The sequence below is a fragment of the Haliotis rufescens genome, unplaced genomic scaffold (assembly GCF_023055435.1).
Source record: "Haliotis rufescens isolate VD_foot unplaced genomic scaffold, xgHalRufe1.0.p SCAF_16, whole genome shotgun sequence".
In the NCBI taxonomy this organism is placed as follows: Eukaryota; Metazoa; Mollusca; class Gastropoda; order Lepetellida; family Haliotidae; genus Haliotis; species Haliotis rufescens.
The window spans coordinates 8,135,083-8,207,171 of record NW_025963846.1 but is presented as its reverse complement, the minus strand read 5'-3'; the positions used below and the strand labels follow the sequence as shown (position 1 = coordinate 8,207,171).

The 72,089-nt window shown below is 43.7% G+C and overlaps 3 protein-coding genes across 4 annotated transcripts in view; all 3 read left to right on the top strand.

Moving 5' to 3' along the window:
• Positions 1-19,770, top strand: part of LOC124134124 (RNA-splicing ligase RtcB homolog) — a 19,892-nt gene extending 122 nt beyond the window's left edge. The window contains exons 2-14 of the mRNA XM_048396828.1: positions 1,111-1,228; positions 1,531-1,677; positions 3,148-3,196; positions 4,105-4,312; positions 5,474-5,523; positions 10,004-10,110; positions 11,002-11,161; positions 12,820-12,995; positions 14,069-14,257; positions 15,501-15,611; positions 16,563-16,682; positions 17,025-17,067; positions 18,306-19,770. Coding sequence (XP_048252785.1) covers positions 1,139-1,228; positions 1,531-1,677; positions 3,148-3,196; positions 4,105-4,312; positions 5,474-5,523; positions 10,004-10,110; positions 11,002-11,161; positions 12,820-12,995; positions 14,069-14,257; positions 15,501-15,611; positions 16,563-16,682; positions 17,025-17,067; positions 18,306-18,370 — 1,515 coding nt within the window. The 5' untranslated portion in view covers positions 1,111-1,138 and the 3' untranslated portion in view covers positions 18,371-19,770. The remainder of the gene's footprint in view (positions 1-1,110; positions 1,229-1,530; positions 1,678-3,147; positions 3,197-4,104; positions 4,313-5,473; positions 5,524-10,003; positions 10,111-11,001; positions 11,162-12,819; positions 12,996-14,068; positions 14,258-15,500; positions 15,612-16,562; positions 16,683-17,024; positions 17,068-18,305) is intronic.
• A 16,716-nt stretch (positions 19,771-36,486) lies between these two features.
• Positions 36,487-47,649, top strand: LOC124134118 (putative universal stress protein SAUSA300_1656). The gene is made up of 4 exons (XM_046498792.2): positions 36,487-36,703; positions 43,005-43,097; positions 46,111-46,217; positions 47,076-47,649. The coding sequence occupies exons 1-4, from the start codon at positions 36,565-36,567 to the stop codon at positions 47,316-47,318; spliced, it is 582 nt and encodes a 193-aa protein (XP_046354748.1). The 5' UTR covers positions 36,487-36,564; the 3' UTR covers positions 47,319-47,649.
• A 5,906-nt stretch (positions 47,650-53,555) lies between these two features.
• LOC124134109 (universal stress protein YxiE-like) lies at positions 53,556-64,289 on the top strand. Of its 2 annotated transcripts, XM_046498770.2 has the most exons (4): positions 53,562-53,787; positions 58,912-59,004; positions 59,886-59,992; positions 62,723-64,289. In XM_046498770.2, the coding sequence occupies exons 1-4, from the start codon at positions 53,676-53,678 to the stop codon at positions 62,921-62,923; spliced, it is 513 nt and encodes a 170-aa protein (XP_046354726.2). In that variant the 5' UTR covers positions 53,562-53,675; the 3' UTR covers positions 62,924-64,289. The 2 variants fall into 2 exon arrangements, with proteins under 2 accessions (XP_046354736.2, XP_046354726.2); XM_046498780.2 differs by lacking the exon at positions 58,912-59,004 and having other exon boundaries at positions 53,556-53,787.
• Positions 64,290-72,089: the final 7,800 nt, after the last annotated feature.

The following is a 72,089-nucleotide window of genomic DNA, read 5'->3' as shown; positions in this document are numbered from 1 at the left end:
ATTGAACAGACCGACATGTCGGATGGTCATATTTCTATTGTTTAGCTGGACCTGAAATTAATTGCAATTCAAGAAATACGCCTTAAAAGTAATTCAGTTGCATGATTTCACAACACGTTTATACAATGTGTGCCGCCATGATGACTTGATTTTGTTTCGGTTTTCGCGCACGTTATGCCGAATAGGCATTATTGAAGAACACCTATATCAATTTATTTGTTATCATTTCATTTAAAAGATACCTTACCTTGTCACTGAATACCTAAGAAAAACATACCAAATACAGCAAGCTGTGAAAGTAACAGCGTGAAACAATTGATGACAGGAGGCGAGAGCCGCGATGGGGTCTTACAGTCGAGACATGTATTGACTGTAGGACCCCATCGCGGCTGTAGCCAAAGATGACAGTTACCAGTTATGACATATCAGCTATGTTCTGTCTAAGTCTTAGATATTGTGATTACTTAAATATTGTCTATATTACATATTTATTGTGACATTATGCCATTAAAATAATTTCTGACTAGATTGATCAACAAAGTAAGATTTGTAAGTAAGGAAGTTTCAGGTTTCAGGTCATTTCGTATCAAGCAATATAGAGGTAGTTTTGCTAGTCAATTCTTGTTTCTTTGAGCTCTAACTACCTGTAACTAGCGAATATATTGTCAGTTTTATTATTAACAAATAAATTGATACTAAATAACCCAGGGATGAGAAACGAACTGGTTACAAAACAAACAGCGGGAACCAAAACTACCAGGTTCCAAAATGTCAGAAAAGGATACGAAACAACTAGGTTGAGAAAATACCGGTTTAGAAAATGACCTGTTATTGGTCCAATCTTATTATCTTTTTAATGCCAGAGTTTGTCATGCCTCAGGCATCAACATGATCAGTAGTGTGAATGTATGTGTGACATTGACTGTTTGGATCCCAAGTTGCTTGATCATGCACTTAGTGACCTAAAGTGAGACACATTTCAAATGAGTGTGACCAGTTATTGCTGCTAATGAATGTGAGATCATCAAACCAAAGATGGCAGATGACAGTTTGCAATCCATCTGCAAAATGATCATATGTGAGAATGCTGATGAATGTTGCAATTTTCAGGAGACAAGTTGTACATGCTGGCATCAACATGAGGACATATAATGACGAGCTCAAGTACTTGGAGAAAATCTCCGCCAACTGCTGGCACATCAAGAAGGGATTTGTTGAAAACATGAAAGTAAGAATTAAAATGTTCGTTTGTTGTTTAATGCAATATTCCAACTCTTTAATAGCAGTCTGAAAAAAATCGAGCCTGGACCAGACAATCCAGTGATGGACATCATCAGTATCCATGTATGAAATTGCGATTTCGTTACGATGACATGCATCAACCAAGTCAGCGAGTATGATCATCCAATCCTTCTTTGGGGCCTCTTACAAACAAGCATGAGTTGCTGAAGATTAATTCTAACCCAGATCTGAAATATGGAACTGAAATATTTAAAATACTATTAAACTCAACTTTGTTTGCTGTTTCAGGTTGACGGTTATTTCTACACAAATGAACGCCTGGAGAAGCTGATGTTTGATGAATTGAAGCACTCGTGTAACAGTAAAGGTTTCGGCGGCTTTCTTCCGGGGATGAAGCAGATTGCTAATGTTGCTGCTCTACCTGGAATTGTATCGGTATGTAACCATGGTAACCTATCTGCTAGACACCATTATTCTGTTTTATTTGGAGCATTTATCTTGGTGTTATCAGATGTTGATAAGCAGCTCTAAGTCTACTTAAAAAATCGCCTAAATTGAAGTAAATAGTTCCCAGTTCAAATAAGTTATGATACCCCCTTAGTATTGTTTTGCAATTTCACCAATAACAGGATTTAGTACATAGTTTTAGACCACCTCCACGGTCTAGTCGTTATCCCCAGCTGTGTAATACAAAAAGATGTTTAAAGATGATACTTGTTGTCACCCTGCCTGACCCTCAGCATTTTAACATGTTAAGGAGCTGAAGGACTGGTCGGTTCAGAATCTGTATCCTGTGTTCGAGAGGAGTATTCATGTTAAACTGCGACATGGTATCTCAGTGGGCTAGCAGTATAGAATCGGCTTTAGTCCGGACTAGTACGGGCAGCAACACACACATGCATGGGCGTCTCTATTTAAGTGCAGTTATCTTAAATGCAAGGGTAAAGCCCATTTCACCCAATCTCATTAGAATCAGATCTTAGTTCTCGCTATCACCAAACAAAGATCTGAGGACATCCCAATACGGGTCACATCAGAACGACCTTTCATCCGACCAATCAAAGCGTCGCTTACCAGATCATGAAAGGGACTGTCGGAATGTGTTTGCTTATCATGCAACCTCAAAAATGTTAACACGGGGTATTCCTAACGGCAGTTACGGCCCGTACGACTGATTCCGTCAAAAGACTCGTCTGTCTCTCGCTTCCGTGTAATAAACATTTGAAGGAAGGAGGCATTGCACGGTATGTGGGAAGCACTGCCATACAATCTCAACCATATATTAGACATTCCGGAATGTGCGTTTGTTCAGTTTTCAAAATTTTAATCGAGAACTGTATCAACATATTTTTCAAGCGTAGTCTGAAATAGTAGTGGCCAGGTTGAAACGAGTGCCGTAAAGCTCGAGAAAGCTGCTTTCTAATTGGCTGATGTCGACTTCTTGTTAATCATTTCAGTGGTCGGTCAAAGTTCGCGAAAGGTCGTTCTGACATGACCCGTAATGGGATGTCCTCAGATCTTCGTTTAGCAGCAGCGAGAATTATGATCTGATTCTAATGAGATTGCATGTCACCTCACCTCATATAGTTTTAACATTGTTCCTGAGACTATTGTCCTAATATATCTCAAGGTTTTATTTTTTTCCTAATTACAGACAAAACAATAGCCAATAATCAAATCCTTGTTTTTTCAAGTCTGTGGCATCAAGCTAAGTGGCTACAGGAATATTTTTGTAATAATCCTTGAAATATTTGGGATGAAACTATTCATGCTATTTCTGTTTGTAGAATTGTTTTGTCAGTTCGTTTCATCTGAATGACATTTTTGTTGCACATTTCGTATATCAGTACTCTTTGCTTTTGTCCAGTGTACACTATGAACTGAGTAGAACAAATATCATTTCAGAAATCTATTGGACTTCCAGATGTTCATTCTGGGTATGGCTTCGCAATTGGTGAGTTAGACGTTGTTGGGCTTCACACTTTGTTTTGCTTAGTTTGCAGATCCCCCCAACTTAATAATCAAAAATTCAGAAAAGGAAAACAATCAGAATGACAAGGTTTAGATGTATAATGTTTATACCTTTAATGGTAAAGTTCGCTTTGACAATGAACAAAATCCAAGGTATTTTTATATATGACGAAAAAAGATTTTTTTCCAATGAAAAATCATCATTACAATATGTACAACATGTACAAGGCAAATTCTGTAGTCAGATTTTAGATATTTTAGATATTTTAGATATTTTAGATATTTTAGATAACTAATATTTGTAAAGCCTCAAACCAGAACATGGTTATATTTTTTTCATCACCTACTTATCATGCTTATCCAAATCAAACTGCAAGATAATTTAAAAAATCTGTATTCCGACTTACAACTAAATTTTTCTCTAGCCAAATTTGTAAACAATAAAAAAAGCATCTTGCCTTAGTGAACAGTAAGTAAGCTGGAATGCCATGATATATGGTTACATCCAACCCACCCATATTTTTGTACATTTTTGTATTAATAAAAGAAATTAATTGTGTTTTTTTTTGGCTAAGCCGTGAAACGTGAAAGCTCTAATGGTTAAATTTTGTCTTTTATTTCATCAAGTTCTGGCTTAGCCTGTTCACCTTGATTCATCAGTGGACAATAATTATAATATAATGCGCCAACTTCCATTCACCAAGTTAATACTCCTAGCTCTACAAAGTTGTTTCCCCAGTGAATGAATCCCTGGCTCTCATACATTCTTTAATCTCACCTGTTGTTGCCACCAACGATAAGGAGTAGTTTCACTTCATTAAACCAACTGATAACTGTTTCTTATTTATAGTTTTAATCTCAAAAATGTTTTTTTTCTAAATGTTTAAATAGGTAACATGGCAGCCTTTGACATGAATGACCCTACTGCAGTTGTCTCCCCTGGTGGTGTTGGTTTCGACATCAACTGCGGTGTGCGTCTCCTGCGTACAAACCTCCATGCTAAGGATGTGATCCCGTTGAAGGAACAGCTGTCCCAGTGCCTGTTTGATCATATTCCAGTGGGCGTCGGCTCACGGGGGATCATACCCATGACAGCCCAGTAAGCATTGTACAAAACACCATTACTTGTGATTAGGGTACTCAAGCTCTCTTGGTTTATTCTGTTAATACAGTTTTGAACTTATCCTTTCTCACACGATGCATTTCTTCCTTCTCCTTTCGATCTTTGTATGAAAAACATCCGAAAACAAAGTTTCCAACTTCTAAAAACAATTTGCTCGAACACATCCCAGCATTACCATAGTCACCACTGAAACACATGGGTCACGCATTGTAACCCCGAGCGATGTGACCTGACCACATCATTCTCTTTCTCATCGCCTATGTGTGGGAACGTGTTTTGAGTAGTAGAGAATTGGCTTTTGGGGGATTTAAGTTACCTCAATCTATCAACAATCTACGGCATATTATGGAAACGGGGCATGATAAACGCCTGGCCTGGAAGAAGTGCAGACGAACTTATGCATCAGCCGATCCACACAATCTCTGTTGTGACTGAGGGGATTTATTTGAACCAGCTCATCACTGCTCACAATGTTCCCAGTTACAGTCTGTTTAGCACCATATGAGACCGGTGAATTGCAAAATAACTCAAAATCGGGAAATGTCTATCAAATGTCAATACGGGACCCGGCAAAGAATACCCTGTACCCAACAATATCTGCTGTTTGTTATTTTTATTCCCATCACTGGAAAAAGTTGTTTAAGAAACTATCATGTTGTTATGTGTACAAGTTGACATCTTGAACCGAGGGGTGCACAACGCTAGGAGGAACAGCGCGCACACACATGTGCTACACAATTATACAGGGAATGACAGCATAAGAGGGATCGTCTCATGAAAATTTTAATCACAATGTCACTCGCTCATGTCACAGCCCACGTCAGCATTGCTCGTATGAGTCAGGATAATATAATGATACATGTATATTTACTCAACAAAATACACTTTTGAACACATTGTATAATTTAAACCCAAGACACAGGATATTATTGTTAACAAACTGAAAAAGTTGGCAAAATGATTTTGGATGATATATAGAATTTCAAGATCACTTGTGTCAAAGACACTTGGGTGAGATTCTCTGTATCTTATACTTGATGTTGGACTGATAAGGATTACCTGGTGTGTTGCATGTGGTCTGATGTCGTCAGTTTGTGAAGCCACTTTGAGTTTCTCTATTCCCTCTCTGTGTTACAGAAACTTGGAGGAGGCCCTTGAGATGGGGATGGACTGGTCGCTGAGGGAAGGTAGGACACACGTCTGTGTTGGATGTATCCTTGTGATGCTATAATTAATCTGGTGTCAGTCGGGTAGCCAACACGTCTGTGTTGGATGTATCCTTGTGATGCTATAATTAATCTGGTGTCAGTCGGGTAGCCTAGTGGTTAAAGCGTTCGTTCGTCACGCCGAAGACCCGGGTCTGATTCCTGACATGGGTACAATGTGTGAAGCCCATTTCTGGTGTCCCCCGCCGTGATATTCCTGGAATATTGCTGAAAGCGGCGTAAAACCATACTCAATCAGTCAGTATAATTAATCTGAACATATTTTGTGTACATGATTTCTGAATTTAGAAGTCATCTTTTAAAACTTATGGAATAATACACATTCATGATCAGTGGTTAAATACATCCATGGCCCTGTTTAGAGTATGTGCTGGCCTACAGACTGGCCTACAGACTGGCCTACAGACTGGCCTACAGACTGCTGGGATATACAATGATATCTCTGGAGTTTTGCTGACTGAAGTTTGAAAAGTTAAAATATGTCTTTCTGTTAGTTGTATGGAGTATGGTAGCTGTATGATGTGTGTTTTGTATCCTGTACATTGTGCGTGGGCGGAGGACAAGGAACACTGTGAGGAGTATGGAAGCTGTATGATGTGTATTTTGTATCCTGTAGGTTATGCGTGGGTGGAGGACAAGGAACACTGTATGGAGTATGGAAGCTGTATGATGTGTATTTTGTATCCTGTAGGTTATGTGTGGGCGGAGGACAAGGAACACTGTGAGGAGTATGGAAGCTGTATGATGTGTGTTTTGTATCCTGTAGGTTATGTGTGGGCGGAGGACAAGGAACACTGTGAGGAGTATGGTAGCTGTATGATGTGTGTTTTGTATCCTGTAGGTTATGCGTGGGCGGAGGACAAGGAACACTGTATGGAGTATGGAAGCTGTATGATGTGTGTTTTGTATCCTGTAGGTTATGCATGGGCGGAGGACAAGGAACACTGTGAGGAGTATGGAAGCTGTATGATGTGTGTTTTGTATCCTGTAGGTTATGCATGGGCGGAGGACAAGGAACACTGTGAGGAGTATGGAAGCTGTATGATGTGTGTTTTGTATCCTGTAGGTTATGCGTGGGCGGAGGACAAGGAACACTGTATGGAGTATGGAAGCTGTATGATGTGTGTTTTGTATCCTGTAGGTTATGCGTGGGCGGAGGACAAGGAACACTGTATGGAGTATGGAAGCTGTATGATGTGTGTTTTGTATCCTGTAGGTTATGCGTGGGCGGAGGACAAGGAACACTGTATGGAGTATGGAAGCTGTATGATGTGTGTTTTGTATCCTGTAGGCTATGCGTGGGCGGAGGACAAGGAACACTGTGAGGAGTATGGAAGCTGTATGATGTGTGTTTTGTATCCTGTAGGTTATGCGTGGGCGGAGGACAAGGAACACTGTGAGGAGTATGGAAGCTGTATGATGTGTGTTTTGTATCCTGTAGGTTATGTGTGGGCGGAGGACAAGGAACACTGTGAGGAGTATGGAAGCTGTATGATGTGTGTTTTGTATCCTGTAGGTTATGCGTGGGCGGAGGACAAGGAACACTGTGAGGAGTATGGAAGCTGTATGATGTGTGTTTTGTATCCTGTAGGTTATGCGTGGGCGGAGGACAAGGAACACTGTATGGAGTATGGAAGCTGTATGATGTGTGTTTTGTATCCTGTAGGCTATGCGTGGGCGGAGGACAAGGAACACTGTATGGAGTATGGAAGCTGTATGATGTGTGTTTTGTATCCTGTAGGTTATGCATGGGCGGAGGACAAGGAACACTGTATGGAGTATGGAAGCTGTATGATGTGTGTTTTGTATCCTGTAGGTTATGCATGGGCGGAGGACAAGGAACACTGTGAGGAGTATGGAAGCTGTATGATGTGTGTTTTGTATCCTGTAGGTTATGTGTGGGCGGAGGACAAGGAACACTGTATGGAATATGGAAGCTGTATGATGTGTATTTTGTATCCTGTAGGTTATGCGTGGGCGGAGGACAAGGAACACTGTATGGAGTATGGAGGCTGTATGATGTGTGTTTTGTATCCTGTAGGTTATGCGTGGGCGGAGGACAAGGAACACTGTGAGGAGTATGGAAGCTGTATGATGTGTGTTTTGTATCCTGTAGGTTATGCGTGGGCGGAGGACAAGGAACACTGTGAGGAGTATGGAAGCTGTATGATGTGTGTTTTGTATCCTGTAGGTTATGCGTGGGCGGAGGACAAGGAACACTGTATGGAGTATGGAAGCTGTATGATGTGTGTTTTGTATCCTGTAGGTTATGCATGGGCGGAGGACAAGGAACACTGTATGGAGTATGGAAGCTGTATGATGTGTGTTTTGTATCCTGTAGGTTATGCGTGGGCGGAGGACAAGGAACACTGTGAGGAGTATGGAAGCTGTATGATGTGTGTTTTGTATCCTGTAGGTTATGCGTGGGCGGAGGACAAGGAACACTGTGAGGAGTATGGAAGCTGTATGATGTGTGTTTTGTATCCTGTAGGTTATGTGTGGGCGGAGGACAAGGAACACTGTATGGAATATGGAAGCTGTATGATGTGTATTTTGTATCCTGTAGGTTATGCGTGGGCGGAGGACAAGGAACACTGTGTGGAATATGGAAGCTGTATGATGTGTGTTTTGTATCCTGTAGGTTATGCGTGGGCGGAGGACAAGGAACACTGTATGGAATATGGAAGCTGTATGATGTGTATTTTGTATCCTGTAGGTTATGCGTGGGCGGAGGACAAGGAACACTGTGAGGAGTATGGAAGCTGTATGATGTGTGTTTTGTATCCTGTAGGCTATGCGTGGGCGGAGGACAAGGAACACTGTATGGAGTATGGAAGCTGTATGATGTGTGTTTTGTATCCTGTAGGTTATGTGTGGGCGGAGGACAAGGAACACTGTATGGAATATGGAAGCTGTATGATGTGTATTTTGTATCCTGTAGGTTATGCGTGGGCGGAGGACAAGGAACACTGTGTGGAATATGGAAGCTGTATGATGTGTGTTTTGTATCCTGTAGGTTATGCGTGGGCGGAGGACAAGGAACACTGTATGGAGTATGGAAGCTGTATGATGTGTATTTTGTATCCTGTAGGTTATGCGTGGGCGGAGGACAAGGAACACTGTGAGGAGTATGGTAGCTGTATGATGTGTGTTTTGTATCCTGTAGGTTATGCGTGGGCGGAGGACAAGGAACACTGTGAGGAGTATGGTAGCTGTATGATGTGTGTTTTGTATCCTGTAGGTTATGTGTGGGCGGAGGACAAGGAACACTGTGAGGAGTATGGAAGCTGTATGATGTGTGTTTTGTATCCTGTAGGTTATGTGTGGGCGGAGGACAAGGAACACTGTGAGGAGTATGGCAGCTGTATGATGTGTGTTTTGTATCCTGTAGGTTATGCACGGGTGGAGGACAAGGAACACTGTGAGGAGTATGGCAGCTGTATGATGTGTGTTTTGTATCCTGTAGGTTATGCACGGGTGGAGGACAAGGAACACTGTGAGGAGTATGGTAGCTGTATGATGTGTGTTTTGTATCCTGTAGGTTATGTGTGGGCGGAGGACAAGGAACACTGTGAGGAGTATGGAAGCTGTATGATGTGTGTTTTGTATCCTGTAGGTTATGCGTGGGCGGAGGACAAGGAACACTGTGAGGAGTATGGCAGCTGTATGATGTGTGTTTTGTATCCTGTAGGTTATGCGTGGGCGGAGGACAAGGAACACTGTGAGGAGTATGGCAGCTGTATGATGTGTGTTTTGTATCCTGTAGGTTATGCGTGGGCGGAGGACAAGGAACACTGTGAGGAGTATGGCAGCTGTATGATGTGTGTTTTGTATCCTGTAGGTTATGCATGGGCGGAGGACAAGGAACACTGTGAGGAGTATGGAAGCTGTATGATGTGTGTTTTGTATCCTGTAGGTTATGCGTGGGCGGAGGACAAGGAACACTGTGAGGAGTATGGAAGCTGTATGATGTGTGTTTTGTATCCTGTAGGTTATGCGTGGGCGGAGGACAAGGAACACTGTGAGGAGTATGGAAGCTGTATGATGTGTGTTTTGTATCCTGTAGGTTATGCGTGGGCGGAGGACAAGGAACACTGTGAGGAGTATGGCAGCTGTATGATGTGTGTTTTGTATCCTGTAGGTTATGCGTGGGCGGAGGACAAGGAACACTGTATGGAGTATGGAAGCTGTATGATGTGTGTTTTGTATCCTGTAGGTTATGCGTGGGCGGAGGACAAGGAACACTGTGAGGAGTATGGAAGCTGTATGATGTGTGTTTTGTATCCTGTAGGTTATGCGTGGGCGGAGGACAAGGAACACTGTGAGGAGTATGGAAGCTGTATGATGTGTGTTTTGTATCCTGTAGGTTATGCGTGGGCGGAGGACAAGGAACACTGTGAGGAGTATGGAAGCTGTATGATGTGTGTTTTGTATCCTGTAGGCTATGCGTGGGCGGAGGACAAGGAACACTGTGAGGAGTATGGCAGGATGCTCAATGCTGACCCCTCTAAAGTCAGCAACAGAGCCAAGAAGAGGGGCCTACCACAGGTAACACTTAGTTGTCTCCCCTTGCACAACTAGCACCTACAAGTGCAGTATTGATTTGACCTTGTCTCCTTACCTGAAATGATTGCATCATGTTTCTGTTCTGGAAATCAACCTTTTTTTGCATAATTTCATACATTCAATCTATTTTTTACCTGTATCATTTTCCTCACTTTTACTTTATTTTTGTCAGTAAACATAAAGTTTCCTACTTCACCCAATCTTTATTGGGGACTGACCATGGCGGGGATGACGAGAAACTTTATCGGCTGAAGATGCACAACCATATATTTTTAAAATTAAAACTATGAGTCAAAATTTTTTTTTGAAAAAACATGTTGCGACGATGTACTTTTTATGGCAGACAAGGGGCATGGGTGGCCCAGTCTAGACAGGCGCCGCGATTCGCTGTGCAGAGTTGCGTCCCTTGGGCACACCAGAAACCTATGATTGTGGGTCCGAATCCTGGTTCGCCCCGATTATTTTTCTAGGTTTGTCAGCATCATACCCGTGCTCGTGGGTTTCACCGAAGTGGTAAATGTCTGAGACCTGCATCACTTCAGGCTTTCCTCCCACATTAAGCTGACACACCGCGATATAACTGGGATACTGTTAAAAGCGGTGTTAAACCGAACTCACTCACTCACTTTATGGCAGACAATTACATATTTTCCCAACGATATGAAGCATAATTTTGTTCAAGAATTTTTGGAGGCAATTTATTTTTTGGGATAAAATCCCAGGCTCCCCTCCAGAATATCACATGATCCCCTTGGTGGATCATATAAAATGAAAAAGTTACTTTTCACACAGCTAAGGAAAAGAAATGATGTTTGTACTTGAAAATGCATGGTCCATTTGATCATGGTGTCATATTTCACGTTTCTGCTGCAGCTGGGGACCCTAGGTGCCGGAAACCACTACGCCGAGATCCAGGTCGTGGAGGAGATCTATGATGACTATGCAGCCAAGAAGATGGGGATTGAGTTCAAGGATCAGGTCTGTGTGATGATCCACAGCGGCAGCCGTGGCATGGGGCACCAGGTGGCGACAGGTACGTACAGGTGGACAGGGATCTCTGTGGGGGCAGGTACGTACAGGTGGACAGGGATCTCTGTGGGGGCAGGTACGTACAGGTGGACAGGGATCTCTGTGGGGGCAGGTACGTGCAGGTGGACAGGGATCTCTGTGGGGGCAGGTACGTACAGGTGGACAGGGATCTCTGTGGGGGCAGGTACGTGCAGGTGGACAGGGATCTCTGTGGGGGCAGGTACGTGCAGGTGGACAGGGATCTCTGTGGGGGCAGGTACGTACAGGTAAACAGGGATCTCTGTGGGGGCAGGTACGGGCAGGTGGACAGGGATCTCTGTCAGGGCAGGTACGGGCAGGTGGACAGGGATCTCTGTGGGGGCAGGTACTTGCAGGTGGACAGGGATCTCTGTGGGGGCAAGTGGACAGGGATCTCTGTGGGGGCAGGTACATGCAGGTGGACAGGGATCTCTGTGGGGGCAGGTACGGGCAGGCGGACAGGGATCTCTGTGGGGGCAGGTACGGGCAGGGGGACAGGGATCTCTGTGGGGGCAGGTACGGGCAGGCGGACAGGGATCTCTGTGGGGGCAGGTACGGGCAGGTGGACAGGGATCTCTGTCAGGGCAGGTACGGGCAGGTGGACAGGGATCTCTGTGGGGGCAGGTACTTGCAGGTGGACAGGGATCTCTGTGGGGGCAAGTGGACAGGGATCTCTGTGGGGGCAGGTACATGCAGGTGGACAGGGATCTCTGTGGGGGCAGGTACGGGCAGGTGGACAGGGATGTCTCTGGGGGCAGGTACGGGCAGGTGGACAGGGATGTCTGTGGGGGCAGGTACGGGCAGGCGGACAGGGATCTCTGTGGGGGCAGCTGGACAGGGATCTCTGTGGGTGCAGGTACGGGCAGGTGGACAGGGATCTCTGTGGGTGCAGGTACGGGCAGGCGGACAGGGATCTCTGTGGGTGCAGGTACGGGCAGGTGGACAGGGATCTCTGTGGGGGCAGGTACGGGCAGGTGGACAGGGATCTCTGTGGTGGCAGGTACGGGCAGGTGGACAGGGATCTCTGTGGGGCAGGTACGGGCAGGTGGACAGGGATCTCTGTGGGGGCAGGTACGGGCAGGTGGACAGGGATCTCTGTGGGGGCAGGTTTCATGTTGAGTTTTGTATCAAGAAATTTTCGTTTTGACCTTTCCCATGCTTACATATTTTGATCTTAGAGTTATTTGACAGTGTTTGTCTCTGATTTTTATCCCTTAATGTTTTGACGGGTGGCCCAGTCATCTAAGGTGCCTCGATTTGCTGTGCAGAGTTGCATCCCTTGGGCACGTCAGAAACCTATGCTTGGGTTCGCCCCGATTATGTTTCTAGGTTTGTCAGCACCATACCCTTGCTTGTGGGTTTCACCAAAGTGGTAAATGTCTGACACCTGCGTCACTTCGGGCTTTCCTCCCACATTAAGCTGACACACACAAACACTTGTCGCTATATATGTGCAATAGTACTGAATGTGACGTTAAACCCCATTTCACCTCACCTCATTTCCAAGACAAGTGGGAGGGTGGGTGGGGATGTGCTGGTTGTTGTCTATTGGTTTGGGGTTGAGGGGGTGGGGATGAGGGGAAGGGGATGAGGGGGTGGGTGGCTACTTGTAGGTAATTCACACACTCATTCACTGTGTTACAGATGCTCTCGTTGCCATGGAGAAGGCAATGAAGCGCGACAAGATTGACGTGAATGACCGCCAGCTAGCATGTGCTCATATCCAGTCCCAGGAGGGGCAGGACTACCTGCGTGGCATGGCCGCCGCCGCCAACTACGCCTGGGTCAACCGCACCAGCATGACCTTCCTAACCAGACAGGTGAACACCCTCCCTCTCTTCAGTAGATACGACAGTGGACTAAGGCATGGCTGATCAGAGTGCCTGGCAGTAGCAGTACCAGGGTCTGCTGATCAAGGGGATCAAATCCCAGAGTTGCCCTGTTTTGTTTCTTGGTCCTTGTCTCAGGTGCTGCTATTTGCTGGGTCCCTAACTCGTCCCAGGAACTCAAGTGCCGTGTTTCTCGGTTTCGCAGCTCCATTCCTGTGCTCATGGGTTACTTGGAAACATGTCAAGCTTGCCATTGTCCAGGCTTTCCTCCCACATCAAGCTGACACACTGTGATATCACTGAAATACTGTTCAAAGCAGCATTAAATCCAACTCATTCATTTAGCATGTTACCTGGGCCAACATTTTTGTCAAAGTTATAAACATCTGTGAATTTTGTCAATATGGTCTTTCCTGTGAGATTAAACTGCTACACTGTGATAGGATCAAATACAGTTTAAAGCAGCAATATCTGGGTAGAATGTTACCTGGGCCAACATTTTTGTCAAAGTTATAAACATCTGTGAATTGTGTCAATTTGGTCTTTCCTGCGAGATTAAACTGCTACACTGTGATAGGATCAAATACAGTTTCAAGCAGCAATACGGGGTAGAATAGGTATTACCCGTGCTTGTCGTAAGAGGTGACTAACGTGATCGGGTGGTCAGGCTTGTCAACTTGGTTGATGCATGTCATTGTATCCCAATTGCATGGATTGATGCTCATGATCTCAATCACTGGATTGTTTGATCCGGATTCGATTATTTACAGACTGCTGTCATTTAGCTGGAATATCGCTGAGTGTGGTGTTAAACAACAAGCAAACAACTGGAGAAAAAAAATAGTGAAAATTTGTTAAGTTTAATCCTGGATTGGTTGCTCTCTCGAAAGAATATACAGGTATTTTTAAAATCAAATTTCATCATGTTTAAGTACGATCTGGTTCTCTTCTTGAGAAAACTTGCAGGCTGTGTTGATGATCTCATCCGAAATGATGTTACAAGTTTTCACTGTTCATTGGTATGTGTTGAAGTTAAAGTCAGTTTCATTTTTCTGTTTCTACAGGCATTTGCCAAGATGTTCAAGACAACTCCGGATGACCTTGACATGCACATGATCTATGATGTGTCGCACAACATTGCCAAAGTAGAGGAGCATTTTATTGACGGCAAGCAGAAGACACTTCTGGTTCACAGGAAGGGATCCACACGAGCCTTCCCGCCCCACCACCCTCTCATTCCGGTGGATTATCAGGTAGAGTTGCTGGTTTCAGTAGGGAGGCATTGTGGTTCAGTTTTTGCCCCTCCATACCTCCAATACAGGTGGGACCTCGTCCGTGGTCTAGTGGTAGAGCGTCCGTAGAGAGAGGGGAAGGTCCGGGGTTCGATCCCCGGCCGCGTCATACCAAAAGACGTTAAAAGATGGTACTTGTTGTTACCCAGTCTGGTGCTCGGCATTAAGGGGCTAAAACAAGGACTGGTCGGCTCGGAGTCAGTATACTGTATCTGAGTGGGGTATTCATGTTAAACTGTGGCATGGTATCTCAGTGTGCTAGCACTATAAATCGGCATCAGTCCGGACTAGTACAAGCAGCCACACAAACACACACACGTACATGCACGTCGCTATATAAGTGCAATAATCTAGGACGCGACGTTAAACCCCATTTCACCTCACCTGACCAATACAGGTGGATTCTCAGTAACATATGCTTTTTGGGGTGGGGTATCCTACTTATTAAATAGTGGCTCTATTACTCTCTCACTCCCTTCGATTATCAAGGAGAGATGATTTTGGGGGTTGGGTATCCTAATCATTAAATTGTGGTCCAACTACCTTCTCATTGCCATCGATTATCCAGTAGAGATGTATTTTGGAGGTGCAGTAGTCTAATCGTTAAATTGTGGCCCCCAAAGCTTCTCATTCCTGTCGATTATTAAATAAAGATGAGTTTCCTGGTGGCATAGCCTAATCATTAAACAGTGGCCCCACTACCCTCTCATTCCGGTTGATTATCAAGCAGAGATGTTTTTTCGTAGTGTGGGTAACCTAGTCATGAAATTGTAATCATGGTAATACAGGGGGATTTCAGGTATAGATGTTTTGGGGGTGGGGCATTACCCCTAGACGACAGATGACCAGGGTGGGGTAGCTGCCTGGTTAAGTTGTTGAAACCCTCACCCCCTCTTTTAATGTTAAAGTTTCAGGAACATAGGCCTCTTGAGTGAGTGAGTGAGTGAGTGAGTGAGTATGGTTTTACGCCGCTTTTAGCAATATTCCAGCAATATCACGGCGGGGGACACCAGAAATGGGCTTCACACATTGTACCCATGTCGGGAATCGAACCCAGGTCTACGGCGTGAGGATCATAGGCCTCTTGGGGTGGGTTAGCCTTGGGATAAGGTGTCTTTCAGACTGTTGGTTTGTGACTTGAGTCTTCTGACATGTTTTCTATTGTTTCATGAATCATACCCACACTTCTTGTTTCTTTGATCAGCTGACGGGCCAGCCTGTTCTCATCGGCGGCACCATGGGCACATGCAGCTATGTGCTGACGGGCACCGAACAGGGCATGACGGAAACATTCGGCACGACGTGTCACGGCGCAGTAAGTTTACTTCGCATGAGATTTTTTATGTTACATTTCTAGCTCGACAGGACCAAAGAAGGCTGTGAACTTGTGGTGCATTGCCTGTCAATCTGTGGTCATTCCAGCTTTCATCATCTTAACTGACTATAAAAGTCCAGTTTCCACCCTTGCCAAACTAGGCTTGAATTTCGTGAGTCTATCGTAGCGCCAGCAGTGGGCATTATGAGTTATGTCCCTTCTATGTCCCTTATATTGACCAATCAGATTCCACCTCTCATATCACTTGCATTTGCTTCAAACAAAATGGCGGTGCCTAGTCAAGACGATCTGATCAATAATCAAGATATATATTGTAATAAAACAGGTCCTACCTCGTGAAATGCATCAAATTACTTGAGCACCGTGATTGAAAACATGAAAAGATTGGGAAAACATCTGTCAATGCCAAGTTGACAGTACACATGCTTTGCAAATCCTGCAGTTAACCGAAATCTGCACGTTGAAAACCAGGTTGTTTATGAACCGGATGTCTAGTTCGTTATGCCATTTTGGTTGGGCTATACATAGACTCGTTAGTCCAGCCAAACTGTATCTCCAAAATTCCAGCCTAGTTCGGCAAGTGGGAAACCGGAATTTTATGGTGAGTTAACTCCCTTGCCTCGAGAAGATGTCCATCTTTCAGCAAACCACTGATACTGAAATGACCATGATTGTTCCATGTCCCAATAAAACTGTTTCTCATGTCATTGAAAGCAAAGTTTGTTGTATTCAAAAAGAATAGTAAGAAAACATGTGACAACTGACAAATCTTAAAGAATCTTTGTCTTAGAAAACACAAGGTGAATTAATCTTACATGCCTATGAAAATACCCAGAAACATGGGTGCATTAGTAATGAGAGCTCAATTCTGTGACATTAATACTTCATGTCAATCAATACACGTTGCAGTAAGCACGTTCTTTGTTTCAGGGGAGAGCACTCTCCCGAGCTAAGTCGCGGCGGAACCTGGACTACTCGGATGTGTTGGCAGCCCTGGATCAGAAGGGGATCAGCATCAGGGTTGCATCCCCCAAGCTTGTGATGGAAGAGGTGAGTGGTGTTTGTGTAGAAACTGAAGTGTTTGCTGTAAATAGCATAAAACAAGATCACTCACTATTGCTATAAATTTGTGTAGAACGTTATAACTCACTCACTCACTCACTCACTCACTCACTCACTTCACTCACTCACTCACTCACTCACTCACTCACTCACTCACTCAGTCACTCACTCACTCACTCACTCACTCACTCTTCTGAATGATTTTCTAACTGCTGCTTCAGCTCGAGAGAAAATTGATGATTTATGCAGGGGACAGTTCTAAAAATTATTGATATATTGTTGTGTTTCGATATCCTGTTTATATAGCCTGAGAATGTTTTTGTTTTTTAGGCTCCAGAATCTTACAAGAATGTGACTGATGTGGTTGACACATGTAAGTTTGATCTACAGTTATTAATTTGTCAGTCTTAAACATCCTTAAAAATCTGATTCAATAGAACTGGTTAGAGGCTGAAAAATAAGGTGACTTCAATAAGAGTCTTTGTTACAGCAGTTCCACTTTATGATATCAGCGTTAGATATTGGCGCTAGTCCTGTCGTCCTTTCCAAACTGCTTTATAGTAAAGGTATCCTAAGGACTAGTAGAAATTGGCCCATTTTAAGGGTATTGCTATATGTTGTCATTATAAGGACTAGTGGACAAAAACTGTTAGTTTCTAACCCTGTGATATGCAATTTAACTTACTGTTTTCAGTAATATGAGTTTGGAGGTAAAATAGTCAGGTTAGAATTGATCTCAGTAACCACTGCTGATGTGAGGGGCAACTATATTGCATCTTTTGCCAGGTTTTGTGATCTGTTGATTGTATGTCTTTGTACCTGAGTGGTCCTCAATAGATCAATGTCATTGTACCTGAGTGGTCCTCAATAGATCAGGAGCGGTCGGGTAGCCTAGTGGTTAAAGCGTTCGCTCGTCACGCCGAAGACCCGGGTTCGATTCCCGACATGGGTACAATGTGTAAAGCCCATTTCTGGTGCCCCCCCGCCGTGATATTGCTGGAATATTGCTAAAAGCGGCGTAAAACCATACTCACTCACTCACTCACTCAATAGATCAATGTCTTTGTACCTGAGTGGTCCTCAGTAGATCAACATAATCGGCCACAGCTTTGTCTGGCCCAACACTTGCTTAGTTACAGGCTGCTGTGACATTGCTGGAATATTGCTGATGGTGGTGTTACCCAACCAACACCTATGGGTGCTCACTCACACAAGGTGTTGCAAATTATAGGATAGAGTTATGACCCTTAGTAGTCGTAGAATCTTCTGGATTCTCAGATTCCTTCCAGCTATCTCTGGTCGATTGACACCAATTCTGTTCTTATGTTTCACCAAACCATGAAGATCCAGGTTAGAATTGGTCTTCAGCAACCCATGCTTGTTGTAAGAGGCGACTAACAGGATCGGGTGGTTAGGCTCGCTGACTTGGTTGATGCATGACCACTCGATTATTTACAGACTGCCGTCATATATCTGGAATATTGCTGAGTATGGTGTTAAACAACAAACAAACATGTTTCACCAAATTGTCCCTTTGGTTTTTCCTCTCGAATTAAGCGGCCATGCTGTTGAAGTCGAACCCAACTCACTCACTCACTGTATGTGTTTCAGGTCATGCGGCCGGGATCAGCAAGAAGGCAATCAAACTACGTCCTATTGGGGTCATCAAAGGCTAGCCCCTTGTCCTCATATTTGTGCTGGAAACTCACATCTACAAGTGCTTCGCCATGCTATCTCCACGTGTTACTAACAGCATGTCTGACAGCGCCACCTACATTGCTGAAATATCTCAACAAATTGTCGCGAGCTGCTTTGGGCAATATGAAACATGCCTCACGAGCCTCAATAGCTATAACATCTTACAGACTGTCAATCTAGTTATTTCTAAAACAGTCATGTGGACAATAACATTACAATATTTTGTTACTGGTATTTAGTTTCGTATTGACTAATACTAAAATACATTTAGTTAAAAACAGTCATGTGGACAATAACATTACAATATTTTGTTACTGGTATTTAGTTTCGTATTGACTAATACTAAAATACATTTAGTTAAAAACAGTCATGTGGACAATAACATTACAATATTTTGTTACTGGTATTTAGTTTCCTATCCACTAATACTAAAATACATTTAGTTACAGATCAATTTTCATTTAATTTCTCTCACCTGTTTGGTACACAAAATTGTGAAGTGATCACATTTATGGGCTTAAGTGTTCAAGAGAAAGTGAATAGCAGAGGACAAATAAGACAAAAGTTTTTGGATAATAACTTCTTTATTGTACTGTAATAGCGACTTTTCACTGTAGATCCTCATACCTCGTCAAGGGACTGAAAAATGAACATGGTACAGAGTAATATATGGTAAGCGAAAGATTAACAGTAACAAGTATGATACATCAGAGGGATTAGCATGAGTAGGTTTACTTATAACAACAGAAGAATAATACTGTAACAACATGATGGATGGGGAACACATGATAGGTAAGCCAATTACACTGGATTAAATTACTTCGGTGGGATGACTGGAAAACTGTTTTTGTTTGAAAGTAAGTTTAATTTTACTTATGATAGGGAAAGTTAACATCTTGATTTTATTGTGTGGTTTTAAGCAGGCAAATCCTTTTGTTAAAATTTGGTTATGTTTGAAAAGTTATTATTCCAAAAATTGAAAGGTGTTTCATCATCAAATTCAATTAAAAGTAACGTAACTGTTTAAGCCCTACTTTATTAGCTATGTTGTCAGTGAAGAAGCCACCTTTGGAATGCTAAAACATTATAGATCATGAATTGAAAACGTTTTTTACAGTCATTTCATGTAGACTTGGGGCCCAGAAATCGGCCTCTGAAAACGCCTGGATAAATCTGTCTTGGCGTGGTAGACCAGAAGAATGAAGGTTTGATTGTGTTTTGAACAAGTTAGACAATGAGGTGATCTGTCATTGTTATTGTCCTCCAACCGTGTTGAATATCTGGTGATATTTCCCCAGCTGTGTATTGTATATATTGTGTACATACATCTGTAGCCTCTGTACAGTCAGTGCATGAAATAAATACGGTCGGGTATGAAGCATTCTGTCTGGTTCTTCTTTTACAGGATTAACATATCAAGTCTTCATTATCAGTCGTTCAACATATCTCTCCTCCTTTGTGTCTGACCGCCTCCGTGGTCTAGTGGTAGAGCATCCGCCCGGAGAGCGGAAGGTCCGGGGTTCGATCCCCGGCCGCATCGTACCAAAAGATATTAAAAGATGGTACTTGTTGTTGCCCTGTCTGGCACTCAGCATTAAGGGGCTGAAACAAGGACTGGTCGGCTCGGAGTCAGTATACTGTGTCTGAGTAGGGTATTCCTGTATCTCAGTGAGCTATAACTTTAAATTGGCATCAGTCCGGACAAGTACAAGCAGCCACACAAACACACACACATACATGAACCTCGCTATATAAGTGCAATAATCTTGGACGCGATGTTAAACCCAATTTCACCTCACCTCACCTCCTTTGTGTCTGCCCATTCTCTGCTGGTGGGTTTCACCAAGGTGATAAATAACTAAGACCTGCATCACTTTAAGCTGACATGTGATGTCCACAAATCACTCACTCACTCTGTATTATGGGTGGTACTGATGGTGCTCTCCTCAAAGGTACAGCACCATGCAGAGTTGCATACCGAGGCATGTCATGATCCACCATCACAAATTAAACCGACTCGGCTCAAGATGAATACAATAGTAGGTGACATGAAATAGGGTATAAGGTAGTGTTTAAAATTATTACTCTTGTATAGTGGTGGGTGTGTCTGTCTGCTAGCCAACCGAGATTCCATGCTGCATGTTAACATGAATACCCTACTCAGACACAGTATACTGACCAAGGTGTCCAGTCCTTGATTTTTCCTCTTAATGCCGAATGCAAGGCAGGGAAACAACTAGTACCATCTTCAACTTCTTTTGCTATGATTGGGATTCAACACTGACTTTTGCTCTCTGGACAGAGGCTCTATCCACTCGGCCATGAAAACACTGGAATGGAAGAGTAAGACTTTCAAGTAACTGCATGTCGCCCACTAAAATGATCAATACATGATGAAGCAGCACTTGGGTTGATATCAAGTTTGGGATCGAGTGAGTGAGTGAGTTGGGTTTTTAACCCTGCTTTGAACATTATTCCAGTTATATCACAGTGTGTCAGCTAAATGTGGGAGGAAAGCCCGAAGTGATGCAGGTCTCAGACGTTTACCACTTTGGTGAAACCCACGAGCACGGGTATGGGGCTGACAAACCTAGAAACATAATCAGGGCGAAGCGGATTCGAACCCACAATCATAGGTTTCTGGCACCAAGGGGCGCAACTCTGCACAGCGAATCGCGGCGCCTTAGACAACTGGCCCTCACAGAACTAAAATTGTCATAAGCTTACCCAAATCAAAGTATGGCATCCATATCTTCATATTCAGAGAGTAGATACTGCATGATGGGGGTGCAATTGTTACCCAGGTGACATGAAAGTACCCATGAGGTGCCATACTTTCCATGAATGCAATCTCGAAAAATAAGATATTAGTGCAATGTGTAGGGTAGCCAGCACCAAAATCTGACTTTGATTAATGCGTTCGTCTACAAATGCATACACACATATTGAACCGGGGTACTGTACTGTACTCCTGTTTCCAAATTGCAGTCTAGGGCCAGACGTTATCATTGCCACATTACACATAGCTTCTGTACAGTAATTATGATCATAAACTACTGGGACCGTGAAGATTCCGGGGTAGAATAGGTCTTCAGCAACCCATACTTGCCGTAAAAGGCGACTATGCTTGTCATAAAAGGCGACTAACGGGATCGGGTGGTCAGGCTCGCTGGCTTGGTTGATGCATGTCATCGATCCCAATTGCGTGGATCGATGCTCATGATGTCAATCACTGGATTGTCTGGTCCAGACTCAATTATTTTACAGACCGCCTTCATATAGCTGGAATATTGCTGAGTGCGGCGTTAAACAACAAACAAACAAACATAAACTATTGGATTGATATACGCCTTAACATTAACAGTGCAACCCCCACCCCATAGATAAACACCATAAGATTAAGACACACTTTATGTAAAATACTAAAAAAAACCCGTTAACGATCATAAATCACTGTGAATATTCCAGCAAAATCTCAGCGGGGAACAACAGAAATTTGTTTCCCATGTGTGGAATCGAACCCAGGTTATCGGGGCGACAAGAGAACTCGTACCCACTAGGCTACTCCACAGACATGGTATGGCAGATTTACTATAGCAACATGAAAGAATCGGATGGCCCTTTACGCTTTTGGAGTGGTATACAATCAGCAGCCTGAACAGACATGCGTGGTGTGTTGTTTAGTTCATGAAGTATCCTTATCAACACCTTTTGGCCGGGACCATCAGGGATCCAACAGGACCAGTAGGGATCAAACAGGACCAGTCTGTCTGCCGGACTATTGGACTTCTGGAACACTGTAGGGGCATTGGTGACCGAGCACTTCACTGTGCAAAGTTGTGTTCCTTAGGCGTGCCAGCAACCTATGTCCGTGGGTTTGAATCCCTGCTCGCCCTGATTATGTTTCCAGGTTCGTCAGCACCATACTCGTGGGTTTCTCCAAATCCAGGCTTTCCTCCTACATCAAGCTATTATATAAATGAAATTGTGTTCAAATCAGCTTGAAACCAAGCTCACTCAACAAAATCTATCAGTGCCTGCCTGCATGTCCAAGCTCCCACAATGGACAACTCTTCAAAGTATACGTTGGTTGATTTTTCAAGCTTCCAGATTATACAACCTGTCTTTTTTTTGTGGGAGGAAAGCCCGAAGTGATGCAGGTCTCGGACGTTTACCACTTCGGTGAAACCCACGAGCACAGGTATGGTGCTGACAAACCGAGAAACATAATCGGGGCGAACCGGGATTCGAACCCACAATCATAGGTTTCTGGCGTGCCCAAGGGATGCAACTCTGCACAGCGAATCGCGACGACTGGACCACCCTTGCCACACTGTGGTCTAAAATAGGAATATACTTCTTAACCTTTGTCAGGGATATTCAGCGATGTCATACTTTTTAAATATCATATTATAAGAATCGTGTGTCACGGAAAGATGAAAATACCCCTATCAAATTGGGAGTAGTGTACAATCAAGGCAATAGCGAGTAACGTAATGCTGTTGTATGTGTCGGTCACGACTTCTATGACAATAATAAACTGATGTAATAAGAATTTAATGTCCCATGCATCGTGATTAATGGATTTGTTGTTAATTGTGTTGAATTCAGTCAATATTACTGCCTGAAAGCTTTACAAATACAATAGAGGCGATATCACAGGGATGGAAATCGGAGATCAGATTTCAATTCAATACTTTATGCAGAACTATAATTCACGACCAAATTACACCACCAGCTGTTGGATGAAATAATGAGTTATAGAAGTGATGCCAGCAACATCTGGTGAGATACATGAGCCCCGTCTGTCGGGAAAGCCGTCCAGCTGATCTAATTTACAGCCGTTGCTTCATACATATACACGCTGTATTCCAAGTGAAGATCAAACGTTGAGTCATTGTTACATCCTTAAAATACCCCGTGTGGGATTTCAAGCTAGAGTGCTGATTATGTGTCTTTACGTGTAGATTCTCAGGTGGGGTATGTCCCCTGTACCTATTCCTTGTCTTCCATGGGGATTCCCAGGTAGAGTATATGTCAAGTAACCGTTACTTGTCTTACACTGGGAATTCTAGGCAGAGTATGGCCCACTAACCCACTGATTGTCTTCACGTGCAGATTCCCAGCAGGCAGAGTATGGCCCCAGTAGCCAGTTCTCGTCTTCTCGTGGGGATTTCCGGACAGAGTACGTCTCCAGTAGCTATTCCCTGTCTCAATTCCCCAATAGCCAGTTCTCGTCTTCTCATGGGGATTTCCAGACAGAGTACGTCTCCAGTAGCTATTCCCTGTCTCAATTCACCAGTAGCCAGTTCTCGTCTTCTCGTGGGGATTTCCAGACAGAGTACGTCTCCAGTAGCTATTCCCTGTCTCAATTCCCCAATAGCCAGTTCTCGTCTTCTCGTGGGGATTTCCGGACAGAGTACGTCTCCAGTAGCTATTCCCTGTCTCAATTCACCAGTAGCCAGTTCTCGTCTTCTCGTGGGGATTTCCAGACAGAGTTCGTCTCCAGTAGCCATTCCCTGTCTCAATTCCCCAATAGCCAGTGCTCGTCTTCTCGTGGGGATTTCCAGACAGAGTACGTCTCCAGTAGCTATTTCCTGTCTCATTTTCCAGTCAGAGAATGTTCCCAAGAACCCACTGCTTGTCTTCCCATTGCATATACCAGGTAAATTATGGACCCAGTAGCCATTTCTTGTCTTCTCATGGGCATTCCTAGACAGAGTATGTCCCTAGAACCCACTGCTTGCCTTCCCATGTGAATTCCTAGACAGAATATGTCAGTACCAGTACCAGTACCAGTACCCGCGGCTTGTCTTTCTTTTAAAATTCCCTGGTTAAGTATGTCCCCAGAACCCACTGCTTGCCTTCCCATGGGTATTCCCTGGTTAAGTATGTCCCCAGAACCAACTGCTTGTCCGGGTTGGAATAGGCCAACACCAGCCTGTGCTAGTGCGGATGTCAGGCTCAGTGACTTATAATTCCCCGTTCACATGCCAGCTGATACCCATGTGAGAATCTGAACATATGTGCGTATCTTGACAGGCTCAGCGACTTAGTTGATAATTGCGGTGTGGGACGTTGCTCACAATATCAATCCCTGCTTTGTCTGATGAATTGCAGGTCGCCCTGTTATAGCTTGACTATTGCTGATTGCACCCTCAACAATAAACATTAAATATTAACAGTTGTTACCTCCTACGTTTATAATTCCATAAATGAAAAATAAAAAAAATAAAAAAATGAAGTCAGTGTTTATCTCATCGATTGAAAAGTAGTTATGAAAACTATCAACTTTTTCACTAGATAAAGAGAATACAAATACTCTCGATATATTACCACCATAGGTGCGTTTCCAGATCCCAAGTGAGTGTATATAATTGTCAGAACGAAGTCATGGCATTGTTTGTGACGTCATGAGTAATGGATGAAACTTAGTGAACCGACCTAAGGGAAATATTCTCACTGAGTCATACACCGTCAAGAACAGATTTGATCCGCTAAATGTTCATATTGGGATCACGGCCACAGAATCACGTATTCATTTTAAGCAATGTATTCATACAAGGATACCTAGTTCAGCGATTGGCGATGCAGGGCTGTATCTACAGTTGCATAATATACAGACAAACTATTCATACACGTTGGGTATAGAATATGTAGAGGGTTAAGGCTTCTCAATTTACGCATAGTGAATGGTTGTTGTTGTTCATTTCCATTTGTTCCAGGGAAAAGTAATCCCGAGTAGGGATTCAAGGGTAGAGTAGGTCCCCAGTACCCCATACCTGTCTTTCCGGGTGAAATCCAGTGTAGAGTGGGTCCCCAGTACCCCATACCTGTCTTTCCGGGTGAAATCCAGTGTAGAGTAGGTCCCCAGTACCCCATACCTGTCTTTCCGGGTGAAATCCAGTGTAGAGTAGGTCCCCAGTACCCCATACCTGTCTTTCCGGGTGAAATCCAGTGTAGAGTGGGTCCCCAGTACCCCATACCTGTCTTTCCGGGTGAAATCCAGTGTAGAGTAGGTCCCCAGTACCCCATACCTGTCTTTCCGGGTGAAATCCAGTGTAGAGTAGGTCCCCAGTACCCCATACCTGTCTTTCCGGGTGAAATCCAGTGTAGAGTAGGTCCCCAGTACCCCATACCTGTCTTTCCGGGTGAAATCCAGTGTAGAGTCGGGTTCCCAGTACCCCATACCTGTCTTTCCGGGTGAAATCCAGTGTAGAGTGGGTCCCCAGTAACCTATGCTTGTCTTTGCGGGGGAAATCCAGTGTAGAGTGGGTCCCCAATACACCACGCCTGTCTTTGCGAGGGAAATCCAGTGTAGAGTGGGTCCCCAATACCCCACGCCTGTCTTTGCGGGGGAAATCCAGTGTAGAGTAGGTCCCCAATACCCCACGCCTGTCTTTCCGGGGGAAATCCAGTGTAGAGTGGGTCCCCAGTACCCCACGCCTGTCTTTGCGGGGGAAATCCAGTGTAGAGTGGGTCCCCAGTACCCCACGCCTGTCTTTGCGGGGGAAATCCAGTGTAGAGTGGGTCCCAGTACCCCATGCCTGTCTTTCCGGGGGAAATCCAGTGTCGAGTGGGGCCCCAATACCCCACGCCTGTCTTTCCGGGGGAAATCCAGTGTAGAGTGGGGCCCCAGTACCCCACGCCTGTCTTTGCGGGGGAAATCCAGTGTAGAGTGGGTCCCCAGTACCCTATGCCTGTCTTTGCGGGGGAAATCCAGTGTAGAGTGGGTCCCCAGTACCCCATGCCTGTCTTTGCGGGGGAAATCCAGTGTAGAGTGGGTCCCAGTACCCCATGCCTGTCTTTGCGGGGGAAATCCAGTGTAGAGTGGGTCCCCAGTACCCCATGCCTGTCTTTGCGGGGGAAATCCAGTGTAGAGTGGGTCCCAGTACCCCATGCCTGTCTTTGCGGGGGAAATCCAGTGTAGAGTGGGTCCCCAGTACCCAACGCCTGTCTTTGCGGGGGAAATCCAGTGTAGAGTGGGTCCCCAATATCCCATGCCTGTCTTTGCGGAGGAAATCCAGTGTAGAGTGGGTCCCCAATACCCCACGCCTGTCTTTCCGGGGGAAATCCAGTGTAGAGTGGGTCCCCAGTGCCCGACGCTTGTCTTTCGGGGGAAATCCAGTGTAGAGTGGGTCCCCAATACCCCATGCCTGTCTTTCCGGGGGAAATCCAGTGTAGAGTGGGTCCCCAATACCCCACGCCTGTCTTTCCGGGGGAAATCCAGTGTAGTGTAGGTCCCCAATACCCCATGCCTGTCTTTCCGGGGGAAATCCAGTGTAGAGTAGGTCCCCAATACCCCATGCCTGTCTTGGCGGGGGAAATCCAGTGTAGAGTGGGTCCCCAGTACCCCATGCCTGTCTTTGCGGGGGAAATCCAGTGTAGAGTAGGTCCCCAATACCCCATGCCTGTCTTTCCGGGGGAAATCCAGTGTAGAGTGGGTCCCCAATACCCCATGCCTGTCTTTCCGGGGGAAATCCAGCGTAGAGTAGGTCCCCAGTACCCCATGCCTGTCTTTGCGGGGGAAATCCAGTGTAAAGTGGGTCCCAGTACCCCATGCCTGTCTTTGCGGGGGAAATCCAGTGTAGAGTAGGTCCCAGTACCCCATGCCTGTCTTTCCGGGGGAAATCCAGTGTAGAGTGGGTCCCAGTACCCCATGCCTGTCTTTGCGGGGGAAATCCAGTGTAGAGTGGGTCCCAGTACCCCATGCCTGTCTTTGCGGGGGAAATCCAGTGTAGAGTGGGTCCCCAGTACCCCATGCCTGTCTTTGCGGGGGAAATCCAGTGTAGAGTGGGTCCCCAGTACCCCATCCCTGTCTTTGCGGGGGAAATCCAGTGTAGAGTGGGTCCCAGTACCCCATGCCTGTCTTTGCGGGGGAAATCCAGTGTAGAGTGGGTCCCCAGTACCCCATGCCTGTCTTTGCGGGGGAAATCCAGTGTAGAGTGGGTCCCCAGTACCCCATGCCTGTCTTTGCGGGGGAAATCCAGTGTAGAGTGGGTCCCAGTACCCCATGCCTGTCTTTGCGGGGGAAATCCAGTGTAGAGTGGGTCCCCAATACCCCACGCCTGTCTTTGCGGGGGAAATCCAGTTTAGAGTGGTTCCCCAGTACCCCACGCCTGTCTTTCCGGGGGAAATCGTGTAGAGTGGGTCCCCAGTACCCCACGCCTGTCTTTGCGGGGGAAATCCAGTGTAGAGTGGGTCCCCAGTACCCTATGCCTGTCTTTCCGGGGGAAATCCAGTGTAGAGTGGGTCCCCAGTACCCCACGCCTGTCTTTCCGGGGGAAATCCAGTGTAGAGTGGGTCCCCAGTACCCTATGCCTGTCTTTGCGGGGGAAATCCAGTGTAGAGTGGGTCCCCAGTACCCTATGCCTGTCTTTGCGGGGGAAATCCAGTGTAGAGTGGGTCCCCAATACCCCACGCCTGTCTTTCCGGGGGAAATCCAGTGTAGAGTGGGTCCCCAGTACCCTATGCCTGTCTTTGAGGGGGAAATCCAGTGTAGAGTGGGTCCCCAGTACCCTATGCCTGTCTTTGAGGGGGAAATCCAGTGTAGAGTGGGTCGCCAGTACCCTATGCCTGTCTTTGCGGGGGAAATCCAGTGTAGAGTGGGTCCCCAGTACCCTTTGCCTGTCTTTGCGGGGGAAATCCAGTGTAGAGTGGGTCCCCAGTACCCTATGCTTGTCTTTCCGGGGGAAATCCAGTGTAGAGTGGGTCCCCAGTACCCTATGCTTGTCTTTGCGGGGGAAATCCAGTGTAGAGTGGGTCCCCAGTACCCCACGCCTGTCTTTGCGGGGGAAATCCAGTGTAGAGTGGGTCCCCAGTACCCCATGCCTGTCTTTGCGGGGGAAATCCAGTGTAGAGTGGGTCCCCAGTACCCCATGCCTGTCTTTGCGGGGGAAATCCAGTGTAGAGTGGGTCCCCAGTACCCCATGCCTGTCTTTGCGGGGGAAATCCAGTGTAGAGTGGGTCCCAGTACCCCATGCCTGTCTTTGCGGGGGAAATCCAGTGTAGAGTGGGTCCCCAGTACCCCATGCCTGTCTTTGCGGGGGAAATCCAGTGTAGAGTGGGTCCCCAGTACCCTACGCTTGTCTTTGCGGGGGAAATCCAGTGTAGAGTGGGTCCCCAGTACCCCACGCCTGTCTTTCCGGGGGAAATCCAGTGTAGAGTGGGTCCCCAGTACCCCATGCCTGTCTTTCCGGGGGAAATCCAGTGTAGAGTGGGTCCCCAGTACCCCATGCCTGTCTTTGCGGGGGAAATCCAGTAGAGTGGGTCCCCAGTACCCCACGCCTGTCTTTGCGGGGGAAATCCAGTGTAGAGTGGGTCCCCAGTACCCCACGCCTGTCTTTCCGGGGGAAATCCAGTGTAGAGTGGGTCCCCAGTACCCCACGCCTGTCTTTCCGGGGGAAATCCAGTGTAGAGTGGGTCCCCAGTACCCCATGCCTGTCTTTCCGGGGGAAATCCAGTGTAGAGTGGGTCCCCAGTACCCCATGCCTGTCTTTCCGGGGGAAATCCAGTGTAGAGTGGGTCCCCAGTACCCCATGCCTGTCTTTGCGGGGGAAATCCAGTGTAGAGTGGGTCCCCAGTACCCCATGCCTGTCTTTCCGGGGGAAATCCAGTGTAGAGTGGGTCCCCAGTACCCTACGCTTGTCTTTGCGGGGGAAATCCAGTGTAGAGTGGGTCCCCAATACCCCACGCCTGTCTTTCCGGGGGAAATCCAGTGTAGAGTGGGTCCCCAGTACCCCACGCCTGTCTTTCCGGGGGAAATCCAGTGTAGAGTGGGTCCCCAGTACCCCATGCCTGTCTTTCCGGGGGAAATCCAGTGTAGAGTGGGTCCCCAGTACCCCATGCCTGTCTTTCCGGGGGAAATCCAGTGTAGAGTGGGTCCCCAGTACCCCATGCCTGTCTTTGCGGGGGAAATCCAGTGTAGAGTGGGTCCCCAGTACCCCATGCCTGTCTTTGCGGGGGAAATCCAGTGTAGAGTGGGTCCCCAGTACCCTACGCTTGTCTTTGCGGGGGAAATCCAGTGTAGAGTGGGTCCCCAATACCCCACGCCTGTCTTTGCGGGGGAAATCCAGTGTAGAGTGGGTCCCCAATACCCCACGCCTGTCTTTGCGGGGGAAATCCAGTGTAGAGTAGGCCCCAGTACCCCACGCTTGTCTTTGCGGGGGAAATCCAGTGTAGAGTAGGCCCCAGTACCCCACGCCTGTCTTTGCGGGGGAAATCCAGTGTAGAGTAGGCCCCAGTACCCCACGCTTGTCTTTGCGGGGGAAATCCAGTGTAGAGTGGGTCCCCAGTACCCCATGCCTGTCTTTCCGGGGGAAATCCAGTGTAGAGTAGGCCCCAGTACCCCACGCCTGTCTTTCCGGGGGAAATCCAGTGTAGAGTAGGCCCCAGTACCCCACGCTTGTCTTTGCGGGGGAAATCCAGTGTAGAGTAGGCCCCAGTACCCCACGCTTGTCTTTGCGGGGGAAATCCAGTGTAGAGTAGGCCCCAGTACCCCACGCTTGTCTTTGCGGGGGAAATCCAGTGTAGAGTAGGCCCCAGTACCCCACGCTTGTGTTTGCGGGGGAAATCCAGTGTAGAGTAGGCCCCAGTACCCCACGCTTGTCTTTCCGGGGGAAATCCAGTGTAGAGTAGGCCCCAGTACCCCACGCTTGTCTTTGCGGGGGAAATCCAGTGTAGAGTAGGCCCCAGTACCCTATGCTTGTCTTTCCGTGGGGATTCCAGAGGCCCCAGTACAGTCTGTGGGTAGATTCCAGGGTATCATACTTGTCTACTCGTCGTGATTCCGGGGTAAATATGGTCCCTAGTTCCCCATACTTGTCTACTCGTCGTGATTCCGGGGTAAATATGGTCCCTAGTTCCCCATACTTGTCTACTCGTCGTGATTCCGGGGTAAATATGGTCCCTAGTTCCCCATACTTGTCTTCTCGTGGTGATTCCGGGGTAAATAAGGTCCCTTGTTCCCCATACTTGTCTTCTCGTGGTGATTCCGGGGTAAATAAGGTCCCTTGTTCCCCATACTTGTCTTCTCGTGGTGATTCCGGGGTAAATAAGGTCCCTAGTTCCCCATACTTGTCTTCTCGTGGTGATTCCGGGGTAAATAAGGTCCCTTGTTCCCCATACTTGTCTTCTCGTGGTGATTCCGGGGTAAATAAGGTCCCTTGTTCCCCATACTTGTCTTCTCGTGGTGATTCCGGGGTAAATAAGGTCCCTTGTTCCCCATACTTGTCTTCTCGTGGTGATTCCGGGGTAAATAAGGTCCCTTGTTCCCCATACTTGTCTTCCCATCGTGATTCCGGGGTAAATAAGGTCCCTTGTTCCCCATACTTATCTTCTCGTGGTGATTCCGGGGTAAATAAGGTCCCTTGTTCCCCATACTTGTCTACTCGTGGTGATTTTGGGGGTAAATAAGGTCCCTTGTTCCCCATACTTATCTTCTCGTGGTGATTCCGGGGTAAATAAGGTCCCTTGTTCCCCATACTTGTCTTCTCGTGGTGATTCCGGGGTAAATAAGGTCCCTAGTTCCCTATTCTTGTCTTGTCGTGGTGATTCCGGGGTAAATAAGGTCCCTAGTTCCCCCTACTTGTCTTCTCGTGGTGATTCCGGGGTAAATAAAGGTCCACAGTACCCCATACTTGTCTTCCCCTATGGAATTCAGAGCAGGTTCCCAGTATTAATACTTGTCCATCTGAGGGGATTCCAAAGCAGTTTAAGCCCCCCGTACCCCATGTTTGCCTCCCGGTGGAGATTCTGTGGCTGAACCCGTGCTTGGCATCTGTCTTTACACATAACAACGTTAGAAAGTAGTTACACTGACATTATGACATCAGACAGCCGTCTGTCTATAAAGACACCAGAAGTGAGTATGTGAGTATGGTTTTATGTCGCTTTTAGCAATATTCCAGCAAGATCACGGCGGGGAACACCAGACATGGGCTTCACACATTGTACCCATGTCGGGAATCGAACCTGGGTCCTCGGCATGACAATCGAACGCTTTAACCACAAGGCTACCCGGCCGCTCACTAGATTGTTTGTTTGTTTAATTGTTGTTTAACACCGCACTCAGCAATAGTCCAGCTATATGACGGCGGTCTGTAAATAATCGAGTCTGGACCAGACAATCCAGTGATTGACATCATTAGCATCAATCCTAGCAATTGAGATCGAAGACATGCATCAAACGAAGTCAGCGAGCCTGACAACCCGATCCCGTAAGTCGCCTCTTACGACAAGGATAGTCGCCTTAAAGTCACTAGAAGATCAGACAGTCTGCACAATTAAACATCACTGTAATACATTATAACAGTCCGTACAGCAGCAGAACCACAAAGTGGCGTTTCATTTCCATGAATCACTCACTGAGGATTAGAACAGGCCACAAATAACCTATGCTTGTCAGAGGTGTCAGTCTGATTAATTAAAGGACGCCGTAACAGGGCTGGAATAATACTGCCCGACAAACATTAAACCACAAACATTACATATCAAACTGTCGTAACATATATGTGCCAAGCGCTATCACGGGACATGAAGTAAGACGTGGGCGATCGTTGATGTGTCAACATGGCGTCACGTGACACCTCTCTGATCTTCAGATAGTGAACAACAGGTAAACAGTCTGCCTAACGGGCTCAATGCATTGTCATATATCCATTTACGGCAGCATCTTGTTGCTGATAAAACACTTTCACCTGTGAGTGAGCGAGCTTGGTTTAACGCTGCTTTAGAGTGAGTGAGTGAGTGAGTGAGAGAGTGTGTATGGTTTTACGCCGCTTTTAGCAATATTCCAGCAATATCACGGCGGGGGACACCAGAAATGGGCTTCACACATTGTACCCATGTCGGGAATCGAACCCGGGTCTTCGGCATGACGAGCGAACTCTTTAACCACTAGGCTACCCGACTGCCCCCACACTGCTTTAGACAGTATTTCAGTTATATTGGGCAGCTTGTACGGGCAAACTCCGAAGAGATGCGAATCTATTGACGTCTGCTCCTGTTTTGAAGCCAACTTGCAGGGGAATGGTGCTGAAAACCTAGGAACATAACCTTTGTGCTGTTGTACAAAACAACCTTGGCGCTGAGGTGATCGTAAGTCTATGTTAAAGAATGGGAGTTTGGATCACCTAAGATCCCCTTGTACAACGGCACCCAGGGCGAACTGGAATCGAATCGAATTTGTAACAGGCATTGTGATCGCAACACTGTACAGCATATTGTTGCGCCTTAGACGACTGTGCCATCCGTACCCCAATCCCACTACATATGTCTCACCCGTGAAGATCCGGGGTAGAATAGGTCTTCAGCCACCCATGCTTGCCGTAAAAGACGACTAACGGGATCGGGTGGTCAGTCTCGCTGACTTCGTTGATCTATGTTATCGTTACCCAATATCGTGGATCGATGCTCATGATGTCAATCGTTGGATTGTCTGGTCCAGACTCGATTATTTACAGACCGCCGTCATATAGCTGGAATAACACCACTTATGCCAGACATTCAGGAAAATGTCAGATCGTTGAGTAAATAACAGACCAATGAATGAGCATGTATATACAAATTTAAAAAATGGATGCATTTCCATTTTATAAAACTTCGTGGATTTTTCCGAGGTAGAATTATCCCAAAAAACTATGCTTGTTTCAAAAGTCGTATTGGTCGATTGCGGGTCATCGTACCCCGACTGTGTGGGGCGTTGCTTATAATATCAACTTAGTTGGTCTGATTCAGCGTCGATGTATTTACCTGTAGCCGTGATCTGACGGGAATGTTGCTGCGTGTCGCGCAATCAACAAAGAAACAATTTACCCTGTTTTGCACTCTGGCTACACTCGCCGCCATTCGCTATCTCTCTAGCTTTAGATAAGATAAAATGCTCCTTCACACTGTTTCTGCCTCACAGTCCCTGAACGATATTACTTTCCCGCCCTTAATGAAGCAAGTCTAGATTAACTCAGATTCCCCATGTCACTGGCGCTCCTTTTCAATTTATATGGAGTTATTTGGTTGTCAAAATGATACTTTTTCAGAGACTAAGCGTTAGTCAACTTCACACTGATAAGTTTTCAACGATTTCTGATATGTTTCAGCAGTAAATATAGATATTGCTCTTTGAATAAAAGCTTTCTGTTTTTGTTTAGACGAGATAAACAAGATTGAAATAAACGTTCTGTTTGGAAATCTTCCTTAAATGTCAAAGAGTTGTGCAAGGGAGGAATGCAGACTTGCTTACGAGCAGGTGCTCGTGATTGTGCGATGGCGTGGAGGGCAGCACGTGCATCACAGACTGCACGTGGGCATTGAAACGAGGTCGTGTTCAGAGCGGAGTGACATTAGTTTTTTCGGCTTCTCCGAACTTTCAGTCATTGGCGAGTAACCGCTTTTTGCAACACTCCAGAAATATCACAGGGGGTGGGGTGGGGTGGGGGTGGTTGGGTGACTGGGTGGGTGGGGGTTAACCCGAAATGGTCTTCACAGTTTCTACCCATGTGAGGAATCGAACCCGGGTCTTCGACTTGACGAGCTGGAGCTTAAACCACGAAGCGCCAACGCCCCTCTGTGATTAGACTATAATGGACCAGTGAAGATCCGGTTTAGAATAGGTCTTCAGCAATCCGTGCTTGCCGTGAGGGGTGGTCAGGCTCGCTGACTTGCTTCATGCATGTCATCGTATCCCAACTGCGTGGATCGTTGCTAATACTGTCAATGGTTGGGATCGATTATTTACAGACCGCCGTCATATAGCTGGAATATTGCCGAGTGCGGCGTTAAACAACAAACAAACAAAAACTAGACTATAATGTAAAGTCTTCCCATTGTTGTTCGCACGATCCATCATAAGCATACAAATAAAGGGTCAAGTCAGTAGGTTTGTTTTATTTTGGGGTTAATTGTTAATGGGTTGATGGTCCTCCGAATGAATGCAGTCGCTGGCTGGCTACCAAGTAAAATCAACATGACTGCATATCACCGTATCCTGCAGATGACGTTAACATGACTTATATTATCGACCACTTGTTTACCTCATCCAGGCTCGAACCAGGCCGTTAAGAGCGTAGTGTTATTTAAGAAGTCGAGGGGTTTACTCACGTACAGCGAACAATGCACGTGGTATGATATGAAAGGTTCCCGAGATTAAATAGATATTAACATTAATGTGTTCTAATAACGTCGTGACATTGTTGATAGCAGGCACCTCCGCGGTACCAAGTTCGTGGTGCATTTTGATATGACATTGACAGATTTATGAGAACAGAAACGCAATATATTCATTGAGATCCGTCTGCACTTCCTTGAACAGATGTACTGCAACCCACGCCTGGGTAAACACAATCCCAGAAAAAAAGGGCAATTGCCGTTTTCGGTTAGATGGAATGGTTGAATATATATAGTTGCCTTTTAGTGCAGTTTGTTATTTACTGTTTTGTTTGTTTCTTTGTTGTTTAACACCATATTCCAGCTGTATGACAGTAGCCTGTAAATAATCGAGTCTGGACCAGATTAATCAGCCTTGTTTCTGTCTGTTTTTTGTGTGTTGAAAACAGTGAACACAGCGTGACGAGGGTTTGGCTCGGTCGACGGCATGGGGGACGTTGCAGGCGTTGTTGACACACACACACACGCACGCACGCACGCACACTCACACACACGCACGCACACGCACTCACACACACACGCGCACACACACGCGCACGCACGCACAAACACGCACGCACAAACACGCACACACACACGCACGCACGCACGCACAAACACACACACGTAAGTTTACAGAAATATATGCGTAAAAACTGGTAAGTAAATATCTTTATTAAATTGGTCGTAATTTCGTCAAATCAACAATATATCAAAATATCAACAAATGAAAACGTCATGGGTGTTTCTGGTTTTCCGCCGCATCAGCGATATTCCAGTTATATCACAGTGTCATGTAAACCGTGTTCAATCTGGACCAGCTAAACTAGTGGTTTATTATCTCGGGCTACGTCTCGCGTATGCGAGGAACGACGACATGCAGTCAGACCACCCGATCTTCAGTAGTCGGCTCTTACCCCTGGGTCAGGCAGCCATCGGTAGGTTTGTGTTGGCGGCCTCTTAACATACTGAGTACTGTTTAGCATTGATGCTTTGTCAAACAGGACTCTTAAACGAATGACAGTCAAAATTCACAACCGACACCCTTCTCGATTGCAAATATATATTGTTGGATATCTCACTAAAAGCTGGGGTTTTTTTCGTTGACGGATTCACATCAGAACACTAAAAGTTGTCTGACATGTCATAAACCCCACACACGACGCCATACATTGTTGTCTGCATACACTCAAGGTTAACTTTGAAGGCGCGATTACTTCCGTATGTTGAGTACTGTATATAGAGAAATAAGAAAATGTTTTCGAGATAAATTATACACGCTTCTGAGGCCATGCTTATTATGAGAAATTTCTGTGTACAGTAAACTACGTTTATAACGAACACGCTTTTAACGAACTGATGGATATAACGAACTTACTTTTTTGTCCCGACTATCTGCTGTATTATGCTGTATATATGCTTATAACGAACTACGGTTATGACGAACTAAAATTAGTGGTCCCTTTGAGTTCGTTATAACCGTAGTTATACCGTATTTTGTGTTGCACATTCCTTATTGCATGTTTTGTTGGTTTATTTGTTGTTTAACGCCGCACGCAGCAATATTCCAGCTAAAAAAAGGAAACCGACATTATGTTTGTTTTTGGAAACTAGCCGAAACGACTTAAATTATCTATATGTATTTGAATTGCAAGCATTCGCCTTTCTTCTCACAGGTTTGTAAACCTCAAGGAAAACCTCGTTTGTATACGATGCGCAATACTGACGATTCAGTTTACATCGCCATGCTGCCGTATACATTTACCACCTACATAATACCGTTTTTCATGGATGTGAAGTGACACGGAATAAAAGTTCACATCAACCTGTAAAGGCCCATCAACGTTAGTCTGTCACAGGGAGGTCTTATATTCCGCTTGTGTGTATGTATTACACGATCTGTCATGCTCATACGTACATATCCAATCGAAAGTGACCTCCCCGTTCAGAGAGCCAGCAACCCGACTCATCCAACCGAACACACCGTGTTGTAGCGCTGAAGCAGACGACATTGTACGACAGGAGAGTAAAGATGGCTGCACAGTCGACTGGAAGTTTCATTAAGAAGGAGATCCTCTCTCATGACCACGACCATGCAGGTCCCCCTGATGGTAGCCGAGTGGTTGTGGTGGCCGTTGATGGGAGCCACCACTCCGAGTTTGCACTTGACTGTAAGTTGAAATGCTGCATTTTCCCATCGGGCTAACGTTCATTGTTTGGTAATGTGAAGGCTTTGCTTGTAGTAGCTGTATTTTTCTGTTGTGGAACGACCCAGATCATGTTCATGTTTACATTGTTCACGAAAGCTAGCTGTGGCGTCATCTGGTCATGGTGAATGTTCTAGTTTATGAATGCCAAGTCATGTGCAGGTGGGATTATATTAAGGTTTGATGGAGTCATCAAGCGCCATATATACTATCTTGTTTCTCATATAGGTGCCCAAACGTTCGCGTTCCAGACACTTTTCAACGCACAAGTAGAATTATATTCTGCTTTCATAAAAATAAAATAAAACAAGAACCCAACCCTATTTCATTCTCTTAAAAAGAGAAATGGGAAGTGTTTGTGACCTTAAAGAAGAATGATGCTTATGTCTATGTGTTCTTTACCAGTCTAGACGATGTATCATTTGCCATGTGAAAAACAGAGTCTTGGTTTATGAGGCTAATCGAAAACTGCTCGGTTATTATACATTGCAAAATTTGCTTTAGCAGACTTAATGCAGACTTGTTTGGACTGCAAACTGGCCCGAGCATATATATACCTCGTTTTAAGATGATGCGCATTTGGCAAATTCAAGAAAAGGTCGATAATGCATACGACTTTGTTCTTAACGTATACAGTAACTGCCATAGCACTCGTCGAAAGTCAGTTTTACATTCAGCCTTGAGTTCCAGATGAAGGGTACAACGTTTTATGCCAGTTGTAAAGTTGTGGTTTAGATTCATGAGGCATGTCAAATCTTACTGCCTCGGGGTAAAACGTCCCGTTGAATGGCTTTCATTGGGTGTTATCCTTGACATCTGGGACATTTGTGGACTTGGTCACTGTCCTAGTGGAACAGGTTTTACCATTTTGAAACAAGTTCGCCATTATAACTCGAACTTAAATGCTTTCGAAAGGGAGAGAACTGCAGAAATGTAGTAACATAGTAAATATTTGATAATTATTATATAATTTGATCAGGCTCTAACATCGGGAATAATGTTTCTGGAACGTGAATCTCTATATATCTTCTGTGATAGCAATGGCAATCTTCAGTTTTTTAACTTTTAAGTAGTTTGTCAGATTCCTTTACAAATCGTTTACGACAAAATTAACAATTATTTGTAATACTGATTTCATCGTGGAAAATAGCTAGCTCGACTTACCTTGGTTTATCATCTTGATCGGTTTTGAGACCTACGATTAAGTTATATGCATCTATCACAGCACAATTAGTGTATGTTATAATCACCGAACGATAAAAATGATTTCCTTCAAATGGAAAATTGTGATGATGATATTTATAGAAACACTTTCAAAACTCAGTGATTGATCTAGACCAGTTCTGAGGCCGATATTCGGCCCTAAATCTGTAAATAACAAATTCCCAAACTGGAATTAAACAATCCCAATTCATGTTTATATAAATAACTGGTAACTAATTTCATGCTTAGGTCATATTATTGCATTGAATGCAGTATTTAAACACAATGTTTAAACTCCTCTGAATTTAGGGAAATAAATACTTCAGAAAAGTCCAAATATTGAACAAAATAACGATTTGTTCCCAATTTGCCTGCGGGGGTATCTGAGTTTAGTATACTGGATAAGTCCCTGAAACCTGTACTGTACAACTATGAATCAGCTGGTTAGCACCATACAGCTAGTGTTAGCAGTTAATCACGAATAAAGTTATATTTTGTCAGATGATCATAATGATGTCATTTCTCTCATGCATCACTTGTTGATGGCATGAATGGGCTTTAATTTATTATTGCTATTTGGACGATCAAAATGGGTCAGTGGATGCAATTAAGTCCTATTCAAAAGTAATCATCATTTTGATGTGGCATGCGCAGTTAAAACAAATTACCTCAATGATCACTTAAATGTTATGCGTACAAAGGTCCCAATTTACTCGCTGTGAAGCCACTATTATGTAATGCATGTTTAGATTAGATAGGAATTCCAGGTTTATGATATAACTTGTTGACGTCCGTGATAAGTCCAGGCCACAGCTGTATTGCCGACGCATATAGGTGTCGTTGTTTAGGCATACCTATCACAAATCCAGCGGTTGAAATCTCACCAGAGAGCACACTGTCCCCAGTTTGACCCCCGACCCTCTTTACGCTAAGCTGATAGCCTTTGTTATCCCGGTTTATATTGCTCCATAATTGATGTATTGCAATGTTTGATTCACAATATCTTAAACGAAAGAAGAATATATTATTATGTTTTTTCATTTACATTTGCATTGCATGTTGATTCATTATAGTTGTTACTATAAGCTTGTGAAGACTTTCTAAGCTGTCAACGGAAAGCGTCGTTGCATCTCTTAACCTATTTCTGGTACAATGACAATGCCTCATGCAGTGGATTAATGTAAGACGAAACAGGTCAAAACAGAACGCCGACCTTGGCGTTGACTAATTCCCCACATGTATGTTAAACAAAGGTCACGTGAACATAGAAGGGTCCGTATGCTTGAAAAGTACTTGAAAGTCGTAATGCCCCTTCTATTTACCTAACAGTGGGAAAGTGTTCGCTTTCCGGCATAGGAGTCCGGTTCATTATAACAAGATCGAACTTATGTGTGGCATTGTTTAATAAATGTTTAAAGCAGAATGAACCCCGACCGACAAGGGTGTTTTTCATTTCTACTATGCAGGTATTGACAACAGGGTAAACATTTGTTCAAAAGTGAACAGACTGGTTTTCTTTGAACTCTGCAGAAGGGCATTCCACTGTCCGGGCCAGGCCAGTCGATGATTGACTGCTGGTTAATAATATGTTATGATATTCATGCTAGCTCAAAAGAAACTGTTAGTTATGTTTATAGTATCCCCCAAGTAGGTAGGATGAAACTGATATATTAAGATGACATCAACCTGAACTATATTTGCTGTTTACATATCAAAGTTTGGTACATTGTTATAAAATGCTTAAAGCCACAGCAAGGCACAATATAGCTGGACAGAGGGGACCTTCTCTTCGCCCATCAGTTAACAGTAAACATAAGGTTTATTCAGTCCAGGACCTGTATTGCGGGGACAGTTTGCTTTGTTGTTTAACGCCGCACTCAGCAATATTGCAGCTATATGACAGCGGTCTGTAAATAATCGAGTCTGGACCAGACAATCCAGTGATTGCTATCATGAGCATCAATCCACGCAATTGGGATCGATGATATGTATCAACCAAGTCAGCGAGCCTGACCACCCGATCCCGTTAGTAGCCTTTTACGACAAGCATAGTCACCTTTTACGGCAAGCATAGGTTTCTGAAGACCTATTCTATCCCGGAATCTTCACGGGTCATTGCGGGGACAGGCTTGACACGGATGGTTGGACAACTACTGCAGGGTGCTGAGGGCAGTGAACTGATGTGCAGACATATGAGAAAGATAATTTTACTGCAAACCCTTATTCCACAAAGAATGCGTTCCATAACAATTCGGCAGTCGTTTGTTAATATAATATGTGTATCGCTGGCATGTATACAATTTCCTCAGACCATTCCTGGTGTCAAGCAACGTGATGGGGCTGTTATGAAGCCTTATGACACCTGACATAGCAGTCTTGTTCGATTCCACACATAACTATCAATGCGGACCACATACTTTCACAAAGAATTCGTTCCATAACAATTCGGCTGTCGTTGTTATTACGTTTGTTATTATAATATGTGTAAGGCTGGCATGTATACAATTTCCTCAGACCATTCCTGGCGTTAAGCAACGTGATGGGGCTGTTATATAGCCTTATAACGCCTGATGTAGCAGTCTTGTTCGATTCCACACATAATTATCAATGCGAACCACATGCTTGGTGTCCTTCGTCGTAAGAATACACTCGCCGATAGAAAAGTGTTCAACGGTACTTATCCAACTTTGATATACACTATAGTGACACGGCGTCCTATATCCATGCAATCGATGCTTGTTACTTTTATGTTAATGCAGATTAAACCAACGCCTTACGCAGCACAAGGGGCGGTCGGGTAGCCCAGTGGTTAACGCGTTTGCTCGTCACGCCGAAGACCCGGGTTCGATTCCCGACATGGGTATAATGTGTGAAGCCAATTTCTGGTGTCCTACGCGGTGAATTTGCTGGAATATTGCGAAAAGCGGCTTAAAAACATACTCTCTCACTGACGCTGCACTGTCTTTGTAACTCATGCATTCTCACGTCTCTATACTCATACCCACATTCATGCATCCCTAACCTCTCTCTCCCCCCCCCCCCCCCCCCCCCCCCCCCCAGATACACATGCACCTCACTGTGTCTATATCGGTTCTCGTGTATCAATACTCATGCTTACATACATATACGCCCCTCCCCACCATAACCCTACATCATCTACGCCAACCCTTGTGTATCCGTACTCACATGCATACACTCACTGACACCTCTCGAACCTTTCCCCACCAACATCCATCTCACTGTATCTACGCCAACCCTTGTGTATCCGTACTCACATGCATACACTCACTGACACCTCTCGAACCTTTCCCCACCAACATCCATCTCACTGTATCTACGCCAACCCTTGTGTATCCGTACTCACATGCATACACTCACTGACACCTCTCGAACCTTTCCCCACCAACATCCATCTCACTGTATCTACGCCAACCCTTGCTTATCCGTACTCACATGCATACACTCACTGACACCCCTCGCATCCTTCCCCACCAACATCCATCTCACTGTATCTACGCCAACCCTTGTGTATCCGTACTCACATGCACACACTCGCTGACACACCTCGAGCCTTTCCCCACCATACCCCAACATCCATCTCACTGTATCTACGTCCGTACTCATGCTTCATATCTGTACTAACGTGGAAGAAGCTGCTGTTTACAACAGTAAGACCTTATCTGAGGACCAGGTATTCCATTGCCTTTAAAGTTGTACAACCTCCGTGACATTTTGCTTAATCCATGCCTGGACGTTACGCTACCACGTGTGCAACTGTAACAATGTGCCTCAGACAAACCTTGACTTATATTTATCTACATAATATATTTTAAGTGAGCAGGGAAAGAAAGCAGGTTTTGTAAGATTTGAACCAACTTCCCAGGATTGCCAGTTTTCTTGACCCTAGCACCCCTTTAAACATAGTAATATACGATAAGACAATAGGTTATTAGTGTGTCACATGTCAAAGGCTATACTAAAATTAATACAATTTTATTTAACCAAAAATAGCTGCACCGTCCGGCCAATAAGTCCCATGCGACACAATCGTATCATTAATAATACAGTACTCCACGTGCTGAAATATCAATACATGTTAGCACTAATAAAATATTCCTAGATATTGACATTTTACAAAACCATTTATTATTTATTTCAACTAAGATAAGAATGTGTGCGTGTATTTATAGAGCTAATGAGAAGGCTGACATTTCCTACGGTTAAACATGGCAAAGACAAACGATAACTTTTCACGCTGCATTAAAGAGGCGAATTGGAGTAGGAATGAAGGGCGGCGTTAACCAGTCGAGAGTAGCCAGTACTCCATTTGAGGTGTTAAATCGTGATCAGATGTACCCATTCCGGGAGGGTCGTGCCGTAGATAGACACTATGTTTAGTACCCTGACACTTTGGGACTTGCGGACAAGCCGTGGCTAGGCCAGTGGTTAACCGTTCTGGTGTCCAATATATAACTTTGAGTACAATGTTGACATGGGGTTAGAACTACAATTAGGGCTTCTGGTTCAGAATATAAACAAACAGCTTTACCGGTCTGTGTGTCTCCGAGATGAGTAACGACAAAACTCGTGAAGATCCAGCTCCGAATAGGTCTTCAGCAAACCATATTTGCCGTAAAAGGCGACTATGCTTGTCGGTGGCAGCAATGTGGTACCTCCATCAGTTCTTCTTTTCTCCCACACTAAATTGACACGCCGTGATATAACGGAAATATACTAATCGGCGTTAATTCAAAATCACTCAAGCACTCACTCAAGCACTAATCCCACGTTCACCCCGTGATGGTCCGAGTTAGAATTGGTCTTCAGAAACCCATGCTTGTCGTTAGAGACGAATAACGGGACCTAGTGGTCAGTCTCGCTGTCTTGGTAATTGCATAATCGTTTCCCAATTGCCTGATTCCAAAATCGTGATATCAATCACTGGATTGTCTGGTCCAGACTTGATTAATTACAGATGGCGTCAAACAGCTGGAATATTGCTGAGTGCCGCGTTGAACATCAAACAAAACAAATCCAAATCCAATGTTCGTGTCTGTTGCAGTCTACTTGTCGAACCTGAAGAAGTCCAACGACTACGTGGTCCTCCTCACCAGTCCGGAGATGGAGGACATTCTGAAGGCCACGTGGAGCCAGAGTAAGTGACAATGGGGAGTAGTCGTTGACGTATGTTGACAATTGCCTCAACCTTTAATTGAGTGGTAAACTCAAACATGTTTGCAACAACAAAAATTGTTTATTTTATTCGGGAATTTTTTAGGCATACTACGTACACGTGTTCAATCCAAAATATAATGATAGACTTACACAAACAAAATTGAGAAACACCATACAGAAGTGGTCGTTTTTACCCTGGCCGTACTATATTGTTCCATTTCACATTATGGTTGTAAAGTTTATCAGTTTTCAAAGCAATCGTATTTTCAATATCACATATCTGTTCAAGTACAATGATCATATTATAAAATCTGGGTGTTTTTTTCTTCTTTCTCTTATAGTGTGGATATCAGTCTTAGTAAGTAAACATGTATATGTAATTAGTTTTGATTAAGTGTCCCAACCTTTCCAAATATGAAGTATATTGAAAAAAGTGTACAATTCAAACATCTGAAAAAACTATTTCAATACAATAATATAATGTAAATAAGTACATTTCAAGTACCCCACCAGCCCGTTTTACTTGGGACTTTGACTTTGCTAGAACGCCTGTTTGTATTGGTCAATGTATTTTTATCATGTTTTAACCTACCAACCGACCAATAGCTGTCGACAGCTGCAATCTGACATATGCAGGAAACAGGCATCTGACTTAATATGACTGTATTTAATTAAGTGTACATGCTTAGAGTTTGTTCTTGACAATATGACAAGTAAATTGATAATAAAACAAACCTGCGGGCGTTTTGAGACGCATCGTTTCATAAACACAACAAAGGCGATTATGATTTGTAAAGAATTACAATACATTTCTCAAGTATAGTACTCCAGAGAAGTTAAAGAACTCCTGTTTTTTTCATATGACTGTAGTTAATCTATGGTGAGGTGAGGTGAGGTGAGGTGAGGTGAGGTGAAATGGGGTTTAAAGTCGCATCCAAGAGTATTGCACTTATATAGCGACGTGTATGTGTGGCTGCTTGTACTAGTCCGGACTGATGCCGATTTATAGTGCTAGCACACTGAGATACCATGCCGCAGTTTAACCTGAATACCCCACTCAGACACAGTTTGCTGACTCCGAGCCGACCACTCCTTGTTTTAGCCCCTTAATGCCGAGCACCAGACTGGGTAACAACAAGTACAATCTTTTAACGTCTTTTGGTATGACGCGGCCGGGGATCGAACCCCGGACCTTCCGCCCTCCGGGCGAACGCTCTACCATATAGACCACGGAGGCGGTCAGTTAATCTATGGCATGACATGACATGGTATGACAGATTAACTATAGTCATAAGAAAAAGTCGGGTGTTCTTTAACTTATTTGGAGTAGTAAACTTGAGAAATGTAGATAAATGTTTGTAGGTCGCGTGAGAGTCATACCGCTATGCGATAAAAGATCATAATACGAGATTATAGCTATGCATAGGTAATATGCAAGGTATATATCATGTATCGGTAATAAACCGTATACTTGTAATACTAGACAAACATCTTTTATAGTCATAAATCAAGACAAGTATCTTGTGACGTTATTAACATTTCCACTTGAACTTTCAAACGTGTATAAATCCTGTTTAGGTATCGCGTGAATGATAAATGGCAAATGGTAGATGAGTTTCAAATTCATCGTCAGTCGATGATTGTATTATCACACATCAAACTATGCTTTAAATAACCAGGAAGTAATCATTGGACTGACAGAATCAGCCAATATGTAAAAGAGTCGAGGCTGAGGCTGGGTCACCGCTACCCATGCTTGTCCTTAAAGGCGACTATGCTTGTCGTGTAGGACTGTGCTACTAAAGGGATCGAGATCCCAATTGCGTAGATCGTTGCTCATGATGTCAATCACTGGATTGTCTTGTCCAGACTGGATTATTTACAGATTTCTGTCATATAGCTGAAATATTGCTGAGCGCTGCGTTAAACAACAAACAAACAGTCCGCTGGAACTCATTTAGGCAGAGTTGCGTCCCTTCTAGGCGTGCCAGAAACCTATTATCGTTAGTTCGAATCCAAGCTTCTCTCACATTATGTCTCTTGATTTGTTAGCACCACACCCGTGCTCGCGGGTTTACCCTAAGCAGTAATCGTCTAATACCAGAATTAATTCGGGCTTCCTCTCACATCAAGCCGACACGCCGTGGTATAACTGAAATACTGTTCAAAGCAACGTCAAACCAACCTCACTCACTTTAAGCACTATGGGTCTCCTAGCCCCATATTTCTTAAATCCGCCCTTTCATTTTTACAGGCAATGGGGTGGACATGTACGGCGATACAGACATCAATACAAATGATAATACTATTGTATCACTTCATAATTTTTTTATTTATATTGCGCCGTTCTCCACACCATAAACCGTTCTCATTGTGTTACTGAAATTAGGAACCAGTATGTGATAGTCAATTTGTGTTAGGGCAGTATACGAACAAGGGCGACCTAGAACCAATAATATTGTAATAAGTCATTTAAGTCATTCAAACTTGGCTTTTACATCACTTGTCTCCCCAAACCGTATGTTTGAAAATAAACATTTAAATGCAAAAACAATCAATTTTGCTGTTTCAAGAGTTTAATTGTTTACGCCTAATTTACATACTATTGTTTTTTTGTTTCGGAATTCCCCCCTTTTGCTTTAGAAATAGTTCTGACACTCATTTCAGTATCACATTCTCTCCTGCAAATTGTCCTTTTGTTTTCGTTGAAGCGATAACACTGAATGAGCGAGGGTTAGATTTAAAGGTCTAACATCTATGTCGTCCCAAACAATACTTCTAACAGACCAGGCAATGGTTCGCGATTTATGCTGAGCCATTCGACCTATCCTTGAGCTTCAGGAACCATTATGTTTGAGTTTGATTCCCGTGTGTCAAAACAAGACCGAACTCGTGGGTTTTGTTAAAGTCACTTTGAGATTCTATCTGAAGTTGAGGTGCCGTTCCTTGACGAAATACCCCGCTCATTCTAATGTGTATCTTCCTCTACTCAGGCGGGTATACTGTAGACACGGATCACATTGCAAACCATCTGGCCAAGGAGAGGGAGAAGGTTGAAGAGAAACTCCATTTCTTCAAGGAGAAGATGCTGACCAGAGAGGTACGTTTACACGCCATTACCTGGCCATGGGGTAACGCCGAAGGCCTATGTTCGATTCTCTGCATGAGTACAATATGCTCAGCCCATTTCTGCACCTCGCCGTGATTTGGCTGTAGCATTGCTTGTAGAGGCATATACCGGATTTACTCAGTCACTCACTACACGCAGGTACACATGGTGTTATGAGGCGGTCGGGTAGCCTAGTGGTTAAAGCTTTCGCTCGTCACGCCGAAGACCCGGGTTCGATTTCCCACATGGGTACAATGTATGAAGCCCATTTCTGGTGTCCCCCGTCGTGGTATTTGCTGGAATATTGCTAAAAGCGGCGTAAAACAATACTCAGTCACGTGAGATACATTCATTAAAGCGTAAAATTCTCACGGTCTCGTGATCAGGCAGTGACATGGCCTCGTCAATCTCCGCGTATGTCTGTATCCAGTTGTGGGTATTTTTTCATTTGTTAGCGTGTGTTACAATCAATGTGTTAAATGAAAAATTTACAAAACGCCAAAATATTTGCAATTATATTTCCGTCATTTTGACTCAAAGTTATTAAGAAGGTAAAGGCGTTAAAAACATCACAGGAGACTAATTATTTTAGGATTAGGAGCCAAACAAAATATTTAAATGTACATCACTTTCAGTCACTGGGTGATGAAATAGAGCCTATAAATATTTCAAATTCGTTATCATAACATCTTAAATGGAAATATATTTGTAAAATGACGTTTTGTGAATTTTATTTTAGACATTGACTGTGACATACACACATCTATACACATCGGTTAGTGTATACACATTTATACACACCTGTAGACACATGTACAAGTAATGTACGTATGCTTTATCTCTCTGTAGATGCGCGGCAAGGTTAAGGCAGTTTCGTCCCACAATCCGGGTGACGCCATCTGCAAAGGTGCTGAAGAGGAGGATGCCGACTTCATCGTCATTGGCTGTCGCGGTCTCGGCGCCATCAGACGCACCTTTCTCGGCAGCGTCAGCGACTACGTCCTTCACCATTCCCACATTCCTGTCGTCATCTGCCGGCACAAACATAGTCACGAGCATCATGCCAACATCGGGCACAAATGGAACCTGTGATAGCATCACTGTATCCATGGCCACCAGAGACCGGAATATGTGTAAATAGTGACATTTGACTATTAAGATTTATATCCTCACAATACTTATTGTGGAATGTATAATCGGATTAAAATACGTATACAAAAGTATTAACTTGAATATTGGACCAGTTGATGTTGTACCACCAAATAAACCTGCCGAATCGGGCCTGTGTGTGCTTCATTGAGAACAAACTCAATAAGATAAGCTTTACACTACAGCAGAGAGTGACGGAAACCGAGAAGGACGTTTTTGAGGGATGTATTGGTGAAGAAAAAGATGTATTATTAAACTTTTTTAATTACTTGCACCGTGCGTCTGTTGTATTTTGTGCACATATATGACGTATTAATATATTACTCAAAAAAAGTTAAGTACCACCCGATAATTTGCATTACTATAGCTACTCTGTCGTGACGTGACACATTAACTATAGCAATATGAAAGAATCGAGTGATCCTTAAATGTGTTTGTGTAATATATGACATTAACGATAGCAGCAAACATTACTGCATTTCACTTCAGAATAGTTCAGGGCGGTGGGGTAGCTTAATGGTAAAAGCGTTCGCTCGTCACGCCGAAGACCCGGTTTCGATTCCCGACATGGGTACAATGTGTGAAGCCCATTTCTGGTTTCCACCGCCGTGATATTGCTGGAATATTGCTAAAAGCGGCGTAAAGCCCTACTCACTCACAGAATAGTTTAGATGCGAAAGAATATAATTTGCTGGTCAAAATGATACGTGTACTTTTAACGCAGTCGTACCTGTCTAAATGTCAGGGTTGACAGAGGAATCTATTACAAGAGTGATACATCTGACATGTTGCACACACTATTCAATACACGATACATTGCATACGTCATTAGAAGGGGTCTGAAGGGTTCTTGACGTCACGCGCATGCGTGTCATGCTGCCAAAGTCACCTTAACCAACTGTTTCAGATTTATGGCATTGTACTCCTGCTAACCCTGCGCATGGATCATGGAAACACGGTCACGAATCTCTATATCACATTACCACAAGTGAAGCACGTGGTCGTAATTCTAGTTACACATATACAGTAGCCCGAGATGTATGGAACAAAGGAAGTGCTGTCGGATGCAGAGCGAGACAAATGCAAGCGTTTCACATGTTCTTACTGACGTCAGTCAGTTCTACATCATGACAGATATATAGCCCTTCTGACATAATAGACTCAGGGGTGGTCTAGTCGTGTTAGGCACCGCAATTCGCTGTGCAGAGGTGCGTCCCTTGGGCACAACAGAAACCTATGATCGTGGGTTCGAATCCATACTCGTGCTCGTGGGTTTCACCAAAGTGGTAAACGTCTGAGTCCTGCATCACTTCGGGCCTTCCTCTCATATTAAGCTGACACGCCGTGATATAACGGAATATTGTTAAAAGCGGCGTTAAACCCAACTTAGTCTGAAATAAAAAAATTAACGCAGTTTCTCTTGAAGGAATGACCTTACTTATGACTCTACGTGATACTTGTGGCATTAGCTGAATGTACGGCAATGTGGAGGGGGACGATCTACGGTTTGTTCCTTATTTGCTCAACTGCTGCTACTACTTGAGATGCGTATACGTATGACATTATTGGTCGTGCAGGTCATGGTTTCTCTTTTACCTCTGGTGTCGTCAGTGGTGTTCAGTGGCCCATTCATGTAAGTTTCACCGCTGTTTTGCCTTTTTCTCCCTATGGAATATCTTTCTGCAGATAATCGGGACATTTAGACATCGACCTAGTGTCATTAGTCAACTGCCTAGCCCAGGCCCCCGTTTTAAGATCGGAATGGTCTAGTTTGTGTACAAACACCATTCAGCTTGTACAGAATGTGTATCACTGGCACGTAAGAATTTTATGTCATGCCCAGACTTTGAAGGTTATAGTATAGTTTAGTCATACACAATCTCGTTGTCTTTGTAGGCCACAACAACATTCTGTTTTTTTACAGTCTTTCTAAAAATACACTTGGCGGAGACACATTTGACCTCCAACATTCCGACACGTTGGCGGTTGCGGGTCAGTGTAATAATAATAAGGAGATTCTGTGTGTGATAGTTCACATAGGTACTTATATGCAGCTTTTCGCAATAAGGAGATTCAGTGTTTGTTGGTACAAACAGGTACGCATTTGCAGACCTTTCTAAAATGTACCTGCAATAACACCTAAGCACTAAAAGTATTTTCTGGTGTGTCTAACTTCTTCTATCTGTGACCGCCTCCGTGGTCTCGTGGTAGAGCGTCCGCCCGGAGAGCGGAAGTTCCGGCGCTCAATCCCCGACACACACACACACACACACACACACACACACACACACACACACACACGATTTAAGAGACCGAAGGGCATAATACTCGCTCAATTTAGAAATAATGATTTCGTATAACAATCCAGGAATGAAACGCCTGTCAAATGTTTTTTTCAAGATCTGCGCTGAATGTTTTACAAGATAGACGCCATGACTCATGACGCCATGAAACAAGTATTCGCCCTAGTAGTTGGTATTCTACCGGATACTTCTTCGATTCACATCACAGGTCAGCCTGCGTGTCCACAACGATTAATTCAGGTGCGGCACTACAAGGTGTTTCTTTGTGAACTCTCAGTTTCAGACTGCTGCCTGGTTCACAATCATATACATCTCTAAAATTTCTGCCATTCCTGACCATTTACCTAAAAACGTTGTACCACCAGACCAATATCTCGCCTGCAATCACCCATATGTCTAATGCATTGGTCATCGTGATTTCCTTTTCAGTAGTGTAGTTCCAAGAACATCACTAGACTTCCAAGAATATACTTGATTCTCTTTTGGACAGTAGTCATTGGCCAGGATGTATGTTTTGACCAGAGCAAAGGTATGTCACCATTCCACCCCACAAGCGTTTGTTAAAGGGGGAGAGGTTGAAGAACGCCAATGACCCCCCCCCCCCCCCCCCCCCCCCCCTCCCAATACATGTAACCTTGTTTCATGTCCCCTTCCATACACTATTTGACCAGTCCTTTTATACTGTTAAAATTTACATAATTTAAAAAAATAATAGAACTGTGCTATTGTTCAGTTGTGATAAATGAAAGTTGTTATTGGGCAAATAAAAGGCTTTCTTTTTCAGTTCCGCTTGTGTTAAGGTCACGTCAGGGTGGTACCGAGGTATATAAGAGCGGTAACCCGCACATATATGTTGATATATGCAATTCAAAGTGGTGATATGGCGTGGTCCCCGCCCATGTGGGTCACATGTTTGTAGATATGGTAGCAGGACAAATAAGGACCAATGTTGACATCACACAGTTTGATCCATGTCCAAGAGATCTGAACACCGTCATTTCGGCTACCCTTGTATTCCGTGTGGCAAGCGTTGTGGCACATAAACACGACCTGAAGATTCGAAGGAGCACACAAAGGGATGAAGTCTTCCTTATCATAACTTCGCTTGGTTGCAAGTGATATTCATTGTTCATAACATATTAAGTTCGGCAGGTGTACAACTACTACTACTACTACTACTACTACTACTACTACTACTACTACTACTACTGAATAGGTCTTCAGCAACCCATGCTTGCCGTAAGAGGCGACTAACGGGATCGGGTGGTCAGCCTCGCTGACTTGGTTGGTGCATGTCATCGTATCCCAATTGCGTGGATCGATGCTCATGATGTCAATTACTGGATTGTTCGCCAGACTCGATTATTTACAGACCGCCGTCATATAGCTGGAATATTTGATTGCGGCATTAAACAACATACCAAACCAAAACTCCTATAAACTACTACTACTACTACTTCTTCTGCTGCTGCTGCTACTACTTGATGTGCGTATAATATTAAATTATATTGTAAATGAATTGTGTACCAGAAACCTATAATCGTGGGTTCGAACCCCAGATTCGCTCTGATTCGCATCTAGGTTTGTCAGCACATGAAACGTCTGAGCCGGTTTTCTTTAAGCTGATACGATATGAACTAATGCTTACCATAGTGTTAAACCAAAACCTCTCACTCATGCACTGGTGTATGTGAATCTGGGTGGTTTACAAGGGGAGAACCAGTAGCCACGCCACATTATAATATCCTTGCAATACGGTAGGCATATTGAATTTATTTAAGACATAAACGACGAGTGGGAGTTGTTTATCGTACAATAAACAAGGACTACGACTCATTTATTTCTACGTCTTGGAGGATGTAATAACATGTACAACTTTTAAGAATATTTACCCGTTATTATAAATAATGATGACTCCCTGAATACAAACCTCGTCAATGTCGGACAAGTCAATTTTATAAACAGGGGGGTTAAGTTTGGTATTTTCCAGCTATTCTCACAATTTACACGTCGATTAACTGAACCTTTTGTCTCAAAAAACGATTGTCATTTTTCTCCCACTTTTGGGTGCGACCGTTCGGCCATTGTGCTTATCTACATTTCTAGCTACATCTGTGGGGAACAACTCACAAAGCACTTTCCTCTCCAAAATAGCGTCGTCCAATTTACGACGTCATCACATTGCGAGCTCATGTTCGTGTCTACAGAAATGACGTAATGATGGAACAATGTTTTGTCGTGAAATGAACCATGCTTCCTTCTTCATTGTTCTTTCCGATTTATCGCGTAGCTTACTAGACCGAACAGAATTTTACAGACTTCGGACTTTTGACTTGAAGCAAACTGCATTGGATTGTGGCATAAACCATTGAAACCGATGACATCATAATAAAATGCAAAACAATGTGATGCAGTTTCATTGCAGATCGCCTGGTCTTACGTAAGCATATCTCCAAGTTGAAGTGAACCATGAACTTATGGATATACATTTACAATTCAGCTTTTCGTGACAATTATTTAAAATTTGATACATTTGTTCAGGCTACACAAAGACGTATATGTCTTGTATGTACGTCCGTGGGCTACATAATACCTTAGTGTTACTGGTTGTAAACATACTATGAAAATTATACAAGTTGGGACGACTGTGACAAGAAGTAACATTCTTTCATGTGATAAACAATTACACTGAAAAATATAGTGTGTTAAACCAACGACCTAAGTCTTTTTCATCCTGTGGAGCCAGTGTTGGATGACAAATACTGACATACGTCAGCCCTCCGGGCCAACCCGTCTATACTTAGCTCAACAGGTCATGACCCGGGCACCTATACTAATGGACGGCGCCCGACCGGTGACCGATTACTGTAAGGTCAAGGCTAAGGTAAGAGGACGACAGGGCAAGTAAGGTCATCTTGACCTTGGGGAGTTGTTTAAAGAATTCACTTTTTGATGGACTGAATCTTTTCATTGTCTCTACAGTTTGATGTTCATATATAATTCATTTTTGTGAATCTTGTGCATGTAAATAAACACTGTCAGCGTCTTAACATATACTACGATGTCTTCATATATTTTATTTGTTGTATAGTTTATTTTGTTGAGTTTAGTTTATATCTTTACTGATATTTTCTTCTTCACTAATGTGTGGACCCATGAAGATCCGGGGTAGAATAGGTCTTCAGCAACCCATGCTTGCCGTAAAAGGCGACTATGCTTGTCGTAAGAGGCGACCAACGGGACCGGGTGGTCAGGCTCGATGACTTGGTTGATGCATGCCATCGTATCCCAGTTGCCTGGATCGATGTTCATGATGTCAATCACTGGATTGTCTGGTCTCGATTATTTACAGACCGCCGTCATATAGCTGGAATATTGCTGAGTGCGGCGTTAAACAACAAACAAACAAACAAACAAACAAACCCTACTTATTCACTTATACGCTGACACTGCATAGAAAGACCCCATAATTCAGTTCAAATTCTCTGAAGAAACGTGAAATCTGACGTAAATGCACAAAGCACATGTAAATTTATATCGATATTATAGATTAGCTGTAATGGAGTATTAGTGGAACTTAGTTTTTCATATTTTGGAAATTCATGAAGGTTCTGTGAAGTTGAGTCATTGCTTGTAAATTCCCATTTTGACAAGTTATGTTTCCATTACATTCATTCGGTATCTTAAATAGTGAGCGGGCTGTTTAAAAATATCGAGTGTCCTTGAGATGTTGATGTGAACGCATCACACATTGTCGACCCCACAAATATAACACAAACAACACGCCAAAATAATATCAGGTGTCATCGTTAATATAAACACCAGTAGTACAAAAGCGCACCCAAGAGTGACACGATGCTAGCGATATCCTTGGAACTGTGCAGCCATGCATGAGGCATGAACAGTGGGCTTACATTATACTGGCCTCACGGTTGGGCCCATCCACCCGTTCATTGCTGTATTAAACCGACATCGGCAGGACGACTGACACGACAGAATGGCAACCGCCCACGAACTTCACACACATGAGAATGACGCAGTTTCCAAGGGCAGCAGGATAGTTGCCGTCGCTATAGATGGAAGCACACACTCTGCGTACGCCCTTGATTGTAAGTGTGTTGGTTTTAGTTGGCTTGTAAGACCTGGTACGAGATTTTACTTTTTCCGAGTAAGACCTGATGATTTGGGTAGTAGATGAAATTTGAACTTGGTGTTTCAAACGTCCAGTGATATGATATCAAAGACAGGAAATGAAAGTTTTCAATATTGGTGTCGGGAATCGAACCTGCAACCTCACATATCGTGTTTAGTTTTGTGAGGCATGGTTTTCCCACTGAAGTACGGGGGCAGGTGATGAAAAGTTGTTCAAGTTTACAGGTCGTGAATCCAGTTGTATGCTGTACGTGGTTTAAATCTCGCACGCTTTCGTCGAATTCCTTTTATACCACGACATACTGTATTTTTTTCAATATATGGTATCTCGATGTCTTCTTAATATCTGGTATTTCTTGCATATAGACGGTTCATGAGTGAGAGAAAGCATTCCTCCTCGGTTATAGTCGAGGAAGTAAGACCTCGGCAATCGGGATTCGGCGATGTGAGACCTCGGAGTTTCGCTACTCGGTCTTACGTTGCCGATACCCTCTTGCCTCTTACTTCCTCGACCATAACAGGGGCGAGTCTATATTGGGTCCTGTTACTTTGTTGACCGGGGTAGCGGGTAAGGGCTGGGGAGGGACGGAGGGCGTCAGTTGATTCTGATCGTGAGACGGATTGACGCGAACCCCAGTGGTTTGTTGTGTAAACGCCGCACTCGGCAATATTCAAGGCATATGTCTATTGCTGAAGGCGGCGTCATTATGCTTCAGTTGAAATAAATCACAGGCATCCTCGTCAATCCATTTCACGAGCAGCATCAACTGAGTCTGGACCAGAAATCCAGTGATTGACATCATGAGCTTCGATCTATGCAAATGGAATACGATGACATGTATCAACCAAGTCAGCAAACCTGACCACCGGATCCCGTTAGTCGCCTCTTAAGACAAGCATCCGTTGCTCAAGACCAATTCTTACCCTGATCTTCACGGGTTGGCTGTGTATACAGGCCTACTGGTTGTCAATAATCGAACCCGGGGGCCCCATCTTCCCGAGGCAAGGGATTAACTGATTATAAAAGTCCAGTTTCCACCCTTGCCGAATTCCGGAGTTGCGAACGAGATTTTAGTCGACTGCAGAATTGGGCAAAGCATGTGTACCGCCAACTGGGCGTCGACAGATATTGAGTGATTTGATGCACTTCGCGTTGAGAACCGTTGTATTTCAAAATAGATCTTGATTATCGATCAGATCGTCTTGACTGGGTTGAAACAAATGAAAGTGTTATGAAAGGTGGAATCTGATTGGTCAATAGGCGGGACATAGAAGGGACATTATTCGTAAAAGCCACTGGTGGCACTACGATCGAGCCTGGAAATTCCAGCCTTGTTCGGCAAGGGTGTTAAGTGGACTTTTATAATCAGTTGTAACCCTTGCCTCGGGAAGATGAGGCTCCGGCATGACGAGCGAATGCTTGTACCACTAGGCTACCTCACCGCCCGATGGCGTATGTGTCAGAATATGTCACAGTATAGCATTCAAATGGCCAGGGAACTGGCAGTTCTTTAGAGCAGGTACTCACTGCACACGCACAAGCTACTTATCCTCCGGTCACCAGCGTGACGGAAGTCACGTATGATGTTATACGGCGGGATGTTTCAACAATGGAGGACACAATCAAAATCAGCTTCTTGAGTATTACTTCACACAGTCTTTCACAGACGTTAAACATTATTGACAGTTTATTATGCCATAAATGTGAGCAACGACACCACTGCCTAGAAGTTCATTTCCCTAACACGTATTGAGAACGCGTGTAACGGGTGCAGCGCGTGTGCAACCCGTTGAGCACGCGTGGGTCATTCGTTGCACACGCGTGTAACATGCGTGCAACACGGGACCGGGTTTCAGTTGAAGTTGACAAATATATCAAATGTTGAATGTTACCCTGTAAGATCTGCCACATCTATCACGGATTTGATGCTATCGACAGGTTCAGCCATTTCCAATTTCCTCCACTAGTTATTAGAAACATTTAGGATCATATTTCCCTTCTCCCTTAATCCCAGCTGTCATGCACGCAAGATATAAAACATATACTTAGTGAGATCTTTATATAATTCATACAATAAACTAATGTTCATGTATGAGGATATTGATGGATGTAGGGAACAGTCCCTTTTACATATTTATGATTTAACACACAATTGCATGACAGATTATAACAAGATGAATATCAAAATTCATCACCACTTGCCAAGTTCACTAATATGTCATCAATTGGAATTTGTCACAGATAAACATGGATTCTAACCAAGTCTGATCTTCTTTTACATAGAAAGCGTGAAATGGTTGAGTGACTTCTTTCCCTCAGAATAACACACACAGAAGGAAAGGGCTAAAAATCCTGAAGACATCCTGTATCCTGTATTTCCTCTAATAATAAAATGTTACCTTTGGCATCAACAAGCAGTGATACTCAGCAGGACAATTTTGGGCAATTGTAAAAATCACAACCCCTAATGTGAAACCCCCAGTGATTGTTAAGATTTTGTAAAATCCTATCTGCAGTCAGACAACATGACAGTCTATATTCATTTCCAATATCCTCAAACAAATAGTGGGCAATGTCAGAATTTCACCCTCTGCAAAGATACCTCTATTACCCTACAAAACAAAAAACAAAAACAAACAAAAGGTGCGGTGTGGGGAAATGTCCAGTATTTAATATCAAGAGAACTACTTTTGTAACGATTTTTGTAACGATACCCTTATGGACCTTCTATTATAAGAACTACAATTTTTTGTAGACCTTTCAATTTCAAGTGTTATATGCTACTACCTTTTAAATGTATCTAATTTTACCGTTTAAAAAGGTGTTGAAATATATAAATATCTCAAACGTAATTAAATTTATCTTCACACGCAGCGCTTTTTGCATCACAGTCAATAGATATAAACCATATTATATTGTGCCATATCATGTCATGAGTATAGTATATTTAAAGGTATATATTTTGACTATAAATTATAAATGACATGTATATATGTAAATACGGATATATTGAAAATGATACTAGAACCTGTGGCTTGTGTTACAGAGGGAGAAAGTTTCAAAGGCCTAATATAATAGTAATGTATAGCTTTGTTAGATGTAAAGCATAGCAGAATATAGTAATATATACAGGCTGTTCTTTAGCATTTGGGGCCTGCTAAATAAAGGAAAACGGAAGTAAAACCTGGTCTTAACATAGCGCTTGTACACGAAACACATTCTCCAGCAAAAGTAATTAAACATTAAGAAACCTGAAAGACACCTTTGGCGTTCAATCCGTAATCTGTAGGTTTGTTCACAGGGTCAAGACGTCGATCTTCCTGAAGCATCAGCTATACTCGCCTTATTCCGCGAGAGAAGTTTCTGCTCTTGTGACCTACTGCGAAAATAGGGTTCCTTCCCGAGAATACCCCTGCCTTCTGGCTTCAAACGATCGAGGCATTTATTTTGTAATCTAGGCTTACATACATTTACATACGCACGCACACATATATAAACCATGCACACATACATACATACACATACAGTCATGTAATTACACGTACATACTAAATAGGAAGGAAGCGTGTGTATTGATCTGTTGTCTTAATCACTGACCCATCAAGCGTGTCAGTCATCATGTATCAAATCTTTATAACCGTTGACATTGTGATAACTGTCATACCTGACTTATTTGTCTGAATGGCACGTCTGAAAACAATTTTCTGTGCTATAGAATCAAAGTACCGGCGTGCTGCATGTATATAACGTACATATATGTTACGATGATGTGTCATTCTTTAATCAGTACGATGTGTGTTATAAGTATATACACTTAAAAGTAAACACATGTTAACGATGCTAATGGCAGAGAGATAAATAAACGCATGTAAAGTAATTATGGTCCAATAAAAACAATGTTCCGTCAAACCTCATAAACATGATCACTGCAAGTCGTACTAAAGACGTTTAGTGTCAAAGCACAAACAACTTTTGAATAGCAATACCATTTACAAGGATCATGTATTCTCTTAACACCATCGCAAAACATCACGTACACAATAGTACTCATATTTCCCAACAATATCACATCTAAAAATGAGACATCAGCAAGTACATATAATAAAATGTGTATTGACATTTTTCGTCAGGATAACAAAAAATTCTCTCCCTGTTACCACCTCCAAGTTCAGCTTTACATGGGTCCTCCTTTGGTCAAAGGTTTGTTCCCCCTGTAATGAGTGTGTCACGCGTTGCACATGAGTGATGAACGGGGTGGACACCCGTTTTCAACGCGTTGCACATGGGTATCACACGCGTGGCGGACGGGTTCCACACGAGTGACCAACGGGGTGCACACGGTTTGCGTGACGCGTTGCCCATGCGTGTAAGGGGAATTGACTTCTATATATAGAATATAACTCTCAAACACCCACGTGTGAGACTGTATAAATGTCAAGGCATGGCCTTCAATACCCCGCAAAGGCCATATTAGATTGGTTCGACGCACAAACGTATATACTGGTATTTTGTGTGAACCGACGCTCATGAACGCATCACATGTGACGTCATAGATCCACGACTGGAGATGCACCGTTTGACTCGTGCAGGATTATCGATAAGTTTGGAAACCACGTGCAGCTTATTATTATAAGAATAAAGACACTCTGTGGTAAGACTTGACTGGTTGTTAGTTTTGTCATCAGGCTATACACATTTGAAACATCTCTTTTTAACGTACATCCTTTCTGTATGTTTCGCAGCCCGTGAAGATCCGGGGTAGAATAGGTCTTCAGCAACCCATGCTTGCCTTAAAAGGCGACCATGCTTGTCGTAAAAGGCGACTAAAGAGATCGGGTGGTCAGGCTCGCTGACTTGGTTGAAGCATGTCATCGATCCCAATTGCGTGGTTCGATGCTCATGATATGAATCACTGGATTGTCTGGTCAAGACTCGATTATTTACAGACCGCCGTCATATAGTTGGAATATTGCTGAGTGCGGCGTAAAACAACAAACTCACTCACTCAAACCAACCAACCAATCTATGGTTCGCGTTTCTTTTCGCGGTGAGTATATTGTCGGAATCATCTCCATTACAGTCTTTATTGACAACATATGGACACCCCGGGACTACGTCATCATGGTGACTGTTCCCGAGTTGGATTCCTCCATAAAACACACGTGGAGTGAAGGTAACCTTTAAGCAATAGTGAGTGAGTGAGTGAGTGAGTGAGTGAGTGAGTGCAGGTCATTCGCTATCCCCGAGCACGGGAGATCGTTGCGTTTTCGCGCAGTTTAACGCTGTTTTTACACATTTTGTGATGGGGCGACAATGCCAAAACGCGACATATTTTGTATTTGAAAAATAACGCATTGTTGCCCTTTGGTAAAATATAAAAATAATGTTCAAAGCGCGAAAATGCGAGAAGTGGCCAAAATGTCGCGTTGTCGCATTGTCGCACTTTGGTAAATTTTGTCTCATTTTGCTTGCTTTTGTAAGGGCGACAATGCGACAGCACGACAATGTCTCTTCTAAGATTCCATAGTTACACGGCATAAAGGACATTACTGATTTATCACGGAGTTTGACTAAGAAATATTGTCTTAGAGTTTTTGTTGTTTTTTGTTGTTGTTGTTTAACGCGCACTCAGCAAAATTCGAGCTAAGTGACGGCTCTCTGTAAATAGCCTAGTCTGGGTCAGACAATCCAATGATTCATATTGTGAGCAACTATTCTAATCCGGATTCCCCACAAGGGTAGAATTTTGTAAGGCCGAAGGCAATATAATTTGTTTCCAGTATTGTATCGTGGAATAGAAATAACTCTACCAAAGTTGTGTAGTATGTTTTTCACTTATGTACATGTAGTCATCTGGGTTCTTACTTCTACTTCTCCGTGGATATCCGGGGTAAAATAGGTCTTGAGCAACCCATGCTTGCCGTAAAAGGCGACTTTGCTTGTCGTAAGAGGCGACAAACGCGATTGGGTGGACAGCCTCGCTGACTTGATGCATGTCATCGTGCGGCGTTAATTACTCCTAATTCCGGCATACCAATGTTCGTTCACCGACAGCTTTGTTCAAGTTCAACAAGCAGAATCTGGCCACTCTGATGGATGAGCAGGTGGAGAAGGTGAACAAAGACCTACACGCAGCCCGAGAGAAAATGCGCAATAGGAACGTGAGTGGCACAGAATGGCCGGACCTGTGTAACTCCCCATGGTCACAACAGGTCTAGGCCTCATGCTTGTCTCCCCGATTTTGAATCCTAGTCATAAACGATCCAGACCTCATGCTTGTCTCCCCGATTGTGATTCCTGGTCACCACAGGTCTAGATCTCATGCTTGTCTCTCCATTGTGATTCCTGGTCATAACGAATCCAGACCCCATGCTTGTCTCCCCCTAGTGATTCCTGGTCACCACAGGTCTAGATCTCATGCTTGTCTCTCCATTGTGATTCCTGGTCATAACAGATCAAGATCTCATACTTGTCTCCCAATGATGAATATTTGTCACCACAGATCGAGACCTCATGCTTGTCTCCCCCTGGTAATTCCTGGTCATAACGGATTCAGACCCCATGCTTGTCTCCCCCTGATGATTCCTGGTCATAACAGATCCAGACCCCATGCTTGTCTCCCCCTGATGATTCCTGGTCATAACAGATCCAGACCTCATGCTTGTCTCCCCCTGGTAATTCCTGGTCATAACGGATCCAGACCCCATGCTTGTGTCCCCATGGTGATTCCTGGTCATAACGAATCCAGACCCCATGCTTGTGTCCCCAAGGTGATTCCGGGTCATAACGGAACCAGACCCCATGCTTGTGTCCCCATGGTGATTCCTGGTCATAACGGATCAAGACCCCATGCTTGTCTCCCCCTGGTAATTCCTGGTCATAACGAATCCAGACCCCATGCTTGTCTCCCCCTGGTAATTCCTGGTCATAACGGATCCAGACCCAATGCTTGTCTCCCCCTGATGATTCCTGGTCATAACAGATCCAGACCTCATGCTTGTCTCCCCCTGGTAATTCCTGGTCATAACGGATCCAGACCCCATGTTTGTCTCCTCCTGGTAATTCCTGGTCATAACGGATCCAGACCCCATGCTTGTCTCCCCCTGGTGCTTCCTGGTCATAACAGATCCAGACCCCATGCTTGTCTCCCCCTGGTGCTTTCTGGTCATAACGGATCAAGACCTCATGCTTGTCTCCCCCTGGTAATTCCTGGTAATATAACGGATCCAGACCCCATGCTTGTGTCCCCATTGTGATTTCTGGTCATAACGGATCCAGACCCCATGCTTGTCTCCCCCTGGTAATTCCTGGTCATAACGGATCCAGACCCCATGCTTGTGTCCCCCTGGTAATTCCTGGTCATAACGGATCCAGACCCCATGTTTGTCTCCCCCTGGTAATTCCTGGTCATAACGGATCCAGACCCCATGCTTGTCTCCCCCTGGTGCTTCCTGGTCATAACGGATCCAGACCCCATGCTTGTCTCCCCCTGGTGCTTTCTGGTCATAACGGATCAAGACCTCATGCTTGTGTCCCCATTGTGATTTCTGGTCATAACGGATCCAGACCCCATGCTTGTGTCCCGAATTGTGATTTCTGGTCATAACGGATCCAGACCCCATGCTTGTGTCCCCCTGGTGCTTCCTGGTCATAACGGATCAAGACCTCATGCTTGTGTCCCCATTGTGATTTCTGGTCATAACGGATCCAGACCCCATGCTTGTGTCCCCATTGTGATTTCTGGTCATAACGGATCCAGATCTCATGCTTGTCTCCCCCTGGTGATTCCTGGTCATAACGGATCCAGACCCCATGCTTGTCTCCCCCTGGTGCTTTCTGGTCATAACGGATCAAGACCTCATGCATGTGTCCCCATTGTGATTTCTGGTCATAACGGATCCAGACCCCATGCTTGTGTCCCCATTGTGATTTCTGGTCATAACGGATCCAGACCCCATGCTTGTCTCCCCCTGGTGATTCCTGGTCATAACGGATCCAGATCTCATGCTTGTCTCTCCATTTTGATTTCTAGTACCAACAGGTCCAGACTTCGCGCTTGTCTCTCCATTGTGGTTCCTTGTCACCACAGATACAGACCCCATGCTTGTGTCCCCATTGTGATTTCTGGTCATAACGGATCCAGATCTCATGCTTGTCTCTCCATTGTGGTTCCTGGTCACAACGGATCCAGATCTCATGCTTGTCGGGGCGAACCGGGATTCGAACCCACAATCATAGGTTTCTTGCGTGCCCAAGGGACGCAACTCTGCACAGCGAATCGCGGCGCCTTAGACGACTGCGCTACCCGTTCCCCCTAGAATATTAAAAAAAGGCTACATAAAACCTCTAAAATCAGGTGTATTGACGTCTCATCTCTACATTGAGTGATTTCAGAACGCTTTATTAATTTCCTAAATTATGTAGTTTTGTGGTCCAAAGCATCCTTATCAACCCTTCCTCTGTGAAGGAAGAAACTTGTTTGATGACGTAACAAAACCTTTTCCTCATGCAGGGTATTGAAAATATGATTTCCATCTTATAGGCGACTGGGGGGCACGGGTGGCCCAGTCGTCTAAGGCGCCGCGATTCGCTGTGCAGAGTTGCGTCCCTTGGGCATGCCAGAAACCTATGATTGTGGGTTCGAATCCCGGTTCGCCCTGATTATGTTTCTAGGTTTGTCAGCACCATACCCGTGCTCGTGGGTTTCACCGAAGTGGTAAACGTCTGAGACCTGCATCACTTCGGGCTTTCCTCCCACATTAAGCTGACACACCGCGATATAACTGGAATATTGTTAAAAGCGGAGTAAAACCCAACTCACTCACTCAATTATAGGCGACTGCACAATGCAGGCATTTCTTCAAGTATTTACGGTATGTCTTCTCTACCAGGTGAAGGGGAAGGTCCGTGCCATGTTCTCCAGCAACGTAGGTCACGCCATCTGCCACGCTGCAGAGGAGGAGAAGGCAGTCTTCATCATCATGGGAAACCGCGGGCACAGCATGTTGCGCAGGACGGTGACCGGAAGTATCAGCAACTACGTCATCAACCATTCCAAGATCCCGGTGATGGTCTGCAGACAGAATCATTGAGGGACTGCGGCCTACGTCACTACCAGGACCCCATCGCCACTTTATACTTTTTACTATGCTGACACACATAAGTAGCGAACTTTCTTCTGTTCGATAATAATTCTGTACGTCACACGCATGTCGTGTAAGAGTGACCTCGTTTTGATAATTTTGATTGGATAACCGAGATCTTGCTAATGTCACACATGAACTATGAAACGCCAAAGCCAGAAAATATTAAACCGTCTCGATTATCCACCGAAACAGATTCCATACGGCGTAAAAAGGCTCCATTTACACAATTTTCATAAAAAAAGACGATATTATTTGTTCGCTGCCCAACGTGACACGCAGAAATACTATGGCCATGTGATGATGGCTTGTTATCAATCGAGTCCATTGGTACCATTTTTACGAAACATATTCCCAAAGTATTCCCATAAGGACAAGGGGTATTTCTTATCAGCCACAAAATTCATCACAAGTAAAAACTGTACCGGCGCAGTTTTGAATATTTTGAATTATATTAAACTATTTCTTCATAAAAATGGTACACGTAGATGCCAACTGGCATGTTAGGCTTGCTCTTACATAACGCTGACATGATGCTCAGTGCGGCGTGCCCGTGGGTTTCATCAAAGTGGTAAACGTCTAAGACGTCTATCACTGTGTGAGGGGCGGTCGGGTAGCCTAGTGGTTAAAGCGTTCGTTCGAAGACCCGGGTTCGATTCCCGACATGGGTACAATGTGTGAAGCCCATTTCTGGTGTCCCCCGCCGTGATATTGCTGGAATATTGCTAAAACGTAAAACCATACTCACTCACTCACTCACTCTCACTTCGTGCTTTCCTCCCACATCTAGCTACATTGAGTGATTTCAGAACCATTTAGTAATTTCCTAAATTATGTAGTTTTGTGGGCCAAAATCATCCTTAGCAACCCTTCCTCAGTGAAGGAAGAAACGTGCTTGATGACGTAAGAAAACCTTTTTCTCACGCACGGTATTGAAACCATACTCACTCACTCACTCACTCACTATCATTTCGTGCTTTCCTCCGACATCAAGCTGCCACACCTTGATATAACGAAAATACGGTTAAAAGCTGCGTTACTTAAACTCACCCGCTCACTCACAACTTGCGTCGGGTAATGAAAGCGTGAATAGGGGTTTCCCCTTTCAACAAAAAACGCATAAAACTGTTTCAAACGCCCAATAACGTAGTGTAGAGGATTAAGGAATTATTAAATCATATCGTCCTTATCATCCGAATTATGATAATTTTCAGTTACTTCGACATAGGTCATAACTCAGGTGTCATATTTGTACTAATACAATAATCCTTGTAGTTTTGTATCTTCTAGACGCAATAAATGATACCATTAGTTATTTTTTCGTTTGGATGTTTAAAACGGGGCAGTCGGGTAGCCTAGTGGTTAAAGCGTGCGCTCGTCACGCCGATGACCCGTGTTCGATTCCGCATGGGTACAATGTGTGAAGCCCATTTCTGGTGTTCCCCGGAGGCATGGGTTGCTGAAGACCTATTAACTTCACGGGTACATCCTAGTCTAGTAACAGAGGGGAGTGGGAACCTGGTAGTTAAAGATCTTCACGGGTAACATTTGGTCAGATCTTACGACAAGCATAAGGTACTTCAATATGGACCCAAAAATCTGAATATTCTACTTATCTCTGGAATTAAATTATTTTAAAGATATTTTTAATAAATTTTACTTCATTTCTGATAAATGAGCAATAGCTTCATTTTCATGTTGAAATTGATAAATCTAGACTTGTATATCACGGGATCATCTAATTATTATAGTTCACATGAAAAAAGACCCGCAACACGTGGTACAAGTCAAAATAGGGAACTTGGACATCACTTTAATGTGTCACTGATGCGTCCTCCAAATGTCCTCCACATGTCTAACATAAAACTTTTTAAAATCTTTACTAAGTCCTTGAATCCTGCAAACCTGATCAAACAATGTTTGAGCAAGAGTCGTGTGACCCTCTTTGTAGAATAGATTCATTTCCATGTTGAAATTGATAAATCTAGACTTGTAAAACTATTATAGAGTTGCACGGGATCATCTGATTTTTTTTTTTAGAAGGCCCGTTTGGGAGACTTGGTCCTGTGCTGTGTGAACAGTGTCGTAGTGGAGGGATCTGTCGTGACGGACGCCTTCCGGGTGTAACTCTTCATACAGTGTCGTAGTGGAGGGATCTGTCGTGACGGACGCCTTCCGGGTGTAACTCTTCATACAGTGTCGTAGTGGAGGGATCTGTCGTGACGGACGCCTTCCGGGTGTAACTCTTCATACAGTGTCGTAGTGGAGGGATCTGTCGTGACGGACGCCTTCCGGGTGTAACTCTTCATACAGTGTCGTAGTGGAGGGATCTGTCGTGACGGACGCCTTCCGGGTGTAACTCTTCATACAGTGTCGTAGTGGAGCGATCTGTCGTGACGGACGCCTTCCGGGTGTAACTCTTCATACAGTGTCGTAGTGGAGGGATCTGTCGTGACGGACGCCTTCCGGGTGTAACTCTTCATACAGTGTCGTAGTGGAGCGATCTGTCGTGACGGACGCCGGGTTTAGCTCTTCAAAACATGTCCTTGAAATCAGCATTTAAAAATGTGAATGACGACATGAGCTGACACCCAGACGGGCAGTCTCGGGGTCTACGCTACCACATGAAGCCATGCACTTCCTTGTTCTATCAGTAAAACCGGGCCGACAGGAACTTGTCGTGTATAACCACGGAATACTCTGTAATTCTGTAAGCCCCACCAGTTGTACAAATCTTTGAAGAAAAAGCATACTCGATTGTACCCCAACTTTGTGAAATGGAGCTGCTGGAACCAGACAATCCAGTGATTGACAACATCAGCATCGATCCACGCAATTGGGATCGATGACATGCATCAACCAAGTCAGCGAGCCTGACCACCCGATCCCGTTAGTCGCCTTTTACGACAAGCATAGTCACCTTTTAAGGCAAGCATGGGTTGCTGAAGACCTATTCTACCCCGGAATCTTCACGGGTCCCATATTTTTTGGGGCACGTGCGCACCCTCCTTTTTATTTCGAAAAAAATCTTTATTTCTGTATAGACAGACAGACAGAAGTTTGTTCAATATTTTAGGCCATATGACCTATAGTACAGTAGTGTTGTTTTTTTGTATCAACATTGTACAGTCACGTGTAGGTAATAATAAGTTTACATAAAATATTAACGTCTAATTTCAAAAATCTTCTTCAGGAATATTGACAGAGATGATATTGTATTTGCATTGCAGGAGTTCAACAAATTTCTCATCAGTTGTTCATCTTTGTACATAGTTGAAATCATAGGGAGGTATCTATTTCTAAGAAACTGATAATATTTACAAATGAGAAGTACATGAAACTCATCCTCAACATAGCCTTCATTACAATAACGGCATAAACTACTTTCTTTATCTTGTACATTTTTCTTTCTGAGATTGTTAGCATTAAAATTATGTAATGATATACGTAATTTACACAAAGATCTTCTCAAAGTTCTATCCCGAAGTACAGATACATATTTTTCAGGAACAAGTAAAGATTTTATCTTCGTATAATGGCATAAAAACCTTCAGGATGATATTTGACAGTCCCAATCTTGTGAAAATATATCAACTAATCTTTCCTTAAGCATGAAGATAAATAGTTTATCATTTCCAACATCTTGAGATATCCATGCAAGAGAAAAACCAGACATACAAAGAATATTTCTGATATCAGACACCCATAAACAATATTTACCCTTTTCATCCAAGGCTTTTAACATATTATAACAATGAAGAGGAAATCTATTTGAATTCATACGAAGTAGCTTTATCCAATATTTAACTGCCCGTAGCTGGGATGAAACAAAAAGACTGGTACGACCAGTTTCTCCTAGAATGGCTTTATTAGAGGCATATTTACCGACACCTAAAAAACGTTTAAAGTACATGGCATGAATTTTTTCTATGGAATCATTATAATGACATCCCCATATTTCTGAACCATCGGCAGAATTGGTGCTATTTTTCTGTCAAAAATGTCCGAAACAACTCGGAAAGATATAAATTTGTTTTCTTTAAAAACTCTATAGATAGGAATCAAGGCTTTAGATGCTTGCAGAGCCAACTGCTTACAAGCTGTTGACCATGCTAATCGAGAAGATACAGTCAATCCTAAATATTTATAATATGAAACAATATTGACTGTCTTGTTACAATACGTCCATTTTTCAAATTTATTTAGAATACCATCTTTTCTGAAAACAATAACATTTGTCTTTTTCAAATTTACTTCAAGGCCCCATTTATCACAATATAGCTGGAGAACATTTAACTGTTTCTGGAGGCCACTAACTGAAAATGATAATTTAGCAGTATCATCAGCAAATAGTAACAGCATTATATCAATTATATCTTGCGACACAAAAACTCCGTAATCACATTCATGATACATTTCAGTTACAAGTTCATTTATGAAAAATATAAATAGGACAGGGCTGAGTACACAGCCCTGTCTTACACCAGCTGAAGTTCTGAAACATTCAGTGATTCCTTTATCTGTCTTGATACATGCTTTAACTGATGAGTACATGCTCTGTAGAACGTTTGACAATTTGCCTGTTAATCCTTTAGTAATTATTAAAAACATCATTTTCTTTCTATCCACATAACCAAAAGCCTTTTTGAAATCGATAAAGGCACAATAAAAACGGCCCTTGGGTTTGATAAGATATTTTGTACACAAAGATTGAAGAATAAATATATTGTCTGATGGAGAATAGTTGGGTCTAAATCCAGCTTGGGATTCTGATAACAGGTCATTCACATCTAACCATGTTCTAATACGTTTTTCAATTACAACAGAAAACAATTTGCCAGTCACATTTAAGAGAGAAATACCTCGGTAGTTGCTTGGATCAGATATGCTTCCAGATTTATGTAGAGAAATATTTCTGTATAAATTACCAACAAAGACAATAAATAGATCTTAACTGCTCGCCAACATGTCTCTTGATGATTAACTCTTTATTTATGTTTACAATGTCCGCGACCTTGAAGCCAGTCACTGACACCAATTTACATACCTATCCCTCGAGGGAGAAAACTACTCCTGTCTCTCTCAGTGATATAGTGTACAGTGAACTGAATACTGTACGGCTGGGTCATACATAAAACGTAAACAAGATGCTAACTAGAACAAATCTAGTCGATAGACGTAGGAGTGCTATGTGTCTGACATGGGAGTGTTATGTGTCTGACAAGGTACGTGTGATGTGTCTGAAATGGGAGTGTTATGCGTCTGACATGGTAGTGTTGTGTGTCTGATATGGTACGTGTGATGTGTCTGGCATGTGAGTGTTATGTGTCTGACATGGTACGTGTGATGTGTCTGGCATGTGAGCGTTATGTGTCTGACATGCTAGTGTTATATGTCTGACATGGTACGTGTTATGCGTCTGACATGGTAGTGTTACGTGTCTGATATGGGAGTGTTATGTGTATGACAGGGTACGTGTTATGTGTTTGACATGGGAATGTTATGTGTCAGACATGGTACGTGTTATATGTCTGACGTGATAGTGTTATGTGTCTGACATGGTACGTGTTGTGTCTGACATGCTAGTGTTATATGTCTGACATGGTACGTGTTATGTGTCCGACATGGTAGTGTTACGTGTCTGATATGGGAGTGTTATGTGTATGACAGGGTACGTGTTATATGTCTGACGTGATAGTGTTATGTGTCTGACATGGTAGTGTTATGTGCCTGACATGGTATTGTTACGTGTCTGATATGGTACGTGTTATGTGTCTGAAATGGTAGTTATGTGTCCGACATGGTAGTGTTATGTGCCAGACATGGTAGTGTTACGTGTCTGATATGGGAGTGTTATGTGTCCGACATGGGAGTGTTATGTGTCAGACATGGTACGTGTTATATGTCTGACGTGATAGTGTTATGTGTCTGATATTGTAGTGTTGTGTCTGACAGGATACGTGTTATGTGTCTGACAGGATATGTGTTGTGTCTGACAGGGTAGTGTTATGTGTCTGAAATGGTTGTGAGTGAGTGAGTGAGTGGGTTTGGTTTAACGCCGCTTTTAACAGTATTCCAGTCATATCGCGGCGTGTCAGCTTAATGTGGGAGGAAAGCCCGAAGTGATGCAGGCCTCAGACGTTTACAACTTCGGTGAAACCCACGAGCACGGGTATGGTGCTGACAAACCTAGAAACATAATCGGGGCAAACCGGGATTCGAACCCACAATCATAGGTTTCTGGCGTGCCCAAGGGACGCAACTCTGCACAGCGAATCGCGGCGCCTTAGACGACTGGGCCACCCGTGCCCCCTGAAATGGTAGTGTTATGTGTCCGACATGGTAGTGTTATGTGCCTGACATGGAAGTGTTATGTGTCAGACAGTGTACGTGTTATGTGTCTGACATGGGAGTGTTATGTGACAGACATGGTACGTGTCATAGTGTCTGACGTGATAGTGTTATGTGTCTGACATTGTAGTGTTGTGTCTGACAGGATACGTGTTATGTGTCTGACAGAGTACGTGTTATGTGACATGGTTTACAATTGCATACATGAGTGGGATAACATCAGTAAGTAATGATAACAGAAGGATAATACTGTCACAACATGATAGACAGAGAACACATAGTTGGAAGCCAATGGGACATGAAACCAAATAAACAGGATAAGTTTGCATAGGTGTGGTGATTGCTGCTTAATGAGTTCATAGTAGTATGTTATCCCAGTCATGTATGCAATTGTTGTTACTGTTAATCCTCCACCACTATATTTATTCTGTGCAATGTTCCTCATTCAGTCTTGCTTACCAACGGTATAAGGATCTATACCGAAACGTCTCCTTTACAGTATTAAAGAAGTTGTTATCCATAAATTGTATCTACGTAAAGACACGATGTATTTTGTGAGTCAACGTCCTATCCCCTTTTAACCCTACATGTCGGTGTAAAACAAAATTAAAACAACCAATGGGTGGACGAGAATTTCGGCATCTTTATGGGTCCTCAGGGCTGCACTTTCACGTACACTTGACGACATGGCTCGTCAATAGTTTGCTGTATATGATGTCACGTCGTCACGATCAGCCATATACGACGTTCTTCATCGTGACACGTTGATTTATAGACGTCGTCCGGCACATCTTAACGTTTCGTACCCCGTGTCCGTGACTGACCAAACTATATTTGGAGGCTGCCAACCCTTTTTTGGTTCGTGGTCTATTTAAAGGGTACGTACTGGACTCAGCAGTAAGGTACTGATAGAAAATCGTATTTGGTACGCAGATTCAACAATTAAATAATAATATTCGTGGTATTCGGGATTCAGGGGTGAACAAATGAGACTCAGAGTGAAAACTTAGATGGTATTCGGGATTCAGGGGTGAACAAATGAGACTCAGAGTGAACATTTAGAGATAGTATTCGGGATTCAGGGGTGAACAAATGAGACTCAGAGTGAAAAGTTAGAGATCTTATTCGGGACTTAGGGGTGAACAAATGAGACTCAGAGTGAACATTTAGATGGTATTCGGGATTCACGGGAAGAGTTTTTTTCACCCCAATCTCTCACGAACCCTTGACACAATGAGATATTAAGAAAGTTAACCCTTGCCATTAAGAAAGTGTTTCCTGTCTTAGAAGGATGGCTACTCAGACGTGATGCCTGTGGTTAAAATGATAATTGAAGGTATATTATGACCATGTACGGATGCGTCCAAACTGAAAAAAAACAATATTAAATAAAACATGAATCGAGTCGTATTACAAAGCCTTTATTACCTGTCCATACACAAGCATATATCGGCTTTCGTAATTGACTTTCGAGGCACATGCAGATTGTGTTCATATCGGATCATGTGTAGGCAAATAATGCCACTTGACAAGGCTACGTGTGGATTTATGGAAAGAGCTTCTGATAATTTATTGCTATTTATAAATATCTACAAATAGCAATTAACTATTAGAACGGATATGTTATTTTAAAATACACCGGGAAAACTGTATTTCATATTTAGGTATGGACACAAATCTCAAATATGTCTATTTTAAAAAAAATCAAACCTTTGGGATATCTCAAATTAAATTTCATTCACAGATATCACTCGCAAAAACCCATTCAAACAACGCAACGCATCCAAATTGGGAAAGCTTCGGAGACTACTTGAGTCCAACTATGATAGTTCCTTGTCCCCCGGGGCTTGGCTGGCCCAATAGTCTGAGGCGCCGCAATACACTTTGCAGAGTTGCGTCCTTTGACGCCAGAAACCTATGATTGAGGGTTCGAATCCCGGTTCGCCCCGATGTTTCTAGGTTTACCAGCACCATACCCGTGCTCGTGGGTTTCACGAAAGTGGTAAACATCTGAGACCTGCATCACTTCGGGCTTTCCTCTTAAATAAGGTGACACGCCGTGGTGTGACAGTAAAAGTAAAACTGTTCAAGCGGCGTTAAACCCAACTCACTCACTCCATGCCTGCTGTCAATGAACTATGTTCCTATGATCGGGGATGTCATTAAACAAGAATAAAGTAGTAATGAAAACTTGGTAATAGAGTTGGTTGCTGAAGAATATTTGTTTTTCAATTTCCAAGGCATGTCATAACCATTATAACATGATCCACTAGCACTGTATGACGTCATCAATCGCTGCACACCAGAAATTGAGTGAAATACGTAAATGCGCACGTTCTTATAGATTTGCTCTAAGAGATGCAGGCTAATATCGAATACCGTATTCGACGTAATAAGCGCCACGCCCTTATTAGCGCCCACGGCGATATTTGCTAATATATTGGCTAGTGAACAATCCCAATTAGCACCCTTCCGATTGAACAATGTACACTAACTAGCCTTATATATTAGTGTATAATACGCACTCGTATGTGATATGGATTCTTAATTTCGGGCAATTAAATTCTGGAATAGTATATCTGTCGTTTATAAAGCGCACATACTTTTCTTTTGTATCATTTCAGGCTGTCAGCATAAAACACTTTCACCAAAATTATATTCTAATAAGAGCCCCCTATTTCTAATTTTGAGAGTGCCCTGGGCGCTTATTATGTCGAATACGGTATGCTGTTTTATCATCCAAAACTGGCTCCCACAGGAGATA

What these genes read in the sequence shown, in the direction of transcription:
- LOC124134118 (XM_046498792.2), top strand. Translation starts at nt 36,565, where the DNA reads ATGGCTGCACAGTCGACTGGAAGTTTCATTAAGAAGGAGATCCTCTCT. An exon ending in CTCCGAGTTTGCACTTGACT is followed by an intron (nt 36,704 to 43,004) that starts GTAAGTTGAAAT and finishes TGTCTGTTGCAG; the next exon opens with TCTACTTGTCGAACCTGAAG. An exon ending in GAAGGCCACGTGGAGCCAGA is followed by an intron (nt 43,098 to 46,110) that starts GTAAGTGACAAT and finishes TCCTCTACTCAG; the next exon opens with GCGGGTATACTGTAGACACG.
- LOC124134109 (XM_046498770.2), top strand. Translation starts at nt 53,676, where the DNA reads ATGGCAACCGCCCACGAACTTCACACACATGAGAATGACGCAGTTTCC. An exon ending in CTCTGCGTACGCCCTTGATT is followed by an intron (nt 53,788 to 58,911) that starts GTAAGTGTGTTG and finishes TCTCCATTACAG; the next exon opens with TCTTTATTGACAACATATGG. An exon ending in AGAAAATGCGCAATAGGAAC is followed by an intron (nt 59,993 to 62,722) that starts GTGAGTGGCACA and finishes CTTCTCTACCAG; the next exon opens with GTGAAGGGGAAGGTCCGTGC.